The sequence below is a fragment of the Panicum hallii genome, chromosome 9 (assembly GCF_002211085.1).
Source record: "Panicum hallii strain FIL2 chromosome 9, PHallii_v3.1, whole genome shotgun sequence".
Classification (NCBI taxonomy): Eukaryota; Viridiplantae; Streptophyta; class Magnoliopsida; order Poales; family Poaceae; genus Panicum; species Panicum hallii.
This window is the reverse complement of record NC_038050.1, coordinates 15,085,183-15,146,130: the sequence shown is the minus strand read 5'-3', so window position 1 is coordinate 15,146,130 and position 60,948 is coordinate 15,085,183. Positions and strand designations below refer to the sequence as shown.

General features: G+C 43.6%; 5 protein-coding genes and 1 pseudogene across 10 annotated transcripts; 3 read left to right on the top strand and 3 right to left on the bottom strand.

Annotated features, from left to right (window-relative positions):
* The first annotated feature begins 692 nt into the window (after positions 1-692).
* On the top strand, positions 693-4,394 carry LOC112877418 (3-ketoacyl-CoA thiolase 2, peroxisomal-like). The gene is made up of 14 exons (XM_025941725.1): positions 693-951; positions 1,105-1,181; positions 1,694-1,778; positions 1,891-2,017; positions 2,102-2,200; positions 2,281-2,348; positions 2,447-2,554; positions 2,665-2,742; positions 2,865-2,997; positions 3,078-3,174; positions 3,360-3,483; positions 3,565-3,673; positions 3,842-3,925; positions 4,028-4,394. Exons 1-14 carry the CDS (start codon positions 865-867, stop codon positions 4,135-4,137), a joined length of 1,386 nt encoding a protein of 461 aa, XP_025797510.1. The 5' UTR covers positions 693-864; the 3' UTR covers positions 4,138-4,394.
* Positions 4,395-7,788: 3,394 nt separating this feature from the next.
* Positions 7,789-10,889, bottom strand: LOC112876250 (U3 small nucleolar RNA-associated protein 18 homolog). The gene is made up of 2 exons (XM_025940316.1): positions 10,532-10,889; positions 7,789-9,636 (listed from the first exon to the last, which is right to left on the bottom strand). Exons 1-2 carry the CDS (start codon positions 10,857-10,859, stop codon positions 7,958-7,960), a joined length of 2,007 nt encoding a protein of 668 aa, XP_025796101.1. The 5' UTR covers positions 10,860-10,889; the 3' UTR covers positions 7,789-7,957.
* Positions 10,890-18,363: 7,474 nt separating this feature from the next.
* Positions 18,364-31,684, top strand: LOC112875522 (protein CHROMATIN REMODELING 20). 4 transcript variants are annotated; one of them, XM_025939401.1, is made up of 27 exons: positions 18,364-18,556; positions 19,628-20,012; positions 20,380-20,442; positions 20,523-20,618; positions 20,707-20,799; positions 21,409-21,599; positions 21,677-21,905; positions 22,571-22,666; positions 23,366-23,443; positions 23,634-24,104; positions 24,226-24,509; positions 24,583-24,670; positions 24,763-24,960; positions 25,218-25,337; positions 25,602-25,768; positions 26,865-27,006; positions 27,212-27,361; positions 27,480-27,535; positions 27,608-27,905; positions 28,326-28,461; positions 28,600-28,655; positions 28,917-29,149; positions 30,111-30,314; positions 30,396-30,474; positions 30,604-30,830; positions 31,073-31,295; positions 31,372-31,684. In XM_025939401.1, exons 2-27 carry the CDS (start codon positions 19,701-19,703, stop codon positions 31,423-31,425), a joined length of 4,344 nt encoding a protein of 1,447 aa, XP_025795186.1. In that variant the 5' UTR covers positions 18,364-18,556; positions 19,628-19,700; the 3' UTR covers positions 31,426-31,684. The 4 variants fall into 4 exon arrangements, with proteins under 4 accessions (XP_025795186.1, XP_025795183.1, XP_025795185.1 ...); XM_025939398.1 differs by having other exon boundaries at positions 31,073-31,684; XM_025939400.1 differs by having other exon boundaries at positions 18,364-18,551; positions 19,726-20,012; positions 31,073-31,448.
* A 16,063-nt stretch (positions 31,685-47,747) lies between these two features.
* LOC112873589 (uncharacterized protein Mb2253c-like) lies at positions 47,748-54,776 on the top strand. 3 transcript variants are annotated; one of them, XR_003224782.1, is made up of 11 exons: positions 47,748-47,880; positions 48,433-48,530; positions 49,461-49,619; positions 49,800-49,901; positions 50,547-50,636; positions 51,555-51,647; positions 51,738-51,881; positions 52,358-52,465; positions 52,650-52,701; positions 52,779-52,917; positions 54,485-54,776. XR_003224782.1 is itself a non-coding variant. In XM_025936596.1 (10 exons), the coding sequence occupies exons 2-10, from the start codon at positions 48,435-48,437 to the stop codon at positions 52,811-52,813; spliced, it is 879 nt and encodes a 292-aa protein (XP_025792381.1). In that variant the 5' UTR covers positions 47,748-47,880; positions 48,433-48,434; the 3' UTR covers positions 52,814-53,187. The 3 variants fall into 3 exon arrangements, 2 of the variants coding, with proteins under 2 accessions (XP_025792381.1, XP_025792383.1); XM_025936596.1 differs by lacking the exon at positions 54,485-54,776 and having other exon boundaries at positions 52,779-53,187; XM_025936598.1 differs by lacking the exons at positions 49,800-49,901; positions 54,485-54,776 and having other exon boundaries at positions 52,779-53,153.
* Positions 54,777-55,354: 578 nt separating this feature from the next.
* LOC112876348 lies at positions 55,355-57,403 on the bottom strand. The gene is made up of 2 exons (XM_025940442.1): positions 57,194-57,403; positions 55,355-57,114 (listed from the first exon to the last, which is right to left on the bottom strand). Exons 1-2 carry the CDS (start codon positions 57,296-57,298, stop codon positions 55,567-55,569), a joined length of 1,653 nt encoding a protein of 550 aa, XP_025796227.1. The 5' UTR covers positions 57,299-57,403; the 3' UTR covers positions 55,355-55,566.
* A 1,150-nt stretch (positions 57,404-58,553) lies between these two features.
* Positions 58,554-60,948, bottom strand: part of LOC112873721 — a 2,509-nt pseudogene continuing 114 nt past the window's right edge.

Genomic DNA, 60,948 nt, shown 5'->3' with positions numbered 1-60,948 from the left:
ACGTTCCAGTTACCAACAATATATCATCTCTCCTCTTAGGTTTTTTTTTCCTTCTAATGCGAGGACGTAAACCAAGAGAGCATAACAAAACTACGAAAAAGAAAGCGAATGAAGCATGCAAAGCCAAATACTGGTACCCTGTCATCACGCCAAATGGGCATATCCGCATATGGCCATGGTGGTTAAGTTGAGGATTTGCACGCGATGGTGTGCGTCCGTCTCTTGGATGGAACAGATCTTATCGAGCGCAACATGGAACGATGCCAAGTGGAATTGGTAGAGTGATCCGTCCCCATTTTCTTATAAAAAAAAATCCGGCGCTATCCTAGTCCCGTCACGGGCGGGCCCCACCGCCCCGCGTGGAGAACTGGACCATCACGAGTCCGTGAGAGTACGAGACCACGCACGACCAGCGGACCAGGACACTCCCGTCCAGTCCGTCCGCTCCGTCCTCACGGCACGGTGTTCGTGTTCCCACACGCACCGCAAGCTCCCGTCAGAGCTCAGAACGATCGGCGTCTCCGTCTCCGTCTGCGTCTCCGTCTCCCCCCCCCCGACCCCCCACGCGGCCACGCCTCGCACCAGGCTCCCAGCCTTCTACGCAGCAATCCCGAGGCGTCCCTTCCGCACGGAGCGACTCCACACTCCACAGGGTCGCGGTCGCCGCCGCCCGCGTGTCCGCGTCCCCCAAACTTCGTGGTAAAACCTCCGCGATTTCCTTTCCGGCCTTCACGACCCGACCTCCCCTCTCCTCCTACAAATCACCCCCACCCACCCACCTCCCGTCCTCCCTCACCTCGCGCGCGGGTACCTGCAGGGACTGACGAGGAGCGAAGGAGGATCACAGGAGTCGGGAGGGAAGCAATGGAGAAGGCCATCGACAGGCAGCGGGTCCTGCTGCGGCACCTCGACCCCGCGGCGGCGCCGGGCCCCGCCCCGCCCGCCATCTCCGTGAGACCCCCTCCTCCCCCCCCCCTCCCTCGTTCGCTCGGGTCGATCCGGGGCGCGCCGCTCCGATCGCTCCGGCGGCGTTTTATCCGGCGCCAGATCTGCGACGCGACTGACCGACGGTGGGGCTGCGCTCCGTGTGTGTGTATTTGGCAGGCGAGCGCGTGCGCGGCGGGGGACAGCGCAGCGTACCACCGGAGGGCGGCCTTCGCCGACGACGTCGTCATCGTCGCGTAAGTGGACTCGGCTTCCCTGGTTTTCTGTGCTTTGATCGGCGAGCGGACCCATGTGAATTGGAGCTTTTTGATCGCGACTGGTGTGGGAATTCCTTTGTTCTGGGTTCTCGGTGGCCGTTGTCCTGCGATGATTCCTAGGAGAGTTTCGTATAGTGCTACTGGCGACTGTATAGAGTTGTGGAGGTTGTGGTCGTCGAACGCTGCTGCAACTGCAGTGATGAATTGCTACGAATTTGGGTTCTGGGAGTTAGTCAACCCGAGTCTAAATCTGGGCTTACAAGAACACCTTTTTCTGGAACTCGTCAGGGGCCATGCTAGAGTCATCTGCCCCGGAACATGAGACTGCTAGAGCCTAGAGTTTTATGGTTCAGTTGGAAGCCTATTGCCATTGGATTCATGATAACTGTGATATTATTTTCTGGGTAGAATTGTTTCATTCCTTTTTGTTACTTCTTTCTTGTACTCGTGGAAGAAATTTTGATCAATTGCATACCCTTTTCTGTCTCCAGCGCGTACAGGACAGCGATTTGCAAGGCCAAGAGAGGGGGTTTCAAGGATACGTTCGCCGAGGACCTATTGGTTCCTGTCTTCAAGGTTTATGCTTTGTTGGGTTGTTTCCCTTTCTGCATCTTTATTATTAAATCCGTGAATTGGTCGCCTGTCGGTGTGTTTGGGTCCTCTTATACGCTTTCTTTCTCAATCGTAGGCTTTAGTAGATAAAACAAAGCTGAACCCTAGCGAAGTTGGCGACATTGTTGTTGGTACTGTCTTAGCTCCTGGGTCCCAGAGGGCAATCGAATGCAGAATGGCAGCATTGTATGCTGGTTTTCCTGGTAATGAAACTGTCTCTGTTGCATTTACTGTGATGTCAGACCACGATTATCCCCACCTTGATCAATTTATTTGGGTGGATGCAGACACTGTTCCTCTAAAGACTGTGAACAGGCAATGCTCTTCTGGCCTTCAGGCAGTTGCAGATGTTGCTGCTGCTATTAAAGCAGGGCTGTATGATATTGGTAAGATTTCTTGCCATCTGATTTTGAGTAACTTTATTTTGGATTTGTTGGTGAATTGAATTTTATTCTCTCCATCCAAGGTATTGCTGCTGGCCTCGAGTCCATGACAGTGAACCAAGTCCGTCTTGATGGTCAAGTGAATCCCAAAGTAAGTGTACATGCTGGTCAATACAGCAAAGCCACATTTTAGATGCATTTGCAGACATCTTTTGTCTGATAAACTTTTTTAATGTAATTTTGCTCTAGGTTGAGCTATTTTCTCAAGCACGCGATTGCCTTCTCCCAATGGGCCTCACATCTGAGAATGTTGCACACCGATTCGGCATAACACGACTGGAACAAGATCAAGCTGCTGTAAGTTGCCTAGTTCCCCTTTCGTGGTGCATTTCTGTGTATATGGGACTCTGACTTGCTGTCATGCAGTATGCTTCTTGCTCTTATTCTTTTTATCTGTTTTTGCGTAGGTTGAGTCTCACAGAAAGGCTGCTGCAGCTGCAGCTGCTGGTAAATTCAAGGAAGAAATTGTGCCTGTTCATACAAAGGTAATGCTGCTGAATTTTTCTTCTGAAAATAACTATGTTAACTGTTGAGGAATTCTATCAAATTTAAAGCTGAAATATTTTGTTTCTTTGTGGTATGCTGGCACAATCACCATCTTATAAAGATTGTTGATCCAAAAACTGGTGAGGAAAAAGAGATCGTAATCTCAGCAGATGATGGAATCAGAGCTGGTACTTCGCTGGCAGTCCTGTCAAAACTCAAACCAGCATTTTCAAAGGATGGCAGCACTACTGCTGGTAAGGAAAAGTGAAATCAAACTGTGTGTGGATATTCATTAGTTGTATCCACTCTAAAGATTGGTGTTGCTTAACTGTAGGGAATGCTAGCCAAGTGAGTGATGGCGCTGGGGCTGTCTTGCTAATGAGACGGGATGTCGCTATGAAAAAGGGTCTTCCAATTCTTGGTGTTTTTAGGTATCATTACTGTCCCCATACAATGTGCACAATTCAGGACCAAAAACATTCAAACACCTTAGTTTTACTGAGCAACCTCATTGTTCAACGCTTTGATAGGCAAAACTGAGATCTATGACATACCATTAATAATCTGTAAATTTCTGTTAAGAAGCCCATCATTACAGCTGAATGCGCAAATGTAGGAGCTTTGCAGCAGTTGGAGTTGATCCAGCTGTAATGGGTATTGGTCCGGCTGTTGCAATCCCTGCAGCTGTGAAAGCTGCCGGACTCCAAATTGATGATGTTGACCTTTTTGAAATTAATGAGGTATAGTTCTATCTGTTCTCGAGTTCTTCCTCTCGATAACAATAAAATCGCCAGATAATATTTACTTGCTCTTGTCCATAGGCGTTTGCATCCCAGTATGTGTACTGCTGCAAAAAGTTGGAACTTGATCCTACAAAAGTCAACGTTAATGGAGGTGCAATTGCTCTTGGGCATCCATTGGGTGCTACAGGTATTTTTTTTTTTTTGCCATTTCTACTGATTATATCCCACAAGGTTTATTTGACTAAGTGTGTGCCTTGTGAACAGCCATGCAAAAAAATAAGAAGACCTGCGAGGTAGCTGATTTAGGATGTTTTAATTGACAGCAACAATGTCATTTCTGTCTTTTTCTTGGCAGGTGCTCGATGTGTCAGTACTCTTCTCAATGAGATGAAGTGCCGTGGAAAGGATTGCCGTTTCGGAGTGATTTCTATGTGCATAGGTACATAATTAATTACTTATTTCATTTACCTGCATCAAATGCATGCTCTTGAGTGGAGACTATAACAGACCTTCACATGTTAACATGATGATGGATGTGCAGGTTCTGGGATGGGTGCTGCTGCTGTATTCGAGCGGGGAGATGGTGTGGATGAGCTCACCAATGCTCGGGGGATCCCGTCCCATAACTGGCTTTCCAAGGATGCCATGTAACTATACCATCAAATTTCCGGAAGGGAATGGTAGTATTATTTCCAAATCACAACATAAGGCGTATTGGGGAATAAAGTGATTGTGTATTTGTCGCCCCTGCTGAGGGGTAAGAATAGTTTATACCCCATCAATATGTTGAACTTGGATAGCTGGATAATTCTATTGTTAGCTGGAAAGTTGTGTGAATAAATCCATTAATCAATGTTGTAAGGAGCAAAGGTCCGTTCTTGCTTTTGAAAGTTGACGCAGTACGGGTATTGTATACCGTCTCTGTTAACTAAGGGGCGAGGACCACGGGCAACACAAAATATCACTAGTAATCGGCTTATATGGGCGGTTTGGTTTGCAACCCATATGCCACTTCCTGGCTGAGCTAAATTTTGGCATGACCAAATTTTGACCACCAAATTGCTGGTCTAAGATTTCGCTAACATTGCCCACCATAATGAATTAAGTGGGCAAGGCTACAAAGCCAAATTTTGGCACTCAACCAAATGGTGGCCAAATTTATTAAAGTAGCTACCATTTGGCTTGGCTAGTTTGAACACACATTGGCACCAAGCCATAGATTTCCACCTGGTATATATTTTGGGCACTTTATTGTCGTAACGCTATTGTTAAGTAATATATTATTTTGGTATCGAAATGGAACTATGATATTTTTTCCTATATTTGTTGTGGTGAAAGGAGGGGTAAAATCATTTATTGAGGAGGGTAAAGTATAATTAGCCGGAAGTTTAATGTAATTGTAAAATGAGGAGAGTTGAACTTTCAATCATGAGATTTGACAACTACTAGATGTGATGGTATTTTCTTTAAAGGAGTAGGGGCTATATTAAAATATGTCGTGTTATTGTAGAGGTAGCACGAGAAGCCATAGAAGAACGGTGGTACGATATTATACTTTTAGGATCTTATGTTGTTGTGGTACTTTATTCATGTAAGTAGTATCAGTAATGATGTATTTCTATAGGGTTGTACTTTTTTTTTTCGGTCACAAGGATAGGGTCTCAGCTTGTGGTGGGTTAGTTGTGTAAGATATGGAGGTTCTTTTTTCAAGAATAATTTTCTGGATTGCAAGTTGATTTAGCAAATAGGAGGGAGCATTTGTGCAAACAAATTGCGAAAGCATTTTGAATTTTTAAATTTCCTCTATAATGAACTTATAGTTTTTGAATTTTTATCAAATTTTATATTAAAAACTTTTGATTTCAACATGTTTTAGTGTTCAAATTGTACGTATAATGTTGCTCGTGTAGAAGTAACGAATGAAACGGGTTATGGTTTGATTTAATTAAAATCCAACGGTTTTTATAAAAAAACTGAGAGGGGACCAGGAGGGGAGGTTGATTTTATGAAAACTTAAGGTTTTCTTTGCAAATTTTCCTGATCCGGGAAGGTTAGAGTGCGGGTTGATTTTGAGAAAAGTTGTGCACTCTTCCGCAAAATTACCTAAGAGAGGAGGTCCGACTGCGGGTTGATTGCACTAAAGTCGAGGGGGTTTTTTGCAAAATATATCGGTGTTTAACTTCCAAGCCCACTGAGGTATACCCCAAGGTGGTAGATTGTAGGTGAGGTGTCGTCGAGATCAGGAACTCGAAGGTGCAAGGAACACGAAACTTTAGATGGGTTCGGGACGCAGTACGCGTAATACCCTACGTCCTATGTGATGGTTTGTATTATCTTAGATAATATGATTTTTGGATGCCCACCGTTATATAGCCTTGGGGGACATGGTTACATAAAAATCCTAACCACATACGAGCTTATGAGTCCTACCCGAGTACTACTCGGGTAGCTTTTTCTTCTGTACTCGGGTAGTTTTTCTTCTGTTCTGAATAGTCCTACTCCTGTATGAGTAGTTACAATTAGTGTAGGGTATGGGGCATGTCCCACCCCTTATTCTAAAATAAGTACGCTATGTACACAATTCCGTGACTCCGAATCTAACAAAATAAAATAATTGGGACTCACACGATCTGGGCCATCCGCATTGCTAATCCGACGGCCGGGAATAGTAGGCGACGTGGCCACACTGGCCGGCCTTCTTTTGATGCAGCTTTCGTAGTATATCGCAGTGGTACTGCAGTCCAGAAATATGTATAATTGACTTAAAGGTATTAGACTATTTTATTAACTTAAAATACAACGAAGATGTAGGTCCCCGCACGTCCGCACTCTTAACCCTACGAATACATGCATATAATCATACTCCTGAGCAACTTCAAGGTGCAACTAACATTTCTTGATATTGACGAAGATACTATCATGAAATTGGTGAAGATGTAAAGTTACCATATGTGTTTCACATAGTCTACCACCCGAAATAAATCTAGAACAACGAGAGAACCAGTACGAGCGGATGACTCGAACATGAGCGGGCATGTTCTATCACAAAAAATCTAACCTCATAGACTACCCGTTTGAGACATCAAAGTCCAAAGATAAAACAATGGAAAAAAGGGCGAAAATATTCTAGATTGGCAGCATTGGTACAGATAGTTCCAGGTCCCTTCCATTTTCAAGTTCCTGTTGATGTTCGATAAATGATGTTCCATCGTTTGAGAAGCATTTAGAATTTTTTTGTCCATGTTCGTGTTCGATGAATGGCATTAGATCGCTAGAGCAAACATTGGTTGTTATTTATCACTGCCATTGGTTGCTTAGATGAAAAGCTTCAGCACCATATTGTGCTTTCACATTTGGATTAATTATTTTCCTACAACTGCGATGTTGTTATTTACCATTATCTGGAGTAATTATTTTCCTGATGCAATTGCAATGCTGTTATTTATCATTATCGGTAACAGAGGTGGGATCCATTTGTAATTAAGGTGTTGTTTGGTTCGGAGGATGCAAACTCAAACGTTGATGGAATTAGTTACCGCTGTGACCTGATAACAGTAATGAACACTGTGATTGTTTGGTTCGCGCATCATCCTTTCAGAAAACGCTGTCTCGCGACTCCCGCAGAACGCTCGTCGTCCTCGGCTCCTCGCTGTGTCGCTCTGGTGCGGACGAGGATTTCTCCATGTGGTTTGCCCGCGTCATCTTCCTGCTTTTGGCTCTCTCTCTCCCTTTGCCTTCCATGGCTGGCGCAACTACTCGACGCTCGACGAACGCGGCGGCCGGTGGGCGCAAGCGACGGGGCATCGTCGATCAAGAGCAGCGCGAGAAAAAAAAACCCGGATGGGATCTGGTTCACCTCTTGTTGGGGTGTTAACGTATTTGAACTGGACGGGATCTGATTCCGCCGTATCACTTTACGGAGCACTCGAATCAAACACAAAACGATGCTATCAATTTGCACTGCAATCAGTTACCGGAGCTAACTGGACGAACCACACACTACCTAAGTTAGAAGTTAGCAGCAGACTAAATTAGTGCGGAGGCTGTAATAAATCTTCAAATCTGGGCTAACGTTTTGCCCAGTTGAGCTGAGTTATTTTTGTTAGTCTTCCTGATGCCTTTGACTAGTTTAGCTTCAGCCATTTGTCCCACTACAGCACAGCTACGATGGGTTTCTAAGTCTCTATGATGCTATCGACTAATTAGCTTCAACCATTATTTGTCTCACTACAGCACAAGTATCAGCCAGTTTCACCAAGGTTTCTGAAACCCCGCAATCAACAATCTTCACCAACAGAAGCATAACCAAAATACAATTGCAGATTGCCAGCTTGTGATAAGCACCAGAATCAGTGAGTTTGTAGTACAACTCGATAATAACTGGACTAACAAGAATCAAGTACAAATAGCACAGGAGTTCTCAAAAACTAGAAAATGTCAAAACTGGATTTCCCACGTACACTTTGAAGGCTCAGGCATTTTGATAGTGGTGCAGCTTGTACAGCAACACTTTCCCACCGGCGTGTCCGACAGACAGGAACCCGCTGCCTGGACTGAAGTCCAGGCACCGAGGGTAGTGAAGGCTGAACCGAGGCCCTGGCCAGTTCTGGAACACGCTGAAGGATGGGACATGCACGAGCCGCATCCCATTCCTCTCCTTTCTCGAGGTAATCGCCAAGAGCTGGGCATCATGATTGAATTTCATTTCGCCAACATCAGTGGTAAGGTTCTCAATTGTCTTCAGTGGCTTCCTCTTCCCGCCAAGAAAATCATCCCTCTTGTACACGTTCACAATACCGCTGGTGGAGCCTGTGGCAAACAAAGAGCTGTCCCGGGAGGTGCAAAGCGAAATGCCAGCCAGGGAACCGTCGTCCATCGCCTTGTGGATACACTTCCTTGTTCCAAGATCCCAGTGGTAAACATGCCCATCTCCACCACTGCTTAGTAGCTGATTCCCACCATCCGCAAAGGCCAATGAACGCACACTACCGTTCATCTTGAGGGTTCCAATGAGCTGCTTTGTCTTGGCAGAAATAAGAAGAATGTACCCTTCATTACCGACAAAAGCAATGGTTCTTGAGTCGGGTGATATCTCAAAGCTCTCCAAGCTTTTCTCCTCACGGCCTGTCAAAGGTCCAATCTTGCTAACAGCAGCTTTTACCAGATCAAATGAGTAGAAGAATTTTCTCCTGCCTGCAAGGATCACCTCAGAGCCATCAGGTAGAAATGAAGCCTTGAGTACCGGACAGTCCCCAATAAATATGCTCTGGATCTTCGGGTTTCTCTTTCCATCAATCTGGAAAAACCTCAAATGCTTGTCCAAACCAGCAGCAAGCATCAGCTGCCCATTCCTATGAAATTGCACTGAATTAATAGGGCCACTCGATGGATCCTGGATATTGGCATCCACAAGCCTTGAGAACTCCAGCATCCCAGGTAAAAGCTTAACAGTGTCCTTGACAACAAGCTCATCGTTATTCTGAAGGATATCATCAACACCCCCCTCATCATCAGATTCACCGTCTGATGCGCCAGGAATAGAAGTCTTCCGGTCCATATTAGCCCAGCCAGTGAAGGGGTTCAATTTGGCATGCTGACCACGCAACCTAGCCTCATACTCTTTCCCTGATATCAAATGCTCATCAGCCTCTTTTCTCAGCTTCCTCAACCTTGCAACCTTTGCAATGTCCACCTCTGTCCTCTCCTCTTCTTCATCTATCCACACAGGCTTTCTCCCCTTGATAACCACCTCATCTTCTTCCTCGTCATGGGCTAAGTCCTCCTCATAAATAGGCAAGTCATCCACACCATCAGCAGCAGACCTATCCGTGAAGAATAAAGGTGCATCCTTGTCAGGAGCTGCCACTGCGCCCGCTACCTCAGTGCCAAACTCCAGTGGCGTGTAAAGGGCACCGAACAGCGAGCTCTCCAGCTGCCGTATCTCCTCTTCCTCCTTGTTCTGCTGGGCCTCTGACACCTTAGTCCTCTTCTTCTTCTTCTCTTTATTGTGATTCTTCAACTTGGTGCCCTTCCCAACCTCTCCATCCCTAGCAACAGGAGAGCCAATGCCCTCGTCATTTCCATCATCAGCTCCACTTTTCTCCAGGCGGCGCTTCTGGGTGTTTTGGGATATCAAGCTCATCTTGCCTCCTGCCAAAACAACAAAATTCAGTCAAAATAATCACATAACATGAATGTATAAAACTTCTACTAGTTGGGCATTAGGGAACAGAAGCTACTAAATATTTATCAGCCTTATAAACTGAGACATCTCACATGCCAAGCTAAAATGACTTCACCAAACAGAGATGAGGATTGAGATACCAGCGTCCATGAACAAATAATATAATACATCCAGTACCACTGATTGACATGACTATCGCAAACAATCTAAGCCTGGTTATGCCTCTTAAATGAGCAGTTTCTCGTAAAAACCTAAGAAGCTACAGTAGTATTCAGAAAACTAACTAACAAAGAGTTTACAATCCAATGCGTATAACCTGTCAAAGTTTGCTATGGCCGAATACCCCAGTGACCTTATCTGAAATAGTGAAATTACCAGTTTACCACTACCTTGTTTCACTGAGCTCAAACAGCACCATACCTAAGTTACACCGATTCGTCATTTCTCCAAAAATAGTGACACTGCGATACGGTATATACATACATAGCTATATGAACTAGGCAAATAAAATAGCAATCATCAGCACATAAAGCAAAGTAAAACATGGTTCTAACGTCTAAATTCGAATCTAAGCAACCAGTCAACCACACGGCAACAGAGCAATACAGCAGTACAGCGTACAGGAGTTCAACCAAAGTTATTACAAGCCATGGTTCTAATTTAAATAAAAGACAGCAATAAGATAACTTCTTCCTCAGAGCTCAGACTTTGGGTTGAACTTGAACCAGCCGATGCCATTACTAACTAGAAACACGAACAAAAAGCATTCAAGATGTACACATGGCAATGGCAACTGACTAGCTAACCAACTACTAAGAAGGATCGATGGATTGCTTGGGATTTTGAGGAGAATGAACACACCAGAAGAGAAGGGGAGGCAGTGCTGGGCACCGGCGGCGCGCCGATCCGAGGAGGAGAGGCAGTGACGGCGTCGATCTGGAGAGGAACGGCGAGCCGACGCCCAGCGGCGCTGCGTCGATCTGGGGAGAAGCGGCGGCGGCGCGTGGAAAGGAGAGGCGGCGGCGGCGGCGGCTTTGGTGCTCGTTCTGGGAGGAAATATCGCCAGGGCACGTAATCCAGGGAGGGGTGGCTTATTGGGCTGGGCCGTGCCCGGGACGAGTCGACGACGTGTCGGAAAATAAAACTGGAGAGAGGTGTTGGGCGGGCGGCGGCCGCTGCCGAGGGCCATCGCGGGAGCACACTGCACACGGGAGAGGGGGCGAGGCGAGACGGGTAGGGTTTGGTGTGGTGCCGCACCTGGTTTTTCTGGCCATCGGTCGGATGAAGATGTACCGGCCAACCTTCAGCCTAGCCGTTTGTTTCTAATGGGCCGCGATGAAGAGGAGGTCAACGAACACAGCCCACGAAACGAATAGATTGGATCCAGGGCCCATTTCTGACGTGAGATTGAAATGGAATGACGGTCCGGTCTGCCAGCGATTTTGCAAGCCCGTTAGACACTTGCCCTGCTTGGCTAGTTATAGCACGTACAATTTAGAATTATACCCTATATTGGCATGATTGTCCCAATTCCGACTCTCTATCCCGATAGCTCACAAAAAAAGTTTTGAAACTAGAAAAACATTCTTTAGTCACCGGCTCATAGGAGCCGTCATAGTGCCCAAAAGGTGGGGAAACAGTGAAATCCGTGCCAAATTATCGATGATGTGTCTAAAAGATAATCATAAATAAATTGAATTAAAAGGTCCAGAGGATGTTGATCCATGAGGGATCATAGTTTTATTAGGGCCTACGATGTGAAAGCCAATTAGCATGCTCTATAAATACATGGAGGTGGAGCTAGAGGTGAGTCATCCCGCCACGTGAGAAAATCTAGCCGCCGCAAGTGAAAGTATATGACCAAGGCAAGTGAAAGTATATGAAAAGCAGTTTCCAAGATAGAGGGGAAAGCAGTCCGTGTTTAAAGGATCCTGCGAAATGCAATCTCGTATGAGAGGTTACATCTTGATCTGGGTGTAACGGCAACCACGATATTATATAAATATTTTCACAATAATTTTTATATAATAATTTTTTTAGGTTGTTGACTAGATTCGAGGATCTGGATAGACCTGGGTAATTAATTACTATATTATATAAATATAAAAAATATTTTCACAAGAAAATTATGAAAAGACGTGTGGTTTTTGCTGGTGGTGCTCCTCCAACCACAATATGGCGCGAAAAATAAAAATTATTTTCACCGAACGCCTGTGGCAGAACCAACCTGAATTACACCGGCTCAAATACGCAAGTCCTCTCTCAAGGGCTCCAACGTATTTCAATCGGTGTAACCTCTTGGCCTGTCGGGTAGAATTCCGATGAAACCACCTAACTTCCGGGATCGAATAAGGTTACCTCACACGAAGGTGAGTCCAGAGATACAGTCACCCTCATATTTTACATCACAAAAAATTATATTACAAGAGTTTTCAAAAGTAGTACTAAGTTTTACATTTAGTAAAATTATTACAAACCGTTAAAATTAAGGTTCTTGGCAGCGGAAAACAAACGCGACGATTTACAACACATCGTTAAGATGAATGTCATGCTAAGCCCGGGCACGACATCACTCGGTATCATCAGTGTTGGCCGGAGATGGATCCCATTCCACGGACCAACCATCTGGAAGAGCACAGGGCCAAGACAAAGGAAGAGTAGAGTTTTCAAAGACGTTACCTGAAAAATATATAACTAGTAAGGCTGAGTATACTAATACTCAGCAAGACTTACCCGTCTCATGTTATACTTAGCCATGTAACTAGACTTATGAAGGCTTGAAATAGTTCTGGGTTTAATTTCAGCGGAAAATGCAACAAGGAGTGTGAATTAGTTTTCACATTTTAGCTTTCAAATTCTAGTTTCATTAACCATTCTAAGTAAGTATCTATACTAGACAATAGAGATTGGCATCCATCAAGATTATTCCAAGAATAGTTACAGTTCTTACTCTATGTGGCAGAAGGAATAAGTAGTCTCAATCTTCGTGAGAAACGGACAATTCTGAATCGAATTTCCAAACCTTGCAAGGCAAACCTAACTCACACACTTGGAACACCAAAAGGTTGTTCTGAAGCAACCGTTCGCCTTTCATTCCGGGTTGTGGAACAAGGCCACCACAAGCGACTGTAGGACCGTACGCACACCAATTGTGCAGGACATACGTCTGTAGCGCGACTACATGACCGTATTTCTGTCCGCTGCGCGGAACGTACTCCCGCACGTCAGTGCGTGAGAAAAACCAAATTACGAGTGGTGGGAGGTATGTCCACTTGCCGGGCCGATCGGTTACTAGGCTTACCGTTTACCATATTTCGCGGCATGTGGCTAGTACTTTCAAACGCTTAGCCACCACTACCACACACTGCGACCTTATCAACTTTTATTACACACAGACGGGGTAAACTTCCAGGTCATGTTACTGCACATGATCCCGTCCATGATCCTTATAGTGATTGCAAGATAGTAAACATTCAACTCCTATATCGTGCGAGTGACAGGAAATCACTCGACTTCTACTGGTCCTATTAGCAGAGCATCTAACCGATATGGACTCAGGCACATTATATAGGTTTCTAGCATCAATGCATCTAAGGTTCCATTTTAACTCCTAGACTTAATGCAGGATATAATTTATAAGTATAAGATTGCATAATGTAGTAATTTAAAATACTGGGTTATGCACCGGGGCTTGTCTTTACTGGTGGGGCTGGAGTCAGGGATGTTAGTATTATTATCTTCCGAACTTTGGTTCGGGGCTTCAGATAATCCCTTGGTGACATTCACTTGGTCTTCAGAAATATCCTCTACAGACTTCTGAGAGATCTCGTAGGTACCATTTGCGGAAGTAGTCGTATCTACATGTAATGCAACATTAGATTCAAAGTGTGCACATAAAACTATCTTTCTTTACAATAAAGTTGCAATCCAACACTCATTTAACATACTACTCACATAACAATCAAAAAGATCGGAAACTAACTTGGGTAGAGCTTTACTTAGACAACTGATTAAAATTGGTTACATGTTGAGGATTACCACAGAGCCGATTGGAAACAAAAGGGGTTCAGCTAATAAAATTGGCAAAGGAGGGAGCTATCTATACAGTTTTAGGAAATCTGCTGATTTCTGTTTGGAAGAGAAATCGGCAGGAGCGATCTCTGTATATGAGCAAAAAAGATTAGCCGATTTGGGTTCACCTGAGGTCAAATCGGCTGATATGGAGAGGAACGTTGAAGGTACAGTGCTTCAAGGACAGAAAATGGAAGGATCTTGCCGATTGGATTATCAGCATATTTTTGGTCTATCCGATTGGTTGGTGCATTGGCCTTGGCCTTAACCGATTCATGTGCATCAGGTCTAGCCGATTGGAGGTCTACTGGTGCTAGCTGATTGGCTAAAGCTATATCGGCCGTAACTAACAGAGACTCTTACTGTTCTAACTTGCTGATCTAGGGTTGTGTACTTTGGACTGTGTAGCTGGTTTTTACCCTTAATGTTCTCCTATATTTACTGAGTCATATCAGCCGTGTAGCTGATTGTCCTACTTTGTAATAACTGGGCCTAACTAAGATGTGCTTAAGTATTATTCTAGATAACTAGATGTGGTTGCATCGGCTTGATTACGTCAGTACAACAATCAATTGACGTACAGCCAATGGCCGGGGTCATCTAAACCGAACTTGCTACAAGAACCAGGTGGAACAGAACACTAAACTTGGTCTAGGCTGATGGAACCACAAGTGCGGAACTAGACTGAAGAGGATATGGTTGATAGGCTTGTGCCGATAGATGTGCAGCTAAAGAAGGCGTGTGGTGGGTAGGCATATAGCCGATGGGTGTCTTACAGACGCGTAGCCAAAAGGCATATGGCCGATAGGGTCATGCTTAACAAAAATCGGCTGAGCTAGCAGCCGATTGCTGAAGCATAGCACAAAGGTGTATTGACTAAGCAGTCGATACACAAGGCATAACCAGGATCTTTATAGGAAGGGGCTCTAACAAGATTGCAATCAAGACAAGGGCAAAGGCACGAGCACTCGTGTGAAAAGGGTTACTAAACATCATACAGATCTACCACAAAAATATTTTGCATCACATCAGTATGGCATACAAGTTGTAATACATACTTTTAGGTAAATTGATTTAACACCACTAAATTATAAGCTAACACTATCAGACTTATCAACAATGCAAAATGAAAAACATGCTATGTACCAAACATATCATTCACTCTTCTACTAGGTAGTCATTTATTGAGTATAGATTAACTTAATTAGCTACACTAAACAACATGTTTAACTGCGTAAAACAACTAGGATTAGTTTGATTGTATCTTCATAATCAGGGTTTATAACTAACAACCACTAATATATAGATAAGTTTGGCATCAAACTTATTATGCTATACAGAATCAACTGAGACCAATCTATTCTATACAACCAGATTAAGTACATTAAACATCACTATTAACTTTGCACAACAAGCTAACTTATTTCTTAAAAGAATTTAGATTATTACTAATTAAGAATTATAGCTTTTGATTAATTAGATAAGTCCTAAGTTAGAAATGGATTCTAATACCATTTAAATTAGGATACAAAGAGTTATCAGAAAAAAAATATCCTAAATTTTTCAGAATATTTTATGCATCAACTAAATTAGAGTAAATAAGGTAAGTAAATCATGTGCAAAACATGAATCATTTTTATAGATCAAACTACTGCAATACTGGGGTTGAAATTTGTACTAGGTAATTATGGTCCTATAACTAAACTACTGTGAATTTATCAAGATTTTATCTTTACAGAAACTGTGCCACAAAATAAACAAAAATAGTACTAACAGATTAAGAGTTGTTTATAACTGTAGATATACACAAGATCTTGTTCTAAAATTTTGTGAACAGGTTACACTATTCAAGAGCAATACCTTAAAATATTTTCATAATTTTTCATGAACTAGAGCTATTGTTTATGAGTTTTCTTTGAAAATAAGCATAAATTTATAATTTGGTGTATAGCCTAATATTAATCCTAATATTTTTACTATGGGTTACACATGCAAAAAGGAAGTTAGAGTATAAATTTCAGAAATAAATATTAACGGAAACATCCTTAAATAAAATCTAAGCATTGCATCAACATACAACAAAAGTACTCGAATTTCTAAGTAATTGAATAGTAAAGAACTCAAGGTTTTTACACAGAGCTACACATGGACATACAACCTAAGTTCCAAAAATCAGCTACAACACATGCATATATCATGAGATACAAATAAAACACTCATTTCCTAATATTTAATCTACATCTGAAAATATATACCTACAGCTCAAACTTCCTAAATAAAAGTAGTCGAATTTTACTTAAGGATTCCAACAAAACTGGTTTGGCATTTTTCTGAATTTTCTACAATTTCTACGAATTTTACAAGTTAGCTGCTTTGCACACTTGGAATAATAAAAGAGTTTCGCAGAGAGGCCCTCGGTTTCTTGCATATGGGACCCTAATACATAAACCTAGATTACAATTGGGTCCTTACCGGGGGAAGACGACGGCCGCGGCGTCTGATCGGCGTGTTCTCGCTGGCGATGAGGGTTTGGCCGGGGAATAACTTGTCCTACACGATCTACTTGATCTACTGTGCTCACGGGTGGGTGATGTGCACCGGACAAGTGACGTAGCAGGGCCGGCGACGAGAGATGGCGGCGGCCGTGGCGGCGCGTCAGTGTTCCCGGTGAGGGGCCGACGAACATGGATCGATAGGGCGCGCATGAGCACCGTGGGGATGTGGAGATGCGATTGCAGTACCTAGTTTGGGCGAAGAGGGGGTGAAAGGGGATCGTCGATGGTGGGGCGGCTCGAGTTCTTACCGGCGGCGATGGCGGCACGGCGTTCTGCAGGCTGGGATGCCGAAGGTTGGCGGGGAAGTAGTCGAGGAGCTTCTATAGATTGGTGTGGTGCTGCTGGTGCCCTTGGTCGGGGTGAAGGGGCCCTGTACCGGCGAGTTGACGGCGAGGCCGAACGGGCGGCAAAGGAAGGTCGTCGGCGAGCGTCAGTGGGACGGTCTGGTGAGGGGTTTGCGCCGGGGTGGAGTCGGGGATGCGCCGTGTGGAAGCGAGCAGCGGGGTCGATTGGAGAGCGGGGAGGGGCTGATGATGGCTGTCCACGGCGAACAGGGGCGGCGGCGGCCATGGCATGCGGTGGTGCCACTAGTGCGCGGGCAGGGGCTCGACTTGGCTCTAGGAGAAGCAGAGCAGGTGCAGGGCGAGGCGAGGCAGCCTGGAATGCAAAGAATTGTAGCGGGGCAGTGGAGGATGGCCGGAGGGGAAGTCCCCACGGGCGGCCATGGCGACGGGTGGTGCAAATGGTGCTGTTCGAAGAACACAAGAAGGAAGGAAAGGAAGAGGAGGACGAGAGCAAAAGAGCAAGGGAGTGTGCGGGCTTAAATAGGAGGAGGAGGATAAGGCACGGCACAACAGGCGGCAAGCGGTAGCGCAGAGCTTGCAGAAAAGAAATAGAAGAGGAAGCAAAGTGGGATGCATCCAGAGACTTTTCTGCAATTACAGAAAATATAGGGATCTCATTGTAAACTAAGTTTTCCTACTATTCTAGAATTCAAATGAAAAAGTGTTTAAAATAAAAGTTGTGCAACTTTTCAAATCCTACAACTTTGTTTTAGAGTTTAAATTCAAAAACTCAAAGAATGAAGTGTTAATTTAAAACCTTGGACTAAAATTAGGATCACAAGGTTTTTGTCCTAAAGGCTGTAAATTTCATAATATTTAGGACCTAAATGCGAGCATTTATGACATATCATGATGACTTGACCTATTTATGACATGTCATAATAACTGGATAGACATATCATGATGACTGGATAGACATGTCATAATGAGTGGATAGACATGTCATAATGAGTGGATAGACATGTCATGATGACTTGCATCTTTTTACACTTTAGCCCTTAGTAACTTTGAAAGTTACTTTTACAATTCACCTTTTTACACTTTTTAACACATACATTTTAAATGAAACTTTTGGATATATACATATTTTTATATTTATTATTATTATTATTATTATATTATGTTATTATTTTATTATTTTTTTACAGGGATAAAGTAAGAAAAACGTTTTTCAAAACTACCCTTCACTTATTTTGAAGTTACCTCCTATCCAATTATATTTTGCAAAAATAACCCTAGATTTTTCCGTAATTATAAAAATACCCTTTTTATTTGTATTTAAGTTTTTAAAAGCTTCACATAAACACACACAAGCTTTACACTAACAAGCACATATTTCACACTATAAATAATATACCTAGTTTACAATTACATGAACTGTCACAGCGCCGATCCGGCAACGGCAGGGGACAGCAGATTCGAAATTCGAAATCCGTCACAAGAATCGAGGCCAAAATCTCCCTCCGCTTCAGTCAAAAAAGAACAGAAAAATCTCTCTCCCCCGGCCACCGGCCACTCCCTCCCCCTTTTCACGGAGCTGTATTTTTTGGTTTGGTAAAACGTCAAAAGTTTTCCGCTCCTGCGACTCGTGTCGCCTCCGGATCTCTCCGACTGGATTTGCTCAGGAAGGAGCCGAGCCGAGCCGAGGAGGGAGCCAGGGAGAGGGGGATATCATCATCACTCATCAGCGGTTGAGTGAAGAAACATTCTATTTCCACAAACAAAACCCCGCCCCCAGTGAGACCACCTTTTCCATCACGCACGCCCTAAAAATATTTTCAAAACCTAGGCCATTCCCGGCGACCGCGACACGGCCGGCCGTTCGCTCCCTCCCCGGCCCCGCGCCGCCGCTCTCCCGGTCCGGCGGGGCGGAGATCCGCTCCGGGCTTTGGTTGGCCTCTTCGCTCGCTGGTGTGGTGAGTAAACTGTGGTTGGTTGGTTCGCTGTTGCTTTTGCTGTTCGTCTTCCTCTTGGGCCGCGCGGGGGATCGTGGTTGGTTGGTGCCGCGGGGCTTCGTCGTTTATCAACTGGGGGCGCGGGAATGCGGGCGCGGTTTGCTTTGGGAGGACTTTGGGGGGTCAGATTGAACTGAGCAAGTGTGAAACCCCCCATCCCCGCGTCAAGTCCTCCGCGCTGATTCTGGGTTTTGGCGTTGGTTGGGTACGGCGTGACTTTCTGCGGTGGAGCGACTCCATCGTTGCCTTGTCGTGTGGGTTTTGTTTGGTCCTCCGAAATGTTCAGTTCTTCTGGGTGGGCAGGCAAACCGTCGGCAGTGCATTGCCTCTCCTTTTGAGAGAAAAAAAGGAGAAACGATTTGCATCGGTACAAACATTTCTGTAGCCCAGCAATGTTGTTCCTGCTGACGAAGGAGATGGTAGAATGTTCATTTTATACGGAGTTCTACCAAATTAGGCGTTTGCTCTGTACGTTGGAAAATAATAACAAACCGGACCTGTTAGGTTGGGGATAATGCTGCACTATCACGAGTAATTAAACATTTACGAGTTTGACTAGCTAGCATACAAAGACTACTGCTGAACTTGCAGGGTAGTATAATTTGTAGTTACCATGTCATGTTATCCATATGCTAACTGGGTTTCCTATCATTGTTCTTGAGAATTATGCTAATGTGCTGTGATTAGACAGTACTTCTTGAAGGCATTCCATTTGCTGTAGTGCCGTTCTGCAGTTTAAGCCAGTACACGTTCTAGGTTGCTTTTATATGGCATCGAAGTTAATTGAATGGGAATATGATTTAATTCATCTAGGTAACAGGTATTTGTGTTTCAGTACGTTAAATTCAGCAGTAAACAGGGTCCTGATTCATTAACACTTCAGTGAAACCTACATAACTGCATTTGTGTTAATTTCTGTTGTCGACATACCCTTTTTTGCTGTTATTTTTATTATTTGGTACCTGTGCAAATACACATTATTTGTTTTGCTTATTCATTGGTTTTGCTCTCGTATTATATTTTGTTTTGCAGTAAAGTAGTTCATGTACGCAAAGATGGATTGAGATATGTTTCTGTAGAAGTAAGTGGTATAATAATACTAACTATGAATAAGGATGGGATACTGTCAGATGGCAAGCTGAAAAAGATGGAATCTGTTCAACCAAATGGACAACATGGAGATGATGATATAATAATTATTGACTCCCAAAGTGATGAAAATAAAGCCGGAGCAAAAACTAACATAAGAGACGATCTCTATAAGGAGCATAAGGAGCCTGTGTGCAGAACAGTGGACAATAATGTGAATGATGAAGAAACATCCATTACTGATGATGATTCAGAGGCTGACTCATATGAATTCTTTCTCCGCGAATCAGATAATGAACAAGCTTCAGCATCTGAGATAGACACTGAGGTGTGTGAATCTAATAAACTATTTCAATATCTGGGGTGGCCTACTTAAGTTCTGTGAAGTTCTGTTTGTATTAATATCAGATACTTTCAATAAAGGTAACAAAACTAGATATTGCAACTTGACATGGAATTTTTGGAAACTGTTATTAGCCATAATTATTTTATTTTATTGTTTTCTGATATGATGTAATATATCATTGATACCTTTTCTATGGTAGTAAGACTTACTATTAACTACAATGTAGTTTCTTTTAGCAGTTTAAAAATTTGATGGATTAGAATTTAGCAGTTTTATTTCGAAGTTAAATAGTATTCTGTAACTCTCTCTCTCTCTCTGGGTTTTTTTTTCAAATTTGATTTTCTAACAGGTACCTCTAACTGAGGAAGAAGTTGAAGAATTGGTTTATGAATTTCTTGAAGTTGAGAGCAAAGTAATCATTTCTGTTTTATGCGTACCTTTCTTTTACTTTAAATTTTTCATTTCACTAATTGTGTTTTTGGCAACTCTTAGGCAGCGGAAGCGCAAGAATCACTTGAAAAGGAGTCACTGGACAAAATTGAAACTGAAGTAAGATTGGAGTTATCCGAGAGGCTTCAAGGAGATGAGGTTTTAAACATGTTCAAATTTATTTTGTAATTTGTAATCCTTAATTGTTATCTTTCTATACACTGATATATTTCTTTAATATATGTAGTTAGAATCAGCTGTGTCAACTGAGATGGAGCAATTCCAGATGCAATGGGAAAATGAACTTGATGATCTGGAGACACGTAGTTCCATTCTGCTGGTAATGTTTTTCCTTGAATAGGATAGTGTTTTGGTGTGTCCATGGTACACTATTACTTACTTGAGTTCATAGTCACCGGGGAACGGAACGCTGTTCCGGGATGGGAACGCGGGAACATTTTCGTTCCCGCAGTGTAAAAATACATCCCAAGTGCTGTTCCCCGTTCCCCATTCCTCGTTCCTCGATCCGTCGGCCCGGGAACTTCGGTGACTATGCTTGAGTTACTTCCAACTGTATGCGCTGTCCCAGATGTACGCTTTTCCTGAATTCTTGTACTGTATAAATGCATATGAACATTTAGTGATGAACCAAAATGACCTGTCTTTCTATGAAGAATGATGTCACTTGCATTTCTGTTATCTTTGGAGTTGTTTTGTACTTATTCTGTTGGAGGACTTGGCTTGCTACTCACAAACAAAATGGCAGCCCTTTTTTTTTCTGTACTGGTTCTGTATTAGACTATAAGGCTGGTTATTTCAAATCGATACATATTTTTTTATTCCCACGTCAATTGGTATGTGCTTTTTATTTCTGTTGGAAAATTATTTAAAAAAATCCCACATTATGCATTAGGCTGAAGATAAATTTTGCATTTTTTTTGCAATGCAGGAACAACTTGATGCTGCTGGAGTTGAACTTCCCAGACTCTATAAGTCAATTGAAAGTCAAGTTCCAGATGTTTGTGAAACTGAAGCATGGAAGAGGAGGGCCCATTGGGCTGGATCTCAAGTGCCTGAAGAAGCTAACCTATCCATTAAAAAGGCTGATGAATACCTCCAGTCTTGCAGACCTGCAAGGAGGTAACTTTGGGGCTAAAATTTGGTTGTTTCTGTGTTTATTTTATGAATCTCAGCTTTGCTATACCTGCTTGAATCAGAAAACACGGGAGGTTACTGGAGGAAGGTGCTAGCGGCTTTCTTGCTGGAAAAGTTCCTGTTGGGGATGGTGATTCTATTGAGGAAAGTTGGAGTTCATTCAATGAACTTATTAAATCTAAGGAGAATGCTGGAAATACTTTTGGTAGCAGTAACTGGGCATCGGTTTATCTTGCAAGTACCCCCCAGGAAGCTGCTGCATTAGGTCTCCAGTTTCCTGGAGTTGACGAGGTGCCACTTCAACTCATTGGTTTCTCTGATTTTGTGATGTCACCATTATACTATATATTATCCTAATTCATGGAATTCTTGAAATTTATCCTACCCTATTTCCTTAATTCCATGTTCTTTTTTTTTAATTTCTAGCTAAAGTGCCTGGTTTGCAAACTTAAGTGCTTTTTTCACGCAATGTTAGGACAAAGCGGTTGGACAAGACTAGGACAAAGAGCATACAACTTTCTATTGTATTGGGAACTCTCATACACACAATGCCTACTGATCCTGTTTAACATTGACCAATTTTAGTATTTCATCTTTAGTAGAATGTCACCGTGATGTCCATGCAGTCATGCTTTTCATCTTTCAAAATAACATGTACAGAAAGTGTAGTTCTAGTGAAAATAATATTACTGAAAGATAAACCGTGATGAGCTGGAAGTACTTGCAAATTTTAGTAGACCATTTGAGCTATATTACTTTTAGAAAGAGAAGTACTTGTCATTACTCAACACCCTGGGAGTTAATGTCTCTTCCTTACATTCTTTGTCAATATAAAAACAAATAAATAGAGAATGATTTTCAGTCAATCTTTATAAACCATTATACTTTTAGATAACTGACATGTCATGTATTTTTCCAATAATGTCTCTTCCTTTCTAAATCTTCATTATCATTAGGTGGAGGAGATAGCTGAAGTTGACGGTGTTTTTGATGATATAAAAGGTGTAGATGAAGTAGAGCTTTCTGAGGAACAGAGAAGGAAGTACCGAAAGGTCAGCTTAGACTACTAAAGTAGCTCTACTAATTAGTTAAAACTGCAAACATGCCACTGGTTTTGCTCTAGTGCACCTATTGTTAATTTCAGCCTGTGGACCTGTTGCTGCTGCTTTGATCTTGTGTATGCCTTATTTCCACTCCTGCTTCTCACATTATTTCTTATTCCCAGTATATGAATGCCTATGTATCAAAGTGTGGTCTAATAGTTTCTTCTTAGTTTCATCCCTGGTTTTCACACCGTTGGCAGCCACGTCAATGTTTTTTTGGCAGATTGCAGTGACATCATCAGATTATTTATAAACCTGTAATCAGCATCATCTATCAGGTCTCAGCAAATAATGTAAAAAAAGATAGGAAAGATTCATTAGCGCTTGTACTTACACACTTGTCTAGTTTAAACTAGCAGCAACAAGCTCTCTTGTTTGGACTGCTTGACCCACAAAATCAGAGATTCAGAGCATATAACCCCTTCTTGAAGTGCAGCCACCCATGTTATGTTTTCTTACTGGTTGCACTAGCAAATTTGGGCGAGCTTGCTGGTATTGGTAACACCACTGTAACCCAACTGCAGAATTTACTGCCACTACTTCTAGTTTAGCTGTTGGGTTTCTAGTAGCACGAGATAGGTTTTTAATAGGGGTATCCTTGGTGTATTTCCTTGATTATTGGGAAACTAAGTTATATCATTAATGTAGGTGAAGGAAGAGGATGATGCAAAAATAATGAATTGCCTGCAGCGTCGTTCGAAAGGAAAAAGGGTGAGGGGCACTAAGGTACTTATTTAAAGATAAATAGTTTGGTCTTTAAAGTCTACTAATTTGTTATAAATACACATAGATGATTGTTCTGTGATTTGTCGGTAAATTTCTTGCATCTAATCCAGCCTTTCCTGACACATAGATGATTGGTCTGTGATTTGTCGGTAAATTTCTTGCATCTAATCCAGCCTTTCCTGTTTTGCAGGAGAACCTCGGTAAGGTCTCATCATGCCATGAGAAGCCTCCTCTATCAGAAAATGTTATTTTGGGTGCGGAAAGTGACCTTCCTTCATCTAAAAAGCTTAAAACTGATGAAAACAAAGTTTCTATTGAGATATTGAAGCGCACATGTGAAGATGATGATGAGCTTTTCCAGAAGAGACTGAAAACTGTGATAATAGAAAGTGATGATGAGATGCAGATAGATAGCAAGCCAGCTTTACAAAATGATAGGGAATGTAGCTCAGCAAGAGTTGAAAAGGTGGTTGATATCATTGATCTTGATCTCTTCCCATCACAAAGCCCTAAGCTCAGTGATAAAAGTTTGCCTAAAGCTTTCAAATGTACTATTTGCGCTGAAATGCTGAATGCCTCTGACGTGCATCGCCACCCAGTACTGGATGTTACTGTTTGTGGACCATGCAGATTTCTTGTGATAGAGAAGAATCGTCTTGAGGTGAATGCTTACCTTCTTTAATGTAGATAGTTTTGAACTTTTAGACAGAATCTGGTCTGACTTCTGATGTCTTGAACTAGGCGTTAATAAATTCTCAGAGGTGCTGTTTGCATTTGTGCAGGATCCTGTATCTGGTGGTTATTGCACTTGGTGTGCACAAAGCGAACTACTTCAAAGTTGTAGTTCTTGTAAGCTGCTTTTCTGTACAAATTGTTTGTCAAAGAATTTAGGTGAAGAATGCTCATCAGAAGCTAAAGCCACTGGTTGGCAGTGTTGCTGCTGTGTACCCAGTCAACTGGAAATTTTAATTTCTGAATGTGACAAGGCCCTCTGTGGTGTTGAATCTTCTGATTCAGAGACCAGCAACCCAGAGCTTTCTGGACCGGAAAACAATGGTCCTGTTAGGTATGATCTTTTCTCTTAATTTATTTAGTGTACCAAAGCTGAGCTTCTGGTCATTGCTTAAACCTGTCATCAGCAAGCGAAGAATGAAGAAGAGGATTAGAAGAATTATGGATGATACAGAACTTGGCGAGGAAACTAAGCGCAAAATTGCAATGGAGAAGGTTTGCGGTCTTTCAGTCTTGTATCGTTATTTTATATATATTGTTGCCTGAAGCTGTCTTATCTAGGCTGTAACTTTATCATTATTTTGAAGGCAAGGCAAGACCATTTGAAGTCCATGCAAGAGCAATCTGCCAGCAAGTTAAGGAATGAGAATACTTCCTTCAGAGTCCCATTGGAAGTCTCTTTAGAGGATGCTGGGGATGAGCATATAGTCAACCTTGCCAGGGAGGAAGATGAGGAACCTGTTAGGATTCCAAGCAGCATGTCTTCTAAACTGAAGCCTCATCAGGTCTGCACGGTCAAGAATTCCTCTCTTGCTTATTCTTCTTGGTAATTAAATCAAATTAATAGGACTGAGAGATGAAAATTGCTAAGTTATAATGTGTTTGCATGTTGAAACATTCAAAAAGGAATCCTGAACACATGATGACTTAATGAGGGGGAATCAACTGCTTGTCAAGTGCTATGCTGCTACTCTCGCACCAACAATAACAACCAGTACAGGAGCGCCCATATCTGAATCTGACTGAATTTATGATATTGCAGGTAGAAGGAATAAGGTTTATGTGGGAAAATGTGATTCAATCTGTTAAAAAGGTGAAATCCGGGGATAAAGGTCTCGGCTGCATTTTGGCGCATAATATGGGCCTTGGGAAAACCTTTCAGGTCTGTGTTGGCTTAAACATACATTTTCCTAAGAGTTATCCATTTGTTGTATGCTACAACTACATGTTCATATGGCAATCAATTATGTGCTGGAGCTAGACCGTGCATGTCAATCAACTTCAATTTTTATACTTGTACTGGTGGGCTTGTTGGTTCTTATATTTGTAAGGTTACTGCATGGTAACTTTTATTTTGCATGCTTCACTTCCATTACATGACATAATGGGAGTTACATTCTTATCTTTGTTCGTTTGCACCTTGCAGGTTATTACATTCCTCTACACTGTTATGAAATGTGCTCAATTGGGATTGCGCACAGCACTTATTGTTACCCCTGTTAATGTTCTTCATAACTGGAGGAAAGAGTTTAGCAGATGGCGTCCAGCAGAACTGAAGCCTCTTCGTGTTTTTATGTTGGAAGATGTTGCGAGGTGAGGATAAATTTCTTGTTTTGTTGCATTATGTTATACACACAGCTAAAGTTGTAACTAGAGCCATTTTGTGCCATTAATGAGTATGGAAGTGCATGATGTTCTTGATGAAAAAGTATGTGGGGGGGGGGGGGGAACTCTTCTGATTGTATGGCGCATATATTAAAAATCCATGTTTGTACAAATGTATGTTGAATTGGAGATGGCGTGTCTACAAGATGAAATTTTAACAAATAGCCTCTTATTTTTGTTTTCACTATATATTTTCCTTCAGCAGCCAAAGTTTGAAGAATTTCCTGCACCCTGTCCAAAACAACATATGTAATACATATGCTTAGTTAGGAAAGAAGATAAATCATGCAAGTCCTAAACAGTAGTACAATACATGACATCAAAACGACTATCATGAGTAATACAACTCAACTACAAACATTCTATAAAAGCTGCTTCAGTCCTGTAAAAACTTATGCAACCTGCTGCAGTTCTACCTGAAAAATTGGTTCATATTCTAATTCTAATTAGAATCTCAAGGTCCTTGATTAGGCCAATGTGTTTGAAATTTTTTTGTTATATTGGGAATCTTGGAACTTTGAAGGTTGTTGGATATATTATATACACTTTAATGCTTGTATTGGGTGCCTTTGATCATGAATTGGATAGGGTCATTCCCAGGATCTCATTCTGATTGCCTTTCTTGAATTTGTGGGCAACACTTATAAAAGAAGAAAGCTCATCTAAGTTTTACTTAAATGTTCTTTTATTTTATTGGCTTGTTTCTTTAACCTTCTTTAAGTAGCTTTTAGTGCGATCTTCTAACAATCTTACTGGGTCAAATGGTTCTATGAACATTTGCATGATTATGGATCAAGCCTCAAGTTCAACCAAGGTTTATTGTCCTTCTCTATATTGCATTATTTTGGCATTTTTTTCATTGCATTGTATGATTCCATTATTTATGTATGGTGCCATGCATTTCCCCCCTCTGGTTACATGGGAGTATGGTTTTACTATTACTATGAATTTTGTGACGTGATGGTTCCTATAATAATCTTTATCTACTAGGATGGAAGACTCCCTCTGACCTTTGTTTTTGCAGGGTGAAAAGACCAGATTTACTAACCAAATGGCGAGTAAAAGGCGGAGTGCTTCTCATCGGGTATTCATCGTTTAGGAACTTATCCCTTGGAAAGCATGTGAAGGACAAAAATGTTGCAAACGAAATTGCTTATGCTTTGCAGGTGATGTTCCATGTTTCTTGCTATTGTTTTGCCATTGTTCCAAGCTCTTATGTTGCTCTTAGATGGCTTTTTATGGCTATGCTCTGAGGTTCAAATAATGTCATGCTTTTATGGTAATATGGCATGCATTACAATATAGTATGGTTTCTCCGAACTTTATTACAAGTTAGCTGTGGGGTTTTGACACTGTTCATTGTACTACCAGTGTGGACCAGACATTCTTGTATGCGATGAAGCACATATGATAAAGAATCGTAGGGCTGACATTACACTGGCTTTGAAACAAGTAACGACACAGAGAAGAATTGCGTTAACTGGATCTCCATTGCAGAATAATTTGATGGAATATTATTGTGTAAGAAGCAGTGCATCTTTACTGTTTTGTTTGCTTATTCGTCCAATTACTGACATTATCATGATGTTATACTTATACTAGTGGTTGGGCAATGAATTTGGTTTAATCTTGTGAGCAGATGGTTGATTTTGTCAGGGAAGGCTTTCTTGGGAGTAGCCATGAATTCCGAAACAGGTAAATGAATGTTCTACTATACATGCACTGTAATTTTATTGAAATTTGGAATAATAAGTCATGTCTTATCAGGTTCCAGAACCCCATTGAAAATGGGCAACACACAAATTCAACATCAGACGATGTAAAGATCATGAACCAACGATCACACATTTTGTTTGAACAACTGAAAGGTTTTGTCCAGCGGATGAGCATGAATGTTTTGAAGAATGATCTACCACCTAAGAAGGTTTTTGTTATTACTGTAAAGCTATCTCAGCTGCAGAGGAAGCTATACAGAAGATTCTTGGATATTCATGGTTTCTCAAGTAGTGGTTATTCAGAAAAATCTCATAGTTCCTTCTTTGCCAAGTACCAAACATTAGCCCAGGTATGATGACCCTGCATCTTTGCGCTGTTGCTTAGATAAAAACAAGGTGGAATTGCTGTCTAGTTGTTTTCACATGAGTGGAGCTGTAGCAAGATAGTTGCCTGTGCTTTATGGTTTCATTAAGGTATCAATCTATACCAACTACAGTTGATCCTATTATTGTAGATGAGTACAGGGAGAGATCAGTAATTCTTTTTAGAAAGAACAGTTTTATTTCGGCACTAATGCCATCCATATCATATTAATTTTTTATTTCTTTATCAAATTAACCTCGACCATTATAATTTGGATTCATCATAACTGTTGGAGGTACTTTCTTTTTCTAGAATTGATGTGATAATTTCTAGCCCTTGAGGTTAAAAGTGGAGGCTCCTTTTTCTTTACCAATTACTAAGATAATAACACTATGTTGAAATGTAGGTATGGAATCATCCAGGGCTCCTCCAGATGGCTAAAGAACAGAGAGGAAATTTGCGTCGCGAGGATGCTGTTGAGAACTTTATGATGGATGAGAGTTCAAGTGATGATAATACTGAAACATACTTGCCTAATGGAGGTAATTTATTATATCCCACTTTTTATAATACTCACCAGAGTTTGGCCAATCTGCATAGTGTACTTTGTGTTATCATTTGAACTTTTGAAGCCCCTATGAGATAGACACCTGTTCTAAACTTTATTATTATTTTGACAGAGAAGCAGAAGGATAGAGCTGATCAGCAGTCCAAAAAAAGCAACTTTGTGAATGAGGTACTTAACTTTATCAAGCGCAAAATATTTGAAACTTCTATTCTATAGTACTCCAAGGTACTTCATGCACAATTTTTCTATTGTATCTAGCTGTGTACTAGACATCTTTCTGGTTTCTATGTATGTGCCATTATGGATGATTAATAACTTAATCCAAAATCAGTGTGCCAATAAATACTTATGCGGTGGAATACTCTGTATGACGCACTAAACGTTTGGTTCTGATTACGCCTTTTCTTTAACTTTTTATTTTTATTGTAGGAAAGTAACTGGTGGGAGGAACTTCTAGATGAGAATACTTATATGGAGGCAGATTACAGTGGCAAAATGATTTTGCTCCTTGATATCCTGTCAAAAAGTTCTGAATTGGGTGACAAGGTATTGGTGTTTAGCCAGAGCTTGACCACTCTGGATTTAGTGGAGTTTTATCTGTCAAAATTGCAAATCAAAGGAAAAGAAGGCAAACATTGGAAGCGAGGGAAGGATTGGTATAGGTATGACTCCGCAGATGATTTTGTTTTGTATACAAGAACATTGCAGTTGCTGGTGTGGTAGTTTCCCAACTATCTGTTTTCTTTTGGTTCTTATACTTTGTGTCTACATGCTCATGAGTAGGGGCTGGTAAAGGGCCTACAAATTTAGCCTAGAAATTATAAGGATTGGGCTCAAAAAGGGTTGGGCTCATATTTTATTTTGAGGCAAGTATGATTAAGGGATGTGTTGGATTGTGAGGGGGCATTAGGGCCATGATCCATTACCACCCGTACTCTGAGATAAACTGTGCATAACCTACTGCTTCAACAAGATCCTTGAGCTAAGGCTTTGTATGCAACTAATTCCACGGCCTTCCAACAGTATGATCTTTGTTCCTGTAAACTAAAAATATAGGTCTTAGGGAAAAAGCCCAGCGGGAACTGGACTGTGAGTCTGGAAAATGGTATTTCTTTCCGATTCATGTGGGAATGAAACTATTGTGAAACCTGAAAGATCTGCAATTTGGCTAGTTCCAGGATACTGTTATCACTTTGGTGCCATCTGCTTTGTTTAGCTCTGGAGTGCTTGGAATTATTAATCTGTCATTATAAATATTGTAGAAAACATAAATGCAGCAAAAGGGCTTCAGGTAGGAACTAAGAAATCCGCAATCGTGTCATACTCCTTCAACCAAAACCATCTATATTTTTATCTTATCTCTTCTAGGTATTCCAGACCCCCTCATGTTCCTTTTTCCTAGGGCAAGCTGTCATGTCTCTTTGGAATATTCAGTAGTTCTAGCATCACAGTATAATCTTTTAATGCAACAATGGGCATAACAAAAGGCTTGGATACAATCATTGTTGATACGTATTTCTGCAAAGACTTTTTATTCTTGTGATTTATTTTTACTAGAGTTGTTTATCATCATTATGACTGTCTCATTTTGCAAATATCATATATCCGTATCATGCTGAACAGGCTTGATGGGAGCACTCCATCTTCTGATCGACAGAATCTTGTGGAGATGTTTAACGACCCTGAAAATGCAAGAGTAAAATGCACGTTGATATCAACTCGTGCTGGATCTCTGGGCATTAACCTTCATGCTGCAAATCGTGTGGTTCTTCTGGATGGATCCTGGAATCCAACACATGATCTGCAAGCCATTTATCGTGTTTGGAGGCAAGAACTTGTCACCTGAGTTGCTCATTTGTTGCACTTACATGCGATTATTTGTTTATTCAGTGGGAATATTCTTTCCAGGTATGGCCAGACCAAACCTGTATATGCTTACCGCTTAATGGCACATCGAACAATGGAAGAGAAAATATATAAGCGGCAGGTAATTCTGTATTTTTCTTCTTCTGGTCTGGAGTTCTCAGTTTGGATTATCCAAGCTATTCTCTTGTACCTGGTAGATAAAGGTCCATCCTTGTTTGAAAAATTACTCATCTTAATCGAGTATTAACAGGTGACAAAAGAAGGCCTCGCGGCAAGGGTGGTGGATAGACAGCAAGTTTCAAGAACCATCTCCAAAGAAGAGATGTTGCATCTTTTTGAATTTGGTGAAGAGGAATTGATGGAACAGAATGAGAACGGTTCTACAACCGTGATTGAGAAGCCATCCACTTCCAACACCATTGAAACTTCCGAACCTGTGGACAGCCTCATGCTGAACCTACTCAGTGAACAGACTCGGTAATGCTCATCCTACGACTTTCCTTACTTCTGAATACTACTGATGGAATACCATGATATGTATACATAAATCCTAGAATTTAGTCTTTTACCTAATCAGAAATGTCTTGTCTGTTTATTTCCTCACTCTTTATTGCCTTGCAGCTTATATATATTTTAACATGAATGTGTGCTCTCTGGTTTTGACTATGTAACTATGCTAAGCAGCTGCTTGTTGGGTAACATCTTTTTGGAATTTACAGGTGGATTGCAGGTTACCATGAACATGAAGCTCTCCTCCAAGAAAATGAAGAAGAAAGGCTTACAAAGGAGGAACAAGACATGGCCTTGTCGGAGTGGGAGGCTTTGAGGAATGCAGTACGTGATCCCGAGAGAAAATCAAACATGACTAAGGTTCCAACAGATCCCAACCTTGTGCGGCCAGTTAAGGCTGCTTCAAGAAGCCGGCAGCCGCAGCAACCTAAGGTTAACTCAAACAACCAAAAGAAGTGCAACAACTTAACCCACTTGCTGACTCTAAGAAGCCATGGCACGAAAGCAGGGTGCACGACAACCTGTGATGAATGTGGCCAGGAGATTTGTTGGGAGACACTAAATAGAGATGGTAGATCGAGATGATGCTGGAAGGCCCAGGTCAATGTGGCATTTCAGAAACAGATTCATTTTGTTCTTTTGTAAATGCTAACTTCAGGTAGTGTGTATACATTGCGTATGCAGGAGTACTAGCGTATAGGAAAAAAGTAGAGAAGAAATTAGCTTTTGTGGCCCACATGGTAGAGCGCATCACGTGCAATTGAACTTCCACACGGCTGATGAAATATAGTTTTGGCAACGTACCATTGTTGTGCACTTAATTCTTATTCTCAATTCATTCTCTACTTGTGTTCAGCAGTCTTCAGCATTAATTGAGCTGCTGTCTGAATTTGTACTCCTTTCATTTCAAAATATTCATTTCAAAATATAGATAGTGATGTATTTAGAAATAATTTAGATACATAATAAAATTTATAAATCTAAAAAATTAAAATAAACTATATTTTAAAACGGAGGGAGTACATCATATTCCTCTGTATTCCTCTCTCCTTAGCAATCTTCGGTTTCATCAGAGTCGCCTCTCCGATGCAGAGGATGATGCAGTCAGGTACGTGACTTCATGTAACTTACCAACCTCCTGATATTTCTAATTGTAGGTAAAGATTACTTCCTTGGTTTTAAAATTATAGGTTGTTTTAACTTTTTAGATATATAGTTTTCTTACGTATCTAGAAATAATATATATCTAGATGCATATTAAATATTATAATTGAACTATATTAAAATAGAGGGAGTAGAAATCATTATGGGTTAATTACAGTAAAGTCAACTCAGTTCGAAACAGTTACGTATGTTTTTTGAAAAGCCAACAGTTACGTTTGTGATTCCGGCCTAACCCCTTCATCTGTTCACCACCCTTGATGCGCCTCCAAGAAACACGTTTGCGGTTTGCCTCACAACCTTGATGCCCAGCAGCCCAACCTTACGTTCTCCAGGATTACTGTTTATCAAAATATCCAATCCTATCAGGCTCTCTTTATTTGAATGTCTTCCCTCCGGAATAAAGGCGCATCCACTATAGAAAATGAAGAAGAAAAGATGGCAACCACTACAGAAATTAACTGTCGGGCAATGAAATCAAGTGAGAACATCTCAAGGCTGTACCAATCACGCACTAACCATAGAGCAGATAGGAAATAAACGGGAGCAGTAGAAATTTTATCCCGCAATCGGAAAATCGAGTTCATTTGAAGAAGAGAAAACCACAGGGCATCATTTACTGACAAATGTAGAAATCTTTCTCGCATCCACTTGCAAGTTTCCACACAAAGTTACGGTTTCCGTCTTACATGGTTCAGTAGTTGACAAAGAGCTTCAGGTAGCGCTTGTTCGCAGCTGCTACATTTTCGATATATGAACCTCATTGCAGATGCATCTCCACTACCAAGTTGATGCTGCTTTGCCCTTTGGTTTCTCTTCCCACACCCTTATTCTCCTGGGGTGGCCATTATTTCTGATGTGGTTGAGTAGTGCTCAATTGCAACAAAGGGAAAATATAAAAAAGTAGAAGCCCTCTATAGTAGGCAATAGATATTGTGCAGTCATATCTGCCTGTAAAGATTGTTGCTAGTGTCGATACATAGGGACAGGGGTACCTTCTGCTAGGGTGTCCAGGCCCTTAGCGTTCTCACCATCCGTAATCTCCCCCTCGTCTTCTGGGTGACGTGGCGTACGGCCTGGGGCCTGACAGCTGGGACCATGGTCTTCGGACCTCCCCCGTGCTCTTAGATGTCCGGGGCCTCCACGTGCCCAGGATGGCAGGGGGGCTCTCGGGTAGCCCCCGCGGACCCAGACTCCCCACGAAGGTCCGGGACCGCCACGTGTGATGGCCAGACCGTCACGGGCCTGACCGCTCCAATCGGCCTCGGGGGCCCGGACCCCTCCCCCCGGGAGGGGGTCCGGTGCCACCACGTGCCGCCCCTGCGGAGGGAGCGGGGCTTGCCCTGCCACGTGCCTGTGGCAGGAGGCCCTTCGCGGGTCTCCTGCCCACCTACCAGCATTTAATGCATTAGTTGAGCCGGGCGCGCCCAAGTCAAAAAGCGTAGCCTGCCACTGACACACAGGGCAGGTAGGCCGACACCACGGTAAGCCTGCCTGTTTCCAAGGCGACGCGTCGTGTCACCGAATACTGTGCGCCAGCGGCGTACAGTCCCATCATAGCGCCGCGCGCGGCGTGATGATGGCCTGTAACAGGAGAGCCGAGGCGTGCCCTGCTACAGTGAGCGCGCAACGGCGCGGCGGGTCAGCACTGCTCCCTCGCCTGACAGAATTGCACACAACAGTGGCAGCATAGCTTCACTGTTGGGTAACACTGACAGCGGTCACTGTGCCTGCAAGGCAGCACACGATCGTATCCAGGCTGTGGATACGCACATTATCTTTCCAACCGTGAGGACTACAGCGAGGAGCTGGAGAGGGAGATCTCCATATCACATAGAGCAGGCTCCTGTTGGCCGGACCCACCTGTCGGGGTCCCGCACATTGTAAGCACCTCGCTTGAACTATAAAAGGGAGAGTGCACTCGTTAGAAGGGGGTTCAGATAGACACACACAAATACAAGTAGTTCACGCTAAGGTCCATCTAGACCAAGGTTGCAAGGTTCAAGTCGAGCACGCTCAATCAATACAATACTAAGGTGGACGTAGGATATTACGTTCCGACGGCCCGAACCACTCTAAAATCCTTGTGACTTTCCTATGTTCCTCCACGCATTGGTCGAACGCTCCTAAGTCTCCTCCAAACCCATCTTTAACTAGGATTAGGCGGGTGCATTCCGCCACCCGACTGGAGATTTCTTCCGACACATGGCATCCTCTGAGAAGTCTATGAGGTAAGAACCTGAAAAAAATCTATGACGTTGTGTAGCCACATCCACATGTAAAAGTTTTGATAACACGAAATCCTCTTAAAAGTATATGATGCAGTCAACTGAAAAGTTATTCTACGTGGAGTGGCAATATTGATCCTATGAACAGTCTATACCGGTACGGAATTGAAAAGTCTAATGGTAACATCGATTCCTCTTAATAGTATGTTTCTATGTATACTCTATTGTAATATTTATTCACTAATGTTGCAAGTCCAAAACATGTATTACGGTGATGTAAAAAAGCCAAGCTCAGATGGTGTTGGAGCTTGCAAGGGCTGGTCGCCAAATATGCACCATGCAAAGATACAGTGCCAAACAAAAACGTGCCATATATGAATAACATGGCGCCAGTTTGTTTGGTGCTGTTGGTCCGCACCATGCAAGCGCACAGCAGCAAACAACACGGTATGTGAATAACAAGGCATCAGATTGTGTGGCGCTGTTGGTCCGCGTACAACGATATTTCTGTTTGGCGCTGTCTGGATTCTCTCATTCTGAACAAATTAAAATCTACTTAATAAATTAAATTATTTAACTTAGAATTTGACATTCCACCACTTTCTAACTAGATATAAGCCTATTCTAAATTCATAGGAGGTACACCACCAAGATATATTTCTATTCCGTAACTTATAGCACGCTATTTGACTCACTTCTTTATGGTAGAAATATACGGATAAGTCTCTCCCTCGTATAGTCAACAATAATATACAAATATATTCCGTATATAATTATATAAGCTTAATATATTTGTATCTAAATTATAATTATTAGAATTGAGTTCAATTTTAAAGTTCCAAACAGAACCTCAAGTAATTCAAACAGGACCACATCAGCTCACATAGGCAAATGATCAAGCATATGGTATGCATAACGGAATTCAATTGAGAATAGATACCATCGTATCCACCGCTGTTGGTTCTCGGGCTCGGATTACAGCGTGATACGACATCGGTCAACGACAGTATGGCACCTGGACACCACAAGCTAATCGAAGCTACTAGCACTAATCGGAGCCACTAGGGATTGGACATCCGATGAAAATTTTTTTATTAGACGCTTTGTCACAACATAAAAAATTAACTATTTCAATGTAAAAAAAATAACTATTGCAACATTAGAAAAATAGATGTAAAAATAGTTCTGCCTTCCAAGTCTAAGATAGAAAACTTCTACGGCAACAAAGCACCATGTTTCACGCAACATTTATTAAGAGCAATAACTTGCAGAAATGAAGTTTGCAATATGGACGCTAAGATATCATATGCAACTATCAAGTTTAAGTCTGAACCATAGCAGGCAGAAATGAGATTTGTCAGCAATAAACAAACAGAAAAGATCAATGGCGAGCACCCTGCTGGCACGCTGTGAATAGCGGCCTGGTAAATGCCCAAAATGGGATCGGAATCGCGTGCCGCCACCTGGCTATCGGCGTCCACAGTCGCTAGCCTTGCCACGATTTGATTCAAATTGTCGGAGCCCGATCGAACCAGGTAAGTCGCATAGCCAAGGGTATATTAGTCGCTTCAGGTGCCTAGAAAATAGAAAAGGAAATGAAGATGAATAAAACAATTTTTTTTAGAATATTAGGGTCGGTCCCGTCTCAAGCAAAAGACCATTTAAGCAAAAGACCATTTAAGAAAAAAAAAAACTCGCACTGCAACCATGGAACGGCGAAAAAACGACATCCAAGAACCGTCCAGCAAGAAAAACTATCCTCGCCAACCTTACCGGACCAAGCAGGACAAGATGTATAAACAATCATAACGGTAAGGAAATTAAGTTGTGAAAGATTTAAGTGGTAGTTTTGCGCAAATTTGCAAAACTCAGTATCCAAATTCAAATTTCTTCTCCTTCAGTATTTCCTATTTGCAAATTTCATTCGATTATTGAAGGAAACACAGAAATTAAACTACAGTATTGCAGCAGGAATTCGTGTGTTACTACGAAATTTTCCTTCCAGGACTTCTCCAGAGGCACCGGCCAAATGTGACGCCGCCCCAGCTAATAAAACCCACGACGACCCGCGAATGCACCTGGAGCGGGGACGCCGTCTCCCTCGGCCGTCGGCCTTGTGGCAGCCGGAAGCCACGGCGCGCGCTTCGGTAAGACACGGCTCGACGAGTTTGGTCTGCGGCGGCCAGCAGCGGGAGTTTCGTTGATGGCTTCGCCAGCGCCTTCCACGACGGCGGATGGATCCACGGCCACGGGCCGCAGCGGCACCTGTGGATTCAACTCGATGCGGCGGGTACGGAAAATTACCTCCTCTTTCTATGCAGCTTCAGTTTGATTCCGCAAGAATTCTGGCCAGTTTGCGTGAATGCCGTGGAGATGGAGAATCTCAATTTCACTCGATAGAGATTAGTACAGACACTGAACCACAAATCCATGAACATGGACTTAAAGTTTCGTCAATTTTGCATAGCTACATAGCGTACAGAGTTTAGTGAACTAGATAATGGCCGATACAAGTGCACAGCCAGTGGCGGAGGACGCGACGAAATCGTGGTACGGCGAAGAAGACAGAAAAAAATTGACGACAAAACAAGTGTTCAATAAAATGACAATAAATACCTTAAAATTAGGAGGTATGTAAATAAGCACATATTTTTCACTAGAGATGAGAAGCATCCTACATAGAAGCAAGCATATAGACGAGAATTGGAGGCGATGGCTTGCTACCTGTCAAAGCACTGTGAAAGGTTGAGGCACTGAACGTAGGGGCACTACAATGCGAATCGGCAAGGAACGTCGCATGGAAGCGGCTGAAAAAAAGGGTTAGACAATGTTCAGGTTCGGCTGAGACATTTTACCGAACACCCTAGGCCGGGAGAGGGGGCGGCGGCGCGGGGGGGAGCAGGGGCAGGGGGTGGCGGCGCGCGGGGGGTAGCAGGGGGCGGCGGCGCGGGGGGAGCAGGGGCAGCGGCGCGGGGGGGAGCAGGGGCAGGGGGTGGCGGCGCGCGGGGGTAGCAGGGGGCGGCGGCACGGGGGGGGGGGGGGGGGGGAGGGGGCGGCGGCTCGCGGGGGGAGCAGGAGCAGGGGGCGGCGGCGCGGGGGGAGCAGGGGCAGGGGGCGGCCTAAATTTTTTTCTTCCGAGCGTAGGTATGGCCGTTGCCATACCTTACCACATTAGGAGCTCCGCCACTGCGCACAGCAGCATGGCCAATTTTTTTCATAAACTTAATTGTTCCTTCATGGAACAGCTAGAGCACCACTAACACTACAACTACTGCTTATCAAAAGAAAAGAAAAAACACTACAACTACTGCTGCAGATAAGCGGTTTTTACATCACTGGAGAACCCAGATTTATTGAATTAGTAATTATAGGCATTTTAGAAGATCTCCTTGTAGACGATGTTTTTCACCATTCCTTCGCCTAGGCATTCTTCGTCGGCAATCATGATCTTCAGGCCATCCCTGTTTGTGACTCTGGAGACAGCAACATAGAACTGCCCATGGGCGAAAACCTGCTTAGACAGATAGAGGCCGACCTTGTCCAGAGACTGTCCTTGGCTCTTGTTGATCGTCATCGCAAAGCACACGGAGAGAGGGAACTGCTTTCTTTTCAGCACAAACGGCCACCTGGGCTCTAACTGTGACATGATGATCTGAGGGATGCATACCTTGTCTCCTATGCATGGTCCAGACATGATCTGCGCTTCGATGACTTTTTCCCCAAGTCTTGTGATTAGCATTCTGGTACCATTGCACAGCCCCGCACTTTGGTTAATGTTACGAAGAAGCATCACCGGCAGGCCAACTTTGAGCTTAAGCTGGTGATTTGGAATTCCTGGGTGCCTTATGGTATCAAGGAATTCCCTAGGGTATTGTAGCTCCATGTCATGGTTGTAAGACATTGATTTGGATACACTGTTACAGCTCAAGTAACTTATCGTATCACCTTGAATGTGGTCCATAATGTACTCATTGATCTCATGGACATTCTCATTTGTTGTACACAGTATTGCTCTTTGGTCTAGGAACTGCTGCTTGCAGCAATTGTCTTGCAGGCTTGGGTAGGTGCTTTCAATGATTATTGCTTTTGGATCATCTCCCTTTTGTAGTAACAGGTCATCGGGGATAGTAACCCATTGTGTCTCCATTTCCAATTTGTAGTATCCACTCTGCAAACTCCGCAGTCTTCTGCTGCTGTGTTTGGTTCGTGGACAAAGAATTTAGCCGTATTTTTTGTCAAATGGAATACCTCAAAATGTTGCCACAGATATGAGCGTTTAATTGATGCATTTATAATGTGCTCCCTTCTTCCATTTCTTACGACAGGGAGGATTTGCCGGAAGTCCCCTCCAAGAACAACCGTCATCCCGCCAAAGGGCTTTTTATAACTATTCGCATGTTTGAACCTCAGAATGTCCCTTAGGCTCTTGTCCAGTGCCTCAAAGCAGTTTCTGTCTGCCATTGGAGCTTCATCCCAAAGTATTAGTAATGTCTTCACTAACAGATCTGCCACAGGTGACATGCTGACTTGTATGAAGGGCGCACAACTCCATTCACAGTCCTGATATCTTCAAATGATGTGCAACCCTTTGCAGTGTTGAGAAGCGTTCTGAGATAATACCTTTCTCCATTTGCAGGGTGGGCATTGTAGATCCTGCCAATTTTCTTGCCAAATCTTCGTCTTGCCCAATGCTTTTCTTTTCCATGCCATACCCATTTGGTCGGGAACTCAGAGTATGTTAACTCCCTGGCATCTTCATGCTTTTTGTTTGCCTCCATCCACTCTGTAAACATGGTGACCCCTGAACTCGGTCGTTTTATGATCTCGTCCAGGTTTGTTGAGTCAGGAAAAAGTCACCTCTTGCTCATTCTCCTTGGTGGAACTGTAGCCTCTGAACAGATGGTTCTTGGTAGTGTAGATTAAACCTGAATATTCTCCAGCAAGCTTCAAGTGGCGTTATATATCTGCCACCTAGGTACATTTTAATCTCATCGTTAGTCTTTGACAGTCCTGTTTCTGCAACTACTGCTGTTGCTTGGTCTTCTCCATTGTGAATGCCTTTGAATAGGTATTTGATTGATCTAGACCGGGTGAACCACTCCACATTAATATGTGCTTGGAACTTGACCAAGAGATCTTTGTTGTATGGGACAACAAATGCATTGTTCATCTTGACTCCCTCCTTTGTTATTTGTCATCCTTCATCTCGTCTTCTGTATATCGGGAAGTCTTTTTCATCAATGGTAGTCCGATCACATAAACTTTTTGGGAAATATTTAGTGCATCTATGGTTCACCATGCACGGTGACTTTGGATTTGCCTCTCCGCATGGTCCATGCATCATAAATTTCTTGACGGCTTCAAATGTTTCTGGGTCCTTGTCCTTTTCGGGGATCTCAGCACGTATCATTTCATCAATTTCTGACGGCTTGAGGTAGTTCTCACTTTTTTCAACGAAGATTAGTATATGGGCATGTGGGAGTCCCCTCTTCTGGAATTCTATTGTATAGATAACTGAATGCCGATTTTATGTGTTAGCAAGAACAACACTATGAAATACTATAAACTTCTATTACTTATGGATGAGGTTCCAGGACACTTGCTTTAGTCTTTCCAAAATTTTGTCTTTTTTTAATATCTGTCATCAACTCCCTTAGTTTTATCATGAATACTCGAACTACAATATCAGGGCGTTCCGATGGTTGCTGGTTGCCGGCTTCATCTAGCATACACTGAATCTCTGGCCACTTAGGATTGCATGTGAACGTTAAAAATAAATCTGGGTATCCAGCCCAACGACTTACTGCCATTGCATCTTGGTAGTTTTGCTCTTTGTATCTGGGACTTCCTGGGAAACTTGCTGGGAGTACTACCCTCCTCCCTACTTTCTCTGTTCTTGTATCTCCTTTTCTGACTGCATCTCTTAATCCACTGAAAAATTCTGTTCTTAGGGCTCCCTGATTATTCCTTATCCAGTCAAGCCTATATTGTTCAATGCATGTATAGACATCAATCAGGAACTGCATCGACAGATTTCCACTCATTAGCATCAGCATTGATTGATTCGAACGCTGTTGGAGGCGATATGCATAGTATTCCAACATGCTGATGTATTTCTTGCTGTTGCTTTTGCCTTTTTCTTTGTATTTTATGCCGGGTCTAAAACCATCTTCTCCATATGGGAAGAGTAATGGGTATTGCATGGCCATATATTTTGGATGGATTTCAGATACCCTTTTAGGTCCCATATCTTTGTACTCAAGAACAATATCGCGTCCATAGCTTTCTGTGGCTGGATCTTTGACTATCAAGGCAGCAATTTCTGATGCTGACGGCATGTTGTCTTTCCTCCCATCTTGCTCCCTATTGCCAAGTAATCGAAGAGTTAAATTATGGTAGTCACAATTTTCAAATCTATCCCGTGCCATTCGGAATGACTGTGCAAGTGTATTGTTCTCATTGAGCATTGTTAGCAGGCCCATGATAATACTTTTATCTAATGGGGCACTGCATTCACCAGATCTTGACACTTCAACCCTATTCTGGATCTCATTCTTTGTATCATAGATGTACAACTGTTGGAAGCGAGGCTTGTTGCCCTCTTTAGGTAGCAAAGTTCCTATGTGGTGGTAGTTCTGGCCTTTCAGTCTAAAAACATAAGGTCCACGCCCTTTATTTACATGTTTATCTACCATTCCTCCCATTGATGTGAACGCAAACATGGAGTTGTAAGATCTAATATTCTGTAGGTAGTTTGCTGTTCTATCCCCCCATCTCTTGTCAATAAACTTGTAATGTAGCTTGGAGGCTCTTTTAGTGGTGGCAAGGTAACCTTCCCTTGCATGCAACAGAGGCCAAAGGATGATCCTGAACCTCTACTAGTTTTTGTCTTCTCAGCGTGCCACATAATTGCATGGCAATGTTTGCAGATGCATGTTGGCCCTCCAAAGCTCCATATCTTGCTAGCACCATTATTGTCGTTGCTTCTTTCACCTCTATTGATCCTAGTACGCTTTCTGCTCCTCTTGAGTTGGATTTGTTCTTTCCTTTTCATTCTTGCTGTTTTTGCTAATTGTCTTGTCCGTCTCAGTTTCACCATCTGGTTGTCTGTTAGCGCACTGATGACACCTGATGATTCCCTTTCATCTCTAACGGTTTGAGTACGCTTTATGTCCCTCTTGAGTTGAAGAAGTTCGTTCACCTTCATCTGAGATATTAATTCGGCCGTCCATATCTTGCTAGCACCATTACTGTCATTGCTTCTTTCACTTATATTGATCCTAGTACTCCCTGTTTCCCTCTTGAGTTGGATCTGTTCTTTCCTTTTCGTTCTTTCTGCTTTTGCTAATTGTCTAAACCGTCTCAGTTTCATCATCAGGTCGTCCATCGGGTCGTTGATGATACCTGATGATTCCCTTGTATCTCTATCAGTTTGAGTACGCTTTATGACCCTCTTGAGTTGGAGTTGTTCGTTCATCTTCATCTGAGATATTCTTATCAATTCGGTTGTCCACTTTGCTTCCATAGTTCCATGTTTTACCTTTTATGCCCCCCTGAGGTCTCCTTCCTTCTGATGGTTACTTGTGTAATGTATACTGATCTTTTTTATTGATTTTTTCTGGTCCTTTTGCTCTGCTTCCGTTGAAGTCGTGGATCTTTCTTCAAGTGTGCTTCTATTACTCATTCTCTTTTCTGGTGCTAATTATTTTTGTATCATTGTGCATCGCTTTCCTGAAAAGGAATTGACAATTCAATGGATCATCAAAAGAAAAATAATATACAAGATAAGCAAAAGCACCTAATTTGCATGTTATATCTTTCGGCTAAAAAAATTACCAGTAATTTTGAGTAGCATGAATCAAATCAACAATCTGAGCAGAGCAATCTTTGGAAAATAATCAACAGTCAACAGTGTTCTGCTGATCTATTATTGAAGCCTTCGAATCGAGCACGGTTCTTCTCAAGTTACCAGCAGACTAAATTAGTGATGAGGCTTCTCATAAATCTTAAAATTTGGGCTACCGTCTTGCCTAGTTGAGCTGGGTTATCTTTGCTTGTGATGCCATTGACTAAGGGTGTGTTCGTTTCCGGGGGTCAAAAGTATAGGGGTCACGTATTAAATAAAGTCTAGTTACAAAATTAATTGCAGAACCCCGGAGCTAATTCGCGAGACGAATCTAATGAGGTATATTAGTCCATGATTAGCGGATGATTACTGTAGCATCACTGTGGCAAATTATGGATTAATTAGGCTCATTAAATTTGTCTCGCGAATTAACACCCAGCTGTGCAAAAAGTCTTATAAACAGATTTTATTTAATACTTCTAAATAGCAAGATTCTCTTTGATGTGATGGGTCTAAAGTTTAGAGGGTAGAAAACGAACAGGCCCTAAGGGTGTGTTCGTTTCAACCCTCTAAAGCTCGAAACATCTAAACTTTAGAGGTTTGGCACCGAACAGCCCTCTAATCCGGCCTCTAATAAGACTGCGATTCTTTAGAGGGAGCGAGCCCTCTAAAATTTTTAGAGACCTATAATGGAAAACGAACGCACCCTAATTAGCTTCAACCATTTGCCCCACTACAGCACAGCGATGATGGGATTGGAGATCCGGTGGCCCAAGGAACTAGGAATTTCAGTGGGTACCAAGAGCACGAGATCCCAATGCGAGTATCCCATCTTGAACCATTTCTTTTATTGTTTCAAGACTCAACTTTCTAACTAGATGCTGTTGGAAGGGGAAAAAAAACTGTTGAGAACTTAGAAAGTAAGTGCGACGTGACTAGATTTGCTCCAGGATCCGACTCCCAGCCAATGTACACGAAAGTTTTGAAAGAAAAACAGTTTCTGGAACCACGATCAGTAATGCATGTGCTTGATGATAGTGTGGAGAGCCTAGTTATCTGCAAAGGACCATGGCTTCATGCAGTATTGCAGTGGATCATGGAGGTTGGAGAGAGAGAGCAACGCAAGTTATTATTTGAAAATTTAAGAATGTTGTCTATGAACACCTGGGAGAAATTACCTTCAGCTGTTGTGATTCCGTTCCTCAGTATACTGCAGACTGCACCCTGAAATCTGGTATCGGATGTTTTCACTGCAGCTGACGCATCGGTCCTTCGCCAAGCGCCCAAGCCACATCGAAGGGCATGAACTGCAGACTTGAGGCAATTTAGGTCCCGTTTAGATGCTTCCAAATTCCAAATTTTTACACAATCTCTCCATCACATTAATTTTGGGACACATGGAGCAGTAAATGTATGTAAAAAAAATAACTAATTGCACAGTTTAATTGTACATCACGAGACGAATCTTTTAAGCCTAGTTAGTCCATAATTAGATAAAATTTGTCAAATACAAACGAAAGTGCTACAGTATCAAAAAGTTCCAAAAGTTATACAAACTTGCAATCTAAACACCCCCTAGCAGGATGCAAGAGGAGTGTTTACTGTACTTGGCGGAGTATGTCCATCTCAGCGAGATTCTCAGCTAGCTATGCAAGCGCACAGAGATTCAGTGACCTCTCAACCGGTGCTTCACAGGCTGACAAGCACGCAGTTGTTTTTTGCAGTGTCCTAGGAGCTCCTTGGATTCTTTCTGCACTGTGTCAGCGTGAGATTCTCGCTTCTTCACCTTCAGGTCTGGTCTTGTCCGACCTTTTGCAACTCTGGTGTCCGGTCTCCAGGGGCTGTTTAGATCGCAAATATTTATAACATTTGGAATTTTTTTTGCTACTGTAGCGTTTTCGTTTGTATTTGACAAATTTTATCTAATCATGGTCTACCTAGGCTTAAAAGATTCGTCTCGTGATGTACAATTAAACTGTGCAATTAGTTATTTTTTTTACATACATTTACTGCTCCATGCATGTGTTCCAAAATTGATGTGATGGAGAGAGAGTGTAAAAATTTTGAACTTTGAATGCATCTAAACGGGGCTAGTGTAGTGCGAGCCCATACCCGGCTTCCGAGGTGTTTTTTTTACTACCCTCTGTTATTATGAAAGTCTATCTTTTTTTCTTCCTTGACAGGAGAATTATTAGAATTTCTTAAGACTTCAGCGGGTTTGGCTCCGAAAGGGTGAACTTTAACTCTATCGTATTAGAGAGAATTTTATTGTTTAGTAGTATTAAATAAAATCTGTTTACAAAATTTTTTTACAGATGGGTGCTAAGTCACGAGACGAATTTAATGAGCCTAATTAATTCATAATTTGTAACAATGATGATACAGTAACCATCCGCTAATTATAAATTAACATACCTCATTAGATTCGTCTCGCGAACTAGTCTAGAGGTTCTGCAATCAGTTTTATAATTAAATTTTATTTAATACTTCTAAATAACAAGATTCTTTTAATATAATAGGGCTAACTTTACCTATTCGGAATCAAACACCCCCTTCGAATCCGCTGCTTTTTCTGATCCTCTTCAGTTAACTTCTGCTTTTCTCTTCGCTTCTCTCACTCAATCTTATTACTAGCTATGTCTTTTTTTTTTGTGTGTGTCTTCATTGGCCATTGCTTTCCTGCACAAAGTGACGGTTCAGTGCATTGACAAGCAACATAAACATTTTGGATCAGTATACCTTTTGAGCTAATTCACGTAAAAAGTATCGTCTAAAAGGAAACTTGAGTAAAGTAATACAATGCTCCTCGGAAAAAAATTCAATCAGCAACGAATCTTGTACATCTCTGCACAAGTTAGCAATAAACTAAATTAGTCTTGAGAATGTTTGTAATATTGAAACTGGAATAACTTTTGCCTAGTTTGTTTTGTTAGTAGCTTATTTTCACCGGATAGGCAAGAAACTCATGAGTTGGTGACCCAAATCCTAGCGGTAACCGGCAGCAGGCAACTGCTAGGATTCTAGGAACCACACATTCTGTTGCATGCTGAGATTAAGAACCCCCGGTCCAGGAAAGTTTTTTTCTTTTAAAACAAGAATTTGAAACCTGATTGGTGATGCATGTAGGACGGGATACTGTATTTGTATGGATGCACAATTTTTTGCAGTCCATGATGGAGTTTGGAGCAACATGTCCTATCTACTCCCTTCTTTTCTAAATATGTCGTTTGGAAAACGTGTTTGTAAGGTAAATATGTTTTCCCAGCGGCATTTATTTATTTAGGGATAGATGGAGTATGTTTGATGCAAATGCCCATTGCGAAGTTTCGCCACAACCTACGCTGATGCTTCTATATGTTATTTTTACGCGTAGGGTAGAAAGTGCTCTTGAGCAATTAACAATCAGCAACCAGAATGTGGTTATACTTTACCTTAAATTTGCCGAACTAAGAGGATGTTTGGTTTGGAAAGGTTCGTTATAAATCCCACCAATAAATCTCTAACAAGATTTTTTTTATCCAAATATGAAGGTTTATAGGTAACGCTTATGTTTATAAGCCTCATAAGCCTATAAACTCCTCCAAAAAATACTTACGAGGCTTATTTTCTATGAGCTCCTAATATAGATATTAATGAGAGGTAGAAAGATCATTACCAACTAACTATAACTAACTACTATAACCAAAGCTTATAATAAATTTCTCCATGTAAAATATTTATCAGCTTACAATAAACCCCTTCGGAACCAAACATTTTTAATTAAACACATCTAATTAGAGGTGTTCTTTTATAAAGCAAAAAGAAAGTCTGCCACTTGCCCAGTAGCCCACTACACGTCCTGACTATTTTACGTGCACAGAGGTTCATCAGTTTTATTCCACGGCACTGCTCCAGGTCGAGTCTTGTCCGACCTTTTGCCTGCGTCCCAGCATCAAAGACTATCTGCAGCGATGTCGTCCCTTTCTTTTTTTTCTCCACGTGAACTTCACTTTTGTACCAAATTTAACTCCAATAACATCATCTATTTCCATCTTATATACCCCACAATCTTAATTTTCTATTCTTTCTTCCAACTTCCCTTTCCCCTGCCGCAACGCCGAACGGCGCCGTCGCCGCCTCCCGCTCCCCGGCGTGCCGCCCGCCTCCCGCGCCCCGCAGCGCCGCCCGCGCGCCCCACCTCCCGCGGCCCGCCGCCCCTCCCGCGCCCCTCCCCCACCGGCGACCCAACGGCGGCCGTCGCTTTCCCCTCCCCGGCAGTTTCCTCCCGCACTCGCGCGGAAGGGGCTGGTGGAGATGCGCTGGAGGGCGACCGGGATGGAGGATGCCGGTCGTGCCTTCCTCTGTGCGGGACGCAGAGCTCGTTCCCCATTTTACCGCATGCGATAGAGGGTACCGCTGGAATATTACATGAGCAACAGTATCCTCCAAATAGAGAATAGAATGTTGTTTTACAGGTGGAGATAGCCTCAGTGCGCAGCGCGGGCCCACGCCCTAGTCAGGTAGTCTCGTCTTCGAGTGTAGATCCTGTCGTCTGTCTTGTCCATCTTCCTCTATCTTTGCATCTCTGGGATGCCGTCTTGGTTTGCAGCTATTGACGTCTACTCATCTCATTTTTGCCATTCGTGAATGTTTGTAAACCAAACTATTCAGATTATGGTGCGGCGTACAAATTCAAATCGGGCAATGATAACGTGTGGCTGTTGCGAAATTTCTTTTGAGCACCTGCACCTGGCCTATTTGGAGTGTTTGGAGTCCGGATGCCAATTACAAAATTAAATATTAGGTAATTATAAAATCAATTTGCATAGATGGAGACTAATTCATGAGGCGAATCTATTAAACCTAATTAATCCATCACTGGCGTATGGTTTCGTCTCACGAATTAGCCTCCATTTATATAATAAATTTTATAATTAATCTATATTTAATATTTCTAATTAATATTAAATATTTGATGTGATGGAAATTAAATTTTAATCCTGATAACCAAACATACTCTTTGTTTTCCATTACGGTCACCGGGATCAAGGAGCAGAAATCCGCAGAGGACCTCTGGCTCTAGTGACTAGTGGCCTTGGATTCTCCGAGTGCTTTGAATGGTTCCCACTTCCCAGCACTCCGGCGCTCCCCTCAGCCTGTGACCTGCGTTTGCCTCCATCCCATCGATCATCGATGGCTCCGAACCCCTTCGGGAACGAGCCTCTGCTGCGCGTTGGGAACTGCATAGGTGGCTGATCAATGGCAGGAACTTTGTTGCGGCATTGGATCCGTAATTTCGTAGCATAAAAGTTTTCTTTTGAACTGAAATTTTGTCATGTCTTGTGGTCCGGTGGAATTGGAAGTTTGCGACTCGTTCGTTTCAGGTGCATTTTGGGTCCAAGAACACGCTGCTGGATCATCCTTGTTATGTTCGTATTAGGCCGTCCAGAAAATGATTAGAGGGCCTTAGTTTGGCCTCATTGTTACACACGTTTGAAACCGTTACTATACAAACTGTTGAGAAAGGGTACCATCATAGTACTAAAATCTTTTCTTTTCAAAATCCGTATTTTAAATTTGCTGAACGAAATTAGGCAGGACACGTCACGTCCCCATCGATGGATTGACATGAATGCGACTTTTGACCACTCCGCCCACCTGGAGCGGAGCAGCTCTTAAACCCCGCCCCCTCCCTCGGCCGTCGCTTCCACTCGGCCCCTCCACCAGGCCGGAGCCTCCTACCGCCGTCGACGCAGCGCCGCTCCCGCCTCTCCATCGTCGGCGCAGCGGAGCGGATAGCCCGGTAAGCGATCCTTCCTTGCTCGGATGGATTCCCCTGGTCCCAATCGAACCCAAACCTTCCCCTCTCGGCCGCGGATCCGCGTGCTGCGTGCGTGGTGCCCTACGAACCCAGCCCGTTGATCCATCCTCAATTAGGTTCTCTTTCTTCTCCGGAACGAGGAGTCGGTCGGTCCTTCTTACGCCGCACTGGTTGGTACTTGCGGAATTAAAGGGCGTGGTGTATTTTCCAGTTTTATTTTGGGGGGTTTCACCTCTTCCTGCATTGCTCATAGGAGATGAAACGGATTTTGCAGATAAACTTGTTACCTTAGGCGCTTGTGCAGGTTAGAATGCTTCGCTTATAGTGGGTTTAAGTTCATAATATTTCAGTATCGGACTACCTAGTTTATTTTTTTGGTACTGAAGCCTGGTACCTCTCTTCCAAAGTGTGGATTGATTGTGGTAATCAACAACTGCAATTGCAATGCATTTATCTCGTATACATCTGCTGTACTAGACCTCGTTTTGCAACATTTGTGGCTAGTTATTTGACTCAACCTTCATCTTTTCGCAGTGATGGAAGAGGGCAGTGACTACTATGTTGTCAGGAAAGGGGATGTGATGGCTGTTTACAAAAATCTAAGTGATTGCCAAGCTCAGATCTGCTCTTCGGTATGTGTATCAGTAATGAAACTACAAATTCTATGATGATTCCACTGTTATGTTGCCTGCACATCACATTTTGTTGATGCACCAAGGAAGAGTTTTGGCTATGGCTTCTAAGAATAGGAAAAAGTACATTCCAATGGTAGTTGAAGGGAGATCTATCATAAACATTAGTCCTCTTTGTAGCCGTTTGCACTGCTTGCTTTCTCATGTCTACGTGAACAAATGCAATAGTTCTTGAAACATGTCTAAGGTTCTCTGAACATTTTCAACGTTTCAGCTGTTTCTTCATATTTACTAAGATTTTAGGAATTACGTTTCTGCTGATACACTGCTAGTTCTATGAGTAGAAATAGATGAGTTCCTTTATTTTAGTTAAAATACAGAGCGATTTCCATTATTTGTGAAATGCTGAGGTAGTTATATATTTGTAAAACGTTTTGAATCCATAACAGCATATCAGTATTTAACCATATAATTGCTAATTGTGTTTTTTCTAAATGTTATTTGTATTCTTTTTAATACAAAGACACACGGCTCTCATGCGTGTTTGAGAAAAAGAAAGGTCATTTGTATTTATGCTGTAGCATCTATGTGGCTAGCACAGAAATTCTTTTGTCATGCAATAACTTGTAATCCTCATGAAATGTCCCATCAAGTATGCATAGTATTATATTGTTTATTAAGCTATGGAAGTTTTGCTTTGAGCTGCCAAAAAGTTCTAGCAGCAGACTGTCTTCTATATTTCTTTTGCTCCTAAACTGTTCATTTGTATTTTGACAAATCCTTCTTTTATTCTTCAAAATTTAAACAAGTATTGCATAATTTGACTCAAAACTGCATCGACGTCCCGAAGGAATTCTAGAAATGCAAATACTATAAATTGCATGCATTCTGTGATGGCAATTATCTTAGATCGTTGTTTCTCTTCTCAAGGTATTTGGTCCTGCTGCAAGTGCCTACAAGGGTCACTCTTGGAGCAGAGAAAAGGAGGAATACCTCTCTTCACAGGGGTTAAGTAACGCTAGTTATGTAATTAATGCAACCGAACTTCGGGAAGATATATTTGGCCCCCTTGTGCCCTGTAGTTTCCAGGTAAAGGGCTGAAACTTGCTTCCATTGTGGTTTTCCACACTTGTGGCGCATTGTAATCTTCCAAAAGTTACCAAGTTCACAGCCTGTCTACTAGGATATTTTCTTGTGAGCAATGTAGCAAAATTGATTATCTTTTGCGCATTCTTGCTCTCATTTTTCCACCATTTCTTTTCTTTGTAGGAGATAGTTGGTTCTAGTTCGAATCTTGCGGCTCCAAATCATATTGGCATCCATAATGTTAGATCATATCATACTGGGTCTGAATCTGTTGATCTGAACCATGTAAGTATCACAAGCACTCAAAAATATCAGCAACGAAATCAACATCATTCTCTGTTATTAAGCATGTCACTTGATCTGGTCAAGCTTCAGTTGAACACTAGAGAATCCTTTTAACAGGTCTGTGTGTAATATGGCACACATTCCTCAGATGCCACCTAAAGACAGTGGACAAGAGAAAAAGAAGATTAAGTTCTATAGAATATATTTCCTCTCGTAGTGATATTTCACATGGCTGGTATTGTAACTAAGCGTATATTTCAATTTTCAGGGCATGTGTTTCATACTTTCCTAGCAAGTCTGCATATGCTTGATGTGACATACATATTTACATATGAAATAATGCATGAAATTTCAAATAAGCTTGTAATGAGTATACATGTGAATCCATGCCTGCACACAACTATATGTGCATATATAGATGTACATAAGAAACTTAGAAATCCATGGGAGATGCACACATGAAATTTTTGGTATCTTATCTTTTCTCTTCCTGTGTTGTGCAAGTTTTTTTCTTTTCTTATTGGCACGGTATCTTATGCATTATTATCATAATCTGCTCACTCTAGTCATTAATATTTATTATGTGCCTCTTAAGTCTCTACTTGCAAGCATTGCCATTTATTGTATGATGAGCTTATGTTGCAGGAAGCCAGATCTAGTTCCTCCAGTCACATCTCACCAGCAAACCTCAACCATAGTGGAGCTGTTGAAGCACAACCTGTATCAAGACAATACGTAAGTTTAATCATGTTTGGGCTAATTATTATACGTGCTCCTATCAGTTTCTTGTTTGAGATGATATCAGAGTAACCTCTGGAATTATGTTATTGAAGTTGTTATGTTGATTATGCTCTGTGTCAAGTAACTAAACATGTATCTGCTCAACATGCTTAATAGGTGAATGCTCTTAACTTTGTTTTGTAACAATGTGAACCATACAGGTCCTGAACCAAAACCTGTTTAGCACTAAACTTCTATTCGTGAACTTTTAAAAATTGTTTATTAGGACTTGGAATGGCAGCCTTTTATATTCCAAAATCAAGGCATGTTTCATGATTTAGAAAATTTCAACCTTCTGTGTTTTGCAGTCCTTTAAGAAAAGCTAGTTTAAAATATGTGTGCAATTGAGGAGTTGAGGACATAAACTCCTAATGTTCTTTCCAAGACTTCTTATTTCTTTCATATGTTTGGGTTGTTGGAGTATCCGCTGCCCTTTAAAAATGGCTGGTGTATTAGTAATCTATATTTGTTAAAAAAAATTAAGTACCACATGATGAAACAGAGCAATACTTAAGTGTAGAATAACAAAGCATTCAACTATTGATAAATATTTTTCATGATATTTCTTGGTGCAGCTGAACTGAGAAAAAGTGTTGCTGTGGACAAATATCTGGTGATCGCAGATTTTGTAGCATGTTCATTTCAATTTGTGTTCGGGCATGCAAAACATCAAGTTAAAAGAATTGTATGGTAGTGATAGAAATCAATAAGTGGTAATTAATGTTCAGATACTAATTTATTCATGGCTACATGTTTGTATGCCCCTGCACAATCCAGATGCTCTTCTTGCGTTCGGGCATGGAAGTGTTTCCTGTCATACATTATTTCCATGCATGAGTTCATTCTGAGTCTTGCACCTATCTTGTTATTCAGATGGTGGCTATTCTTCATTTTGATGGTGCTTCAAAAGGAAACCCTGGAAAAGCAGGTGCTGGAGCAGTTCTTATGACTGAAGATGGAAGAGTGGTATTATCAATACTTAATGCACTTACAAAATTTGTTGTTTACCTTTGCTCTCTCTCTCTCACTCATTTTATGTCCAACGTAACCTTGAAGATATCTCGACTTCGCGAGGGTCTTGGTGTCGTTACTAATAATGTTGCTGAGTACCGAGGCCTGATCTTAGGACTGAAATATGCAATTAGGCATGGATTCAGGAGAATCAAAGTACATGGGGATTCTCAACTTGTCTGCAATCAGGTATGCCTTTCAAGTTTCATATCCGTAATCACAGCTTCCTCTGTTTTGTTGTTGTCTAGCATCTCTGCATTGTCATGCTAAATACATATCAACCTGCTCAAGGAAACAAGCAAGGGCAATTAGGGAAAAAATAGCAGAAGAGGAAGCTGTACAGATGTGTTTTGCTTTGCATATTTGTATACTAGAAAATATAATTGTAGTGTGCCTCATTTTACTATACAGAAATACAGTAATTGGTGAAGCTAAGTTTGTCAATGTTGTTGTAGCATTGTTCTCTGTGCAATCTATTCTGAAAGTAAGGAACCTGTGTGTCGTCAATAATTTTTGCATTTTCTTGAGAACTACATTCATTGCGCAATCGCTGAAAGCATAAGCTTAAGAGAACTGTTCATGTCTGAATCAAATATTGGAGCAGAGAATTATGGTATCAAGAGGATATTTTTGTTGCTTCTGACAGCCTTCGATGTCCTAAATAGGTGAACGGTGTTTGGCAAACAAAGCACCAGAACATGATGGAGCTCTGCAATGAAGTGAGAAGGCTGAAAGAGAACTTCCTCTCTTTTGAGATCAACCATGTTCGACGGGTATTGTACATATCCTCCCCACCTGTGAATTTTTATACAATTATAGTTTCATGCAAAGCTTGCATTCTCCTTGGTTTTCCCATTATTCCTATGTACAAAGCTTGGACTGAGCAAAGCTACCACAGCATTAATAGCCTTCACACAGTGAAATGCTTTTGCTGATTTTTTCTGCTGCACAATGAAGGAATGGAACGCTGAGGCGGACCGCCAGGCGAACATAGGCATCACGCTTGCCAGTACGCCACATTTTCCCATCTGTCGACTCAGTTTTCCCATTGTTGTTTCCATAAAATCACCGGGCACACTGTTGCAGGTGGCGCTGTGTCGGAGGAGCGTGGTGACTTCTGATACAAGCCTCATCCAACCGTATGTAGTTAGCTAACGACAAGCTTGGACTTTTGCCTTCGTCAAGCTGCTAGCCTGCTCTACAGTAGGTGCGTGGCGAGGCTTTTAAGGGCATGTTTGGCAGCACTCCACTTCACCAAAAGCTGCTCCACTCCACCAACTCTACAAAATTGCCATCCAAACATGTACAGCTCCACCAGCTCCAGCTCCAGAAAAAAGGTGGAGTTGAGGGGCAGATCCACGTTTTTTGTGGAGTACCTCAAGAGGTGCTCTAGAAATATTAGTTTCGTACCAACTCATAGAGTTGCAAGATAATTACCCACTGCCACTGGTTAGAACGTAATGGTTCAATCCAACTCCTCCTTCTTTTCTCGTCCCGTCACCTCCTGCCCCTCCCCTCTCCTCCCCTCCCGCCTGCTCCTTCCTCCTCCCCCGAACCGCCGCCGCCCCTGCTCCTCCCGCCCCCACCGCCGCCGCCGCCCCTGCTCCTCCTCCCCGCACCGCCGCTCCCCCCTGCGCCTGCTCCTCCGCCGCCCCCTTGCTCCTCCTCCCCCGTGCGCGCCCCCCTGCTCCTCCACCGCCGCCCCGCCCCCTGCTCCTCCTCCTCCCCCCACCGCCGCCGCCGCCCCTGCTCCTCCCCGCACCGCCGCTCCCCCCCCACCCCCGCGCCTGCTCCTCCGCCGCCCCCTGCTCCTCCTCCCCCCCCCCCGCTCCTCCTCCCCCGCGCGCGCCCCTGCTCTGCTCCTCCACCGCCGCCCCGCCCCCTGCTCCTCCTCCCCCACCGCCGCCGCCGCCCCTGCTCCTCCTCCCCCGCCCCCCGCGACGCCGCCCCTTGCTCCTCCTCCCCCGCGCACGCCCCCCTGCTCTTTCCCCCCTCGCGACGCCGCCGCCCTCCGCCCCCCTGCTCCTCCACCGCCGCCCCGCCCCTTGCTCCTCCTCCCCCGCGCGCGCCCACCCCCTGCTCCTCCCCCTCGCGCGCCCCGCCCCCTGCTCCTCCCCCGCGCGCGCCCACCCCCCTGCTCCTCCCCCTCGCGCGCGCCCACCCCCTGCTCCTCCCCCTCGCGCGCCCCGCCCCCTGCTCCTCCCCCGCGCGCGCCCCGCCCCCCTGCTCCTCCCCCTCGCGCGCCCCCTGCTCCTCCACCACCGCCCGCCCCCTGCTCCTTATCCCCCCCGCGCGCGCGCACGGCCCTGCTCCTTCCCCCTCGCGACGCCCTCACGGCCGCCCCCACTGCTCCCCCCACCGCGCCGCCCACTGCTTGCCCCGTGCACGGCCGCCCCTGCTCCCCCCCCTCCGCGCGGCCCACTGCTCCCCCCAACCGCGTGGCCCCCTGCCCGCCCCTGCGAAAATGGAAGGCTCTGCCGGTGCTCTAGTTTGTAATAAAAATATTTATTTTGTACCATAGTTATTGCGATCTTTAATATTATTTGGTTGAACAATGATATTGGAACATTATTGTAGCAGCGGAAAAAACAAACCAACCCTTCATCCAACCACCATGGGCAAAATAGACTATTCCTACCAAGTTCTCATATTTTTGGAGCTGGAGCACCACAATCTCCCAAACACGTACGTCAGCTCCAAGTTTTGCTAGAAAAGATGGAGTGAAGCTGCTAAAAGGTGGAGCTGGTGGAGTGGAGCTTGTTTTTGTGGAGTGGAGTGTTCCCAAACATGCCTAAGTAGTCCTATCCAGTTACATCACCAGTAGTCTGGGCATATGCCATCGTCAAGCTAGGATCGAATTCTGATTTCTGTGTCCTGCGGAAGATCATGTGCGTCTATGGTCTACGCCTTGATGTCGAGTCCTGGGCTAGTGGGCCCCATTTTGATGAACCCGGTAACTCGACCCATGGTGTAAGCTTCCCTTCATGGACCCTCTCTGCTGGGCCGCATTCCGTCGGATCATGTAAGAAGCTTCGACTTAATGGGCTCTGAATCTGATGCAACCCGTGAGTGTGTGCTCTGGAATTTCCTATTCTATTTGTGGCAAGAGCCAATGTCCATATGCTTCCATGGCAGAGCTGATTTGGGAATGGGCAGATTTTTTTCTTTTTTTTTGAAGCAAAGGAATGGCAGATTTTCAGATTGGATTTTCTAGGGACTTTACTTCCCGTTCACGACTGGCACTCACCCAATTTTTTTCATATTTCTGCCCCATTCATAGTACATTTAACTGTTTGTTTTCTAACATAACTCTGGCACGCCAACTGCAACTATGCCCAGCGGTTGATGGTGGCAGGAAACGTTCTTTAGGAATTAGGTTAGACCTGGGAGCTGTACGCGAGGGTCAGGGATGAACTCTGACCCAGAGCATAGCTGCATTACGAAGACGTCAGTGAGCGGAACGTAATTAAGGTAGGAACCCCAAACTGTTGGTGACCCGTTGATGTCGCAAATTTGCTAGTTGAACTAATGCTGAGCCGAGGATTTGGTTGCTTCCCCGGCTGGAAGATAACAGGCCCATACCAAGTGGTGCCAGTGCCAGTCTGCCAGAGTTACAGTTTAAGTAACTCTGTCTTAAATTTATTAGAAGGAACACGCCAATCTTATGAAGCACCAACTATAACATGTTGTGAAAAATGATTACGTATGTTCCTTCTTCACTGACACTGTTCTTCCATCTCTAATCCATTTTAAATTGTAAAAACCAATGCGGTCGCAGCATTCTCCCTATGTAATCCTAAACTCTGGTCACCGACTAAACCTCGAAGCCAAAAGCTTAAACCTCCAGATTAGACTAATCGTCAAGCAAAACCCTTCACTTGTCGCCCGGAGCGGCGGCGGCCGACCCCTCCCGGCGGCGGCGCAGCTGGACGACCTGCTGGTGGCAGTTGGAGTGCAGACCCGGGGAGAAGGTGGGGCTGCTCGCCGGCCGGTACTCCGGCACCAGGCGGCCGCTCTTGTACCGCACGCCGCACGCGTTGCACAGCGTGTGGCGCCCCTCGGGGCCCTCGCGCCACTGCGGCGTATTCTCCGTCCCGCAGTGCCGGCACTGCCGCCTCGTCGCCGCCGGAGCCCGGGGCGCGGCAGCACGCGCGGCTGCCACCTCGCCACCGCCCGCTGGGGCCGCCGCACGCCCTTTGTCCGCGGCCGCGCCACCGTCACCGACGCGTCCTTGTTCGACAGCAGCTTCTTGTCCTCCACGTCGACTCCGTCGCCGCGGCGGTGGTGGCGTGCGCGGCGGGCTCAATTCCACCACCCGCCGCCGCCGCACGCCCTTCGTCTGCGGCCGCGCCGCCGCCGTTGGCACAGCCTTCATCGCCGGGAACGCGTCGTTGTTTGACGGCCACCCCATCTCTTCTTTCCCCTCCTCGCCGTCAGCGGCCGTGGCGGGGCAAAACTTCGCCATCCGCTCCGGGCGGCGGTGCAGCTTGACGCGGTTGTGCCAAACGAAGCGCAGCTCCGGGCGGACGGGAAGCACCGGAACCATACAGCTGCTTCTGTAGCCCACGAGCCACTGCGGCGTCTTCTCCGTCCCGCATTGCTGGCATGGCCGCCCTGCCGCCGCAGCCGCAGCCAGCGGCGCGGCGGGATTCAAGCCACCATCCGCCGGGACTGCTGCGCGTCCTTGGTCCGCGGCCGCACAACCGCCCACGTCATCATCACCACCGACGGGGACGCGTCCTTGTTCGACAGCCAGTCCAGCTCCTCCCTGGCTCGGCCGCCGTCCCGCCACCGCCGGAACCCGAGGAGGAGGCGGCGGGCTCCACGCGATCGCCGGCCACTCTACCGCCTTCCGGGGCCGCCGCTTGCCCTCCGTCCGTGGCCCCGCCGCCGCCGCAGCCATCAACTGCACCGCCAGGAATTCGCCCTTTTGCGACAGGCACTCCAGCTTTTCATCCCCCTTCCCCTCGCCGTTGCGAGCGGCGGCGAGGAGTGCTTGAGCCGCCTCCTCCCTGCGGCGGCGCATCTCGACGACGAGGCGGTGCCGGTTGGAGTGCAGCTCCGGGGAGAAGGTGGGACTGCTCGCCGGCCGGTACTCCGGTACGAGCCGGCCGCTCCGGTACCGCACGCCGCACGCGTTGCACAGCGTGCTGCGCCCCTCGGGGCCCTCGCGCCGCTGCGGCGTCCGATTCGTCCCGCAGTGTCGGCACCGCCACCCCGCCGGCGGAGCGCGCCCCACAGCCGGAGCCTGCGGCGGGCTCCACGCCACCTCCCGCCGTGGCCGCCGCACGCCCTTCGTCCGCGGCCGCGGCGCGGACGGACCCATCGTCTCCACCGTCGGGAACGCGTCCTTGTTCGACAGCCACTCGAGCTCCTCCTCACCTTCATCTCCGCCGCCGCCGCTAGCCTTCACCTCCAGTGCCTGCAAGCATCGACCTTGTCTCCCATCATTTTCCAACCAAGAACCGCAAAAACCCTCGAAGAAATAGGTGCCCCAATACCATGTGGTCGAAGAAGCCGTGGAGGTCGGCGCCGCCGCCGAAGAGGTCGTCCGCGACCGCAGCCGCCGAATCGCCGTGGAGGTGGAGGGCGTCCACCACCACCATGGCCGCCGGTTGCCGGTCCACCTTCTAGGACACGCCGCTGCAGCCCGCCGCAGGGGATAAAGCAAGGAGAACAGAGACTTTTCGCGTTTTTTGTTTAGGGTGAACTGCAGGTAAATCATGATGGGGCTTTTCTTTTAGGCTCAGTAAATTTAGCAATGCCGTGACCTGCAGGTAAACCATTTTAACATTACCCAGAGAAATATAATTATTGTGACTTATTTCACACGATTATACTCTCTTCGTTTGTTTCGACAGGACAATGAGTACATTTAACAAATATCCTGTATCGGAATATATTTATAAATTTCAGTAGATTTATGATGGTATGAAAGTAATTTGCAAAAAAGTATATACGCATAATTTTTCCATTTTCAGATTAAATTAATAGTTATTGCCAGAACTTCACAAGTTTGATAAAATGCTATTCAACATACCAAGTACTCCCTCCGATCCGTAAAAGGTGACGTTCCAACTAGATTGATTAGCTTGTTTTTAGTTCAAATATAAATCTCATCTATTTTCGGCCAGGTGTACAGTGTAGTACATGTTATTGGAGGGAGTAATTTCTGTGTCGAATTACAACTTAAGCATAAGATGTAACTGCACTTGGGGCACCCGCAGTGTTGGCGGGGTTTGGAATGCTATTTCACTGACGAGGTTTGATTTCACTTTGCGCTACAATGTATGAGCATCGACGCTGGAAAGAGCATGGGGCCATCCTGAAATAAAAATGTGAGCTCGGTCCAACCACCCCTTCCACCGCTGCTTCTGTTCCCCCGAGAAATTCCCCTTCGCCTTCCCCATTTCTTCTCCCTTTCTTCCCCCGATGAACCCTAGCATAAAAACTTCCAAAAATCGATCTTGTTGCCCCCCCAGTATCTCATCAAATTGAGTCCCCCTCCCAGATCTGAGCTCAGCAAGCTATTGTGCTTCTGAATCCGGAGGGAATCGGATGGAATCGCATCTCCTGCGGCGCGGCACATGCGAGGCGACGAGACGGCACTGCTCGTGGGCGGCGGCACCGGACGAGTCGCTCGCAGCCGGCGGCGGCCTCGCACAAGACTGCTCGTAGGCAGCGGCGGCCCCGGACGAGGCTGCTCGCGGACGGGCAGGCACCGAACGAGGCTTGCCGCGGTGGGCGACACGGGACCTGGCCCACAGTGCTTTGAGTCTGAACGGTATTTCAGGTGTGTTTCAATCCACTCATAGTTCTGTACATGGTTGTCTCTTTTTTTTTTACACATGAGATTCATAGTTGTGTATGTAGAATTAGATGGGTTCTTAAACATAGGAGTACACGCGAGATACAACACATGAAAAGAATTGTTGCATTAATAAAGAGTAAAGTAGTATAATTTGACAAGGATAGAATGAAAGTAGAACAATTTCATTGGCAAAATAAAAGACAACTAAGATTGATTTTCTCCAAATCGCTCCCATATGTGCTCAACCAAGTCATCCTTCAAACGGCGATGCATATCTCGATCTCAAATGTCGTCTTCTATTTCCAGCACCCTAGAAAATTCATGAATTGGCTCATGTCCAAATCTAGTCAATGGTGCTGTTGATGTCTGGTCATACTCACTGTCGTAGTCATGATCGTAGCGAACTACATAAGTATCCCTTTCATTCTCCACAATCATTTTATGCAATATAACACATGCATACATGATGTCACAAAGTGATCGCATTTGCCACATACGTGCTGGGTTACGTAAAATGGCAAAGCGAGCTTGCAAAACCCTAAAAGCTCGTTCAACATCTTTCTATGCTCCTTCTTGATGTGCTGCAAATAATTTGTCTTTGTCACATTAAGGCAAGGGGATTGTTTTCGCAAATGTTGCCCATTCTGGATATATACCATCTGCCAAGTAGTACCCCATATTGTACTCAGTTCCATGGACCATGGACTCAGCTTCTGGAGCTCTTCCTTGTAGTACTTGAGTGAACAGATTTGATTGATTTAGGACGTTGATGTCATTGTTTGCCCCAGCTGTACCAAAAAATGCATGCCATATCCAAAGGTCCTGTGATGCAACAACTTCTAGCATTACAATACAAACTTTATGGTCACCATGAGTATATTATCCCTTCCATCCTACTGGATAGTTTTTTCATTGCCAATGCATGCAATCTAGACTTCCCAGCATTCCTGGAAAACCATGAGCTTCACCTATATGAAGTAATTGCTGAATGTCCTGACTAGTGGGTCTGCGTAGGTATTTTTCTCCAAATTTTCAATAACACCTTTGCAAAAATGTTTCATGCTCTTAATAGTAGTTGTTTCAGCTATTCTAAAATTCTCATCCCACATATCAGCTGAAGTTCCATATGCCAACATCCGCATACCAACTATGCATTTATGTAAGGATGAGAATCCTTCCTTTCCAAATGCATCATTCCTTTAACGGAAATATGGAGACCAATTACTAAGGGTGTCAACAATGTGCAGAAATAGGTGTTTTCTCATCCTATACCTTCAGCGAAATTGGACATCATTGTAAATTGGATTTTCTATGAAGTAATCCACTCTTTTATTTGCACTTTCATGATATCTTTTTATGTGCCTTCTAGAGAAATTGTGATGCTGATTAGACATACCTCTCTGATGTGCCTCAATCTGAGCTCGGAATTTTTCCTCTATTTGAGCTTCTATTGGATCATTCATGTATACCCAGAAGTACTGTTGGATGTTCACAAATCCTTCAGCAGCGTTGCTTGATCCTTCAAGAGCAATGCTTGATCCTTCAGGAGCGGTGCTTGATCCTTCAGAAGTATTGCTTGATCCTTCAGGAGCATAAGAATGTGAGTTTGAGTCCATAGCAATCGAGGGAGGAGGGGATGGAAGCAATGACTAGGTGGGAGAAGGGGTGCTAGTGTCATGGAAGCAATGACTGGGTGGGGAGGGACTGAGCATTCATGTCCTATTTGTAGGAGGTAATAGGTCTCGCAACAGCTACTTCCCTTCCAACGGCTACTTTTCTTCCAACAGCTACTTTCCTTTCCTTTCCAACAGCTAGTGTCCTTTCCAACAGCTAGTTGCCTTTCCAACAACTAGTGTCCTTTCCAACAGCTAGAGGATTCTGATATGTATTTTGACGTGCAAATACAATTTGATTTAGAATGGACAAGGTTTTTTTTATTAGCCAATAATTGAAGATACAAGTTTATAGAAAATAAGTGACTGAAATGGAAATCTACTTGAACACACACAATTTGGATTTAGGATGAACAAGGCATTTTACATTAGCCAATAATTGAAGATACAAGTTCATAGAAAATAAGTCAACTAGAATGAAAATCTACTTAAACAGATAAAATTGGTAATACAACTGGAGCTGAGCAATCTAGTCTCCCTAAATTAGTCCAAGATCCCTAGCTAAGTAATCTAGCAATCGTTTGTGCGGTGCCTTAGCATTATCATCATAATTTCTAGTGTCTTTCTCAAGTAATTGCATGTACTTAGCCAACTTTTCAAATTGTGTCCTATCTTTTTCCGCTGCAGCATTTTCTTTGTCTGCTATAGCCTGTTCTTTTTCAGCTTCAACTTGAATAAGTGCAACATCAGCCATTTTTTCTGCAACAATCAACTTGCGCAATTGAAGTTCATTGAATGCTTTCATACTTTCTTCTGTGAAAATGGCGCCATC

Excerpts from the sequence above, each read along its gene's own strand:
- LOC112876348 (XM_025940442.1), bottom strand. The coding sequence starts at position 57,298 with ATGGTGGTGGTGGACGCCCTCCACCTCCACGGCGATTCGGCGGCTGCG. Across the intron at positions 57,115-57,193 it reads ACGGCTTCTTCGACCACATG|GCACTGGAGGTGAAGGCTAG; the intron begins GTATTGGGGCAC and ends CGATGCTTGCAG.
- LOC112877418 (XM_025941725.1), top strand. The coding sequence starts at position 865 with ATGGAGAAGGCCATCGACAGGCAGCGGGTCCTGCTGCGGCACCTCGAC. Across the intron at positions 1,779-1,890 it reads TATTGGTTCCTGTCTTCAAG|GCTTTAGTAGATAAAACAAA; the intron begins GTTTATGCTTTG and ends TCTCAATCGTAG. Across the intron at positions 3,484-3,564 it reads ACCTTTTTGAAATTAATGAG|GCGTTTGCATCCCAGTATGT; the intron begins GTATAGTTCTAT and ends TCTTGTCCATAG.
- LOC112875522 (XM_025939398.1), top strand. The coding sequence starts at position 19,701 with ATGAATAAGGATGGGATACTGTCAGATGGCAAGCTGAAAAAGATGGAA. Across the intron at positions 20,013-20,379 it reads CATCTGAGATAGACACTGAG|GTACCTCTAACTGAGGAAGA; the intron begins GTGTGTGAATCT and ends ATTTTCTAACAG. Across the intron at positions 27,906-28,325 it reads AGTACCAAACATTAGCCCAG|GTATGGAATCATCCAGGGCT; the intron begins GTATGATGACCC and ends GTTGAAATGTAG.
- LOC112876250 (XM_025940316.1), bottom strand. The coding sequence starts at position 10,859 with ATGGCCCTCGGCAGCGGCCGCCGCCCGCCCAACACCTCTCTCCAGTTT. Across the intron at positions 9,637-10,531 it reads CTGCCTCCCCTTCTCTTCTG|GAGGCAAGATGAGCTTGATA; the intron begins GTGTGTTCATTC and ends TTGTTTTGGCAG.
- LOC112873589 (XM_025936596.1), top strand. The coding sequence starts at position 48,435 with ATGGAAGAGGGCAGTGACTACTATGTTGTCAGGAAAGGGGATGTGATG. Across the intron at positions 51,648-51,737 it reads TGACTGAAGATGGAAGAGTG|ATATCTCGACTTCGCGAGGG; the intron begins GTATTATCAATA and ends GTAACCTTGAAG. Across the intron at positions 52,466-52,649 it reads AGATCAACCATGTTCGACGG|GAATGGAACGCTGAGGCGGA; the intron begins GTATTGTACATA and ends TGCACAATGAAG.